The 63,707-nt window shown below is 35.5% G+C and overlaps 1 protein-coding gene across 1 annotated transcript; it reads left to right on the top strand.

The window, feature by feature from the left end:
- Positions 1–4,464: 4,464 nt before the first annotated feature.
- LOC127831042 (uncharacterized protein C01G6.5-like) lies at positions 4,465–49,801 on the top strand. Its single transcript, XM_052356029.1, has 8 exons — positions 4,465–4,713; positions 18,611–18,797; positions 22,721–22,837; positions 24,188–24,765; positions 32,316–32,383; positions 35,145–35,234; positions 40,787–40,968; positions 42,961–49,801. Exons 1-8 carry the CDS (start codon positions 4,637–4,639, stop codon positions 43,063–43,065), a joined length of 1,404 nt encoding a protein of 467 aa, XP_052211989.1. The 5' UTR covers positions 4,465–4,636; the 3' UTR covers positions 43,066–49,801.
- The last annotated feature ends 13,906 nt before the right edge of the window (positions 49,802–63,707 follow it).

The raw sequence follows: 63,707 nt of genomic DNA, 5'->3' as shown, positions 1-63,707 counted from the left end.
AAAAATCTAAAAACAAACACTTTAAGGCTTTTTCCAGCAATTTATGGAAAAGGAGTCAGGTCTAATTGGGATTTTTTTAATCGATAAAATGGCGTGTACTGTACATACACGGTCTAATTTCATGCAGTTCATCTTCATTATGATCAGATTCGTCAAAAAGTCCATCATTTAACATAAAAGTATTGATGTAATAGCAATTCAGTTGATCGTCTCGGCATAAATAACGCTGTTAAAAAATAGAGGATGTACAGCTCTGACGTCACAGCAAGGGAGGTAAGTCAGTCCAACTTTGAGAAAAAGGTGCGTTATTTGAAGATTTACCTGGGGATTTATGGCATAAGGCGTAATGCTTAATTGTTGCAAATAGTTTTATTCCGCATCTCAAACAATTATCTTTAATATTATAAAGTTTCCAGAAGTGTTAAAACTGACCTTTAAAGCAAAGTTCAACGAAATCTTAAATAGGCTAACATATGCCATTCGTTCTTACTAATTTCTGCAAAAAAAGAGAATAACTTTGGCTTAAATCGTTACCTTTGTGTTTATTATACTCAATCTTCTTTCCAGTTTTGTAGTATATTCAATAACAGAAATTTAAAATCTCTTTGCAACACATGTTTCTTCATATAATGTAGACGTTACTTTTTTATTACATTTCATTATGATCGAATTAAGAAAAAAGATCGAACACTCAACCTGGAATGGTCGACATCGGAAATTAAAATAGCTAAAATAGTGCATTGGCGCCACCCCCTGTCATTAGCGCCACCTCCTTGGCATTGGCTCCATCTCTTTTGGAAAAACACCAAATTATCTATTAGATCTATTAGATCGACAAGAAGCCATGTTTGTGCATCTGAAAACTTATACATGTTCAAACAATATTGTTAGTGATTTCATTGGGTGGAACTTAGCTCGTCACATTGGCAAAATGCATCGGTTTTATGTTAAAAAATTTAACCATGCCACAACTTATATAGGTCATCACATTTCCAAATGGATGATTATTATATATTTCTGTACATGTGTGGCTGAATCGCACTACATTGTCCGATTTTAAAAACAATGCGAAAAATATTGAACACGCATAAACAACTAACTCACAATGTATAATTATCCGGAACATTTAATAACATCTGGTTCTTAGCGCCACCTCGGAAGAAGCATTGGCTCATTTATCAATGCATCGCAAAAAGGAGGTGGCGCCAATGATTAACGGCCATGTATAAGGAACTCTGATTGTTTCATGGGTAAACAGTATTTAACGACGTATTCGTTGATTTTACGTGTTTATGGATCTTTAAATATATTATTTTGCATCCAACAAGAATGTGTATGTCTTAATCTATATTTGTGCATTTTTCATTGTAAAATTACCCGCGCGACTCAATGACGTCCAATACCGAATGACGCATTCGCAAAGCAAAACTTAATTACATCAAAGGCAAAACAATATACCGTTCCTTGCAATCATGGAAAATAGCGCTAACGGCGTCAGAAAAACTGATAAAAATCAAATTCAGAATTAATACACTGTATGATAATGGTGCTACCTTATTTACGGACAAAGGCTAGGCTTTAAATTAAGCAACACCTAGCACTTTTTAGCTTTAACATGAATTTTATTTTTGATCACTTTTATAAACAATTAAAGATTTTAAAAATCTCGAGAAACAAAAAAATTACTGCATTTGATGAATAAGACATTGTAAGGATCATTTCAAATTATTTGGGCATAACTAAACCACTGGCACAACAACACGTCACTTATCTATCTTTAAATGTTTCTATTTACAGAGGACATTAACGATTTTGTCTAACCCTTTGGAAGAATCTGAATACTACATTACACTGTTTTGACAATGCAAACATATGCTTTGTTATGTTAGACATATTGTTTTTTCAAAATAGTCAAAGTTTATATGTTATTATTACAACTGTGTTTTATTGATGTTGTACATATGCAGGGATCAGCCATTTAGTTTTGAGGGCGAGACAAGTAGAAGAGAAAATAAAGGGTTTTCTTTTATTTAAAGGACCAACTAACAGTTGTTATTCGGAACTCTCTAGTCTGGGTGTTTCCGATATTTGAGCACGCGCGGTAGGTACAAACAAAAGCTGACTAGCATATTTTTAACAAGAGTGAATCAATAATTTATCTTATCGCTGATTAGTAAACACCACTTTTTCTGCTGAAACGTTCGTTACAATTGATATTAATACAATTATTTAATCGTTTTTCTTTAGATGAACTAATCTCGATCGTGTTTAATTTGCAAGAATACTATGAACACGATATAATGCTGCATGTACATGCAAACAGCTTCGGTCACGTAGCTATGCCATTGCATATATTGTGCGTAGGCTTGGGCTTACAGTTTTAATGGAAGTTTATCAACGAAACTATCAAGACATTGCCTCCATCGTATATATATTATACTATTCAAACAGATTTAAAATCATACAGGCCAGTAACAAACAACAAAAACATTACTATCTTCAGTCCATTCGTAGTACTAGAACTAATATATCGTTCCATATCAGTATCTCTATTGTGATGCTTTTCTTTAATCTAATCTTAAAAGTAAAGAAAATTATTCGCTAAAGACTGGAACCTTAAGATTAGAAGGCACATCACTAACGAGCTTAACCATACATGACTTTTATTTGCTACACATGTCTCTATAAAGCATGCCGAAAAAACAAGAACACAAATAATGATTTTCAGAAGAAATATTGCATATGTCAGCCGTTTGTATAGGTTCCTTCATTACCATACAGCTGACACAGTCTGTTTTAATGTCTTTTAAGGATGGACCCATTCATATAGACGGCTGTACATCTGAACGGTGTATTTAGAATGTAATCATGTATATTAAACGTTTGAAATACATGTATATCAGTATTAGATTTGTTATGTGTAATTATTAATCATTATAGTAATAGTAATAACAACAATAAAACTTGAATTTTGACATGTCCTAAAGAACACACTACTACTGTCGTTTAAATCCTTTATTATCCACTACTGAATGGGACGCAAATCGGATATTACTGGTCATTACTGTATTCATGACAATTTTTGTAACTCCCGCGCGCGCTCTGAATTAGGAAAAACTCACAGCGCGTGAGTTTCGAATGAAATCTATTGTATGTAATAAGAATGCTATACTGCCCGAGCAGCTGGAGTTTCACTTCTTTATATTCAGCTTCACAATGCAAGGTGTCTTAATTATTGTTCAGCGTTTTAAATCGTGTTAAATGAAACCCCTGCAAATGTAAATAAATAATTATTTGTATATAATCAATGATAATAAACTATACGGAACAATGCTAGAAGGAGTGTTTGCATTTATCGGGCAAAAAGTGCATATCCATATGCTTTATTCTTACCTTGAGCATTGAACTAAATCATCTACTACCATATTAAATTTCAATATAAAAAAATATTTTACTCCCGAAATTAAATGGATTATTTCTTTTATTGTTTGTTCATATTAGTCATGTCCCTGTATTTAGAATAAAGATATTTAATGATTATGGAAGGTGGCATTAAACATACAGACAGTAGCTGTTTATTTCAACGTCACATATACCCCATACTGTGCCATACATAACGCAATGTAAGAGATCTGTAAATGAGGTAGTTTCCAAAATGAACATATTTATAAATACCAACTCGGTTATTAATCTACATGTACATCCCAATCGATTAAAGTCAAGTTTTTGTGTGTTCTAACTCATATACAAAATCACACATTCAGTATTGTTTATACCCTAATCTTCTCGCCCTCGTTACTTTCGAAATATTAAAAGCATGTCAAAAATTGAATTGGGTATTGTCATATATCTTGGGAGTATCCACAGCCATCATCATTAGTGTTGTAACATTTGAAACATACAGGCGTACCGGTCGTTTCAGTTTGAGAAAGTAGTACGAAGAGAATCAATTTTCACATTCAGCGCTCAACACAGAGGGTATCAGACACCCTCTTCACCCTCTTAAAAGTTTGCATATATTTGGAGAAGTATATATATATTTATATAGTACTCATTCTCCTTCTTTCCTTGCAATTGAGTATCCGAGCGTTCTTTGTAAATAATCATGGTTTTTGCATCAAAAACATGTTTCTATGATAAATGTTCTAGTGTAAATGAGAGTGCATGTCCTGTTTTTTTCAAGTTTCAAAGAGTTTCCTCTTTGGATGAATATTGCAATAGTAAAAAATCAAAATGTCAATCGTCAAGACCATTCAAAAGCACAGACCATTCTATGTTTTGTTTCACATTGGCTGACTTGTATGGAGAAGAAATTTAGTATATTGTTGACAGCAAAACATAGCTTTAATTCGCCGGTCAAATATTATTGTAAAAAAGAATAGAACACGACACTGACATGTTGTAAAAGATTTACACAACACAATTTAGTTTAGTTTAGTTTAATGTAACCATTCAAGAATTAACCAGTCAAACTAAAGTTGCAGAGCTCGTGAAATGTCAATATATTGTAATTAATTACCGCGATATCTCCATATCAGTCATGATTTTCTTCCCTGATTGATTGCAGAAGTTATTATAATTTCTTGCGGATTATACGTGTGCATAGAGAAACCAATTGACTTGAAAGTTGGTCAAAATGTCGGAAGATTATGTTTATCAGCTCGCGAGGATTGGACCTGCGGCTACCTGCCCCAAAGTCCCCGATGTGATGAGGTAATAACCGTCAATGCCTGCAGTCCGGTCTTCATGCGGTACTAAAGGAGCGATGAGTCGCCTCTAAACACTATTTCATATATTGCATAAACAATTGAATAGACACGAAGACATTTGACTTATCCTCTGTGTGCCTAATTTCAATCAGGTGCCCAAGTTCAATCAGTTTTTTTATGACGTATTTTCGAATACCAGCACTTACATCACTCCCCAGCCTACCTGCGAAATCTCATCACAGAAGTCGTAATTCTGTCAACTTCTCGTAAAAATGCGGTTTAAAGAGGCCTTTATGAATAATAAAGCTTAAATTATGTCAATTATCGATACCTCATTTTTCATGCATTTATCGCACGTATATTCTTTAAATCACCATTAAATTCATAAAACATCCATCAAAATACTCTTTTCTAAATTGCCAGGGATGCTGCAGTATTCAGGGAAGGTAAGAAAATTCTCCGTAAATAAGCGCTTTGTTTACCTGCAGGGCTTTTCATCCTTATATAACAGAGGCCGATATTCGGCTCCTTCCCAATTCTAAAAAGCCTTATTTTTTCCCAACTCTGGCTGAAAGACTTCCCAAAAAAAACGATTGAAATTCCCCTGAAAATCAAAAAAATAAACACAGCGGATAGTGTTTTGTAGCCAAGTTACTATTCGGTATAGTTTTACTGGTCTTGTAGATGATTGTAATTTCATTGAAAGCTTCCACGAGCGATAAACAAAGATGAAGGTTTATTTTGCGTATGCTATAGTCTGGTTGAGTCGTGGGTAATTTTCATTAAGTTGTTAAATCACAAATATTTTATAAATATATGACCATGAATCATAATGAAAATAATTATTAACCTTTCTTCTTTAAGATGTGTTGCTTTTTTCCAAATGTTTATCGTCTTTAAACATCAAAATAATCGACTGTGTTGATAGTGTCAAACTACCATCATGAAAATAAGCTTCCGGTTGATTCGTGGGTTCTGATTGGCTGCCAGAATTTCAAGATTTGCATACTATAAATAGCCTTTAAACTGACCGTGCAGGACAGGTTAATTTTTTTGTGAAAAAATGTCAACAGACGATGAAGCATAGTAAATACTCATAAATAAACAATTTTGTGTTACTTTGAAACACTATATGAACAATACATAAATGGGGAAATACTTCATAAGAACCTATCAAGTTATGATGAATTACGCTATTTACTTGTTTTTGACGCATTTTTGATCGGATAAAATGGTGACCGTGTCAAAACATTTTTCCGTAATGAACTGCATCATGTGCGAACGTTCTATCGCGAGATTTCACGCGATTTCTATACCCACGAATCAAACAGAACCCACGACTCAACCAGTAACAACCATAATTGTTGTCTGGTATCAATTTTTTCGCTACCAGTTCAGTTCAGGTATTTCCCCACTACCGCTAAGCTGAATTTTAATTGTATTTGTGTACCAGTCTAGAACAGAATATTGCGTAGTACGGGTTTTATTGTCGGTTTTTGCACGAGGGCCGCAAGGGAGGTCACCAGTGTCATCGCTGAATTTTCAGTTTGAAAATGTCACATAATGGTAAATATTACCTAAAATCAGTTAAGAAACGAAACGTTACCTGTTGAAAAGTTTATCTGTTTGAAAATATAGCTGGCCAATCTTTGAAAAGAACATTTCCAGGTCATTAATTCATAACAAAAATAAAGTTCAAACCATTATTGTGACTGTTTAAAATTGATTAAATGATTTACCTGTGATGAAATGCTTTAAAAGTTTTTTTCCCAAAATTGCCATTTATCGCGCTTAAATTTCCCAATTTGCAAGGCTAGGGCTTCTTCCCAATTTCCAGATGAAAAGCCCTGACCTGGGGCTCATAAGTGGGCATTCATAAATTAGATCAGCGCATTACATTTTAAGATAAAGGACGTCCAATTAAGATGTTTATTGTTAAATTTAAGCAATTTACTGCAGCGCAATTTCCACGAAAAACTGGCTTTTATAAGGGGTGAGACATTCCTATGTCCACATTGTGTTTAGGAAAAATATCGTATTATAATGTAAATATGTTTGGTAATTTTACAAATGTGTGTTTATGAGTGTTGAATGTTGTTTTCTGTTACCTTCCTAATAGTTAGTTGTTGTTAATTTTAACAAATATTTAAGAGTATTACAATAATCTTCAAAATATACCAATAACCTATCTTTTCTAAAAAAAACAACATTAGAATGTCTCGCTCCTAGCTGAAGTATTCATGTGAGCAAATAACTATTTATCTACCCCATGTGAGCCCCCATTTGTGACGTTATGAAGACAGCTGGTCAACTTACATGTAGGAGAGCTTCTCAGTGACGTATATAATCATGTGGGGTAATAGATTGTTTTTAACCGTTTACTACCGTTTTGTTTGTTTATATTTCATTTTTTGGCAGATTTGGATACAGTTTTGAATACTCTGTCTAAATACCATAGCAAGTGTTCAGTAATCGTTGTTGATGTCGAGCATGCACAGAGACAAAGTTTAACGTGATCTAACTTAGGCACACAGAGCATAACTTCCTGTCAAATTTTCTTTATAACGAAAAACTACATATCCTTATCTTATTGTATTGGCCCTCCTAATAGACAAATTAATTGTTATTGTTTACATTTGGGATTTGCCGGGCATGTCAGTTTATTTATTTATCCATGCAGATTTAATGTCTGTGCTCAACAACAACAGTGTGTAGCTGTGTTCAAAGTTATCATTAACCCATTTATGCCTAATGGACTCTCCCATCCTTCTAAATTGGATCAATTAATTTCCAAAATGAGGGATGTCTAGTACATTTATTTCTGTATTTAGGATATTTTTTTACAGAAATTCCTTTAAACAAACAGCGCAGACCCTGATGTGACGTGTCGCCGCATCATGCGGCGTCTCATCTGGGTCTACGCTGTTTGCCAAGGCCTTTTTTCTAGATGCTAGGCATTAATTGGTTGATATAGTTTTTTGGATATCTAAAATTATATGCTGTAATTAAGTTTTTGTAAATTGCACATATTGCTGTAAAACAACAGGTTTTCAATTGCTGAAAGACAACAGCTTGTCACTATGTTTAAATGCTGATTTTAATGTATATTGAAGGCAAACATGTACTATTACATTTTTTTTTTTACCTTATATAACAGACGCCAAATATCGGCGTCTTCCCCCACCAAACTAGACTGGTTTTTTCCCCTTTCCGGACCAAAAATTCCCCATAATTTTTTTTTTTTTAATTTTAATTTTTTGATAGAAAGATGTGTCTCATGATTATAATATCTCAATTCTATTTCAATTTAATCTTGTGAGACGTACTAAATTATGAAAAAAAATGAATATAGTGCAAAAATATACAAATGTAATAATGAGAGAGTAACGTTTTTTTAATGATTTTGACAGAAAACTTCTTTATTGTAATTTGGAAAAATTTCATCTAGATTTGCGTGGGAATGGGGCTGTTTTTTTTTGGCTTTGGGAATGCCTCCATTTTCCGGAGACACAGACAGTGGTGAAAACCCCCTGAAATCAGAGTAGATGAGTTATAGACATTGATTAAAACAGTTTTTTTCCCCAAATATGTCTCTTTCGCCCTCTATTTTCCCCTTTCACCCAGCGTCCAGCGTCTTCCCTTTTGTCTAAAATAGACCCCTGTATTAAAGCTATTATCAAATCTTAGGGTATGTGTTTATTATTGCATTTTAAAAACATGTAGGTTTCATGTATTTTTGTCTATTTCTTTGCAATTAATAATATAGCAGCTGAATTCTGTCATTCATGTGTTTTGACTTGCCCCCTACATTCCAATCTCACGTGATTCTATACTGGAGATACTACATGTATAATGGTGCGTTAATGGGGAAATCCCTGCTACTGTACAACATGCTGAAACTTTATTTTGCAAACAGATTTTGTAATTCTCATTATGAATGATATTTATATTTGAAGAAGCATTCTTGTGTGAATAAAAATCTATTAATATCTTTTAGACATTGTGCATCATTTTCTTCATGTAATGCCCGGAAGTGATATGTTATTTGGGAACAAACTGTATTGTGACTTAAACTAAAAACTCTTAAGAAGCAGGGCTTTTCATCAGGAAATTGGGAAGAGGCCGTAGCCTTTTAAATTGGGAATTTTGTGCGCGATAACTGCTCATTTCGGAAAGGCCGTGTTTTAAAAAGTTTTTGAAACACGGTCTTTTTCATTGTGCAGACGTATTAAAAGACACATTGTGGTGCATTCTTAATCATATTAGAGCTCATTGCCTTCAATTCGGGAGATGCTCAATATGTCAAATAAAAAAAAAAATCACTACTAATTAACAGGGATCATATTTTCCCGCTACATCAATCGGTCTGGATTTAAATGGGGAAAGTGTCCGAAAATTCATATCCGAAATCATGACAAATTACGTTAACATATATACCATTGATTTTGCCATTCATGAAGGTGGTATAGCTCTAATAAATGTATAAGTTTAATTGCCTTTTAAAAAACGGAACATACGAGTTCTCTCAATTGGTTTTATGATTTTTGTTCTCTTTTATTGTTGTTTCGTGTGCTGTTGTATCTGACTTTTTTCATCGTTGTCAATATTATTATCTGTGTAAGTCTATACCGATGTTTTAAATCGTTGTCGACTCGATAATAGCTTACATACATGCAATGAACCTAACAAATGTCTGTGCGTAGGTTGGATACTGGCAACAACAAAACCAAATAGTTGAGAAATAATTCGTGTACGTTATAGTTTGTTGTCAAATAACCGGGATTAACCCACGGCCGATAGTTAAGATCCGTTTGGATTAAATCACGAGTGCGAACCACGCATCTAAACTTCCGGTCGTGAGTTATTCAATAACAAACAATCAAGTTCACGAATTATTTTGGTTCTAACATGATTTTTACTAAAGATTTATACAATGTATATTATTATCCCCACGCTTTTTGAAAAAAAGGTGGGGATATTGTGGTGATCTCCGCCGTCCGTCCGTCCGTCCGTCTGTCCGTCCGTCCTGGCCACTATCTCCTCCTACACTAAAAGCACTAGAACCTTGAAATTTACACACATGGTAGCTATGAGCATATGTGCGACGGTGCACTATTTGGAATTTTGATCTGACCCCTGGGTCAAAAGTTATAGGGGTTGGGGTGGGGCCGCGTCAGAAATTATCACTCATTTTTTTAGGTTATTTTACATTTACTTCTTTATTTCTACACCGATTCACTTCAAATTGATACTGGACCTCACCTATGACAATACGGTCAATCTCAACCATGCATGGCCCCATTCCCAACCCTGGGGCGCCCCGCCCACATAGGCCACACCCACCAAAAATTTCCATTTACTATAATTTTTTCATTTCTACACGGATTCACTTCAAATTGATACTGAACTTTTGTTATGACATTAGGGTCAATCTCAACTATGCATGGCCCCAATCCCAACCCTGGGGCGCCCGCCCACATAGGCCACACCCACCAAAAAAATCCATTTACTATAAAAAAAATTTAGGTTATTTTACATTAACTTCTTCATTTCTACACTGATTCACTTCAAATTGATACTGAACCTCTCTTATGACAAAACGGTCAAACTCAACTATGCATGGCCCCGTTGCCAACCCTGGGGCGCCACGCCCACATAGACCACACCCGCCCAAAATTGCCTTTTACTATAATTTCTTCATTAATACACTGATTCACTTCAAATTGATACTGAACCTCTCTTATGACAATACGGTCAATCTCAACTATGCATGGCCCCATTACCAACCCTGGGGCACCCCGCCCACATAGGCCACACCATCCCAAAATTGCCTTTTACTATAACTTCTTTATTTTTACACCCATTCACTTCTAATTGATACTGAACTTCTCTTATGACAATACAGTCAATCTCAACTATGCATGGCCCCATGATCAACCCTGGGGCGCCCTTGGGTCAAACATGCGGCGTGGGGATACGCGTCGGCCTCTGCCGCGCCATTTCTAGTTTTTCTTGCGTACTATTTTATGTGAAGTTCCGCCCATAAAAATAACTTTCGGCTGTTCTGTCAATCAGATCCGCAACTTTCATTTAGTTATTGCCAGTCAGTTCGATGGTGGAAAATGTATCGGCATGTTTTGTTTAGTTACAGCGCGTGTTTTCAGTGTATAAGGTCCGCCCACAATAATATGAATTATTGCAGAATATCCGATTTTCTTCTTTGTTTATATGAAAGTTTACTGTATGACTGTTTACTGCATGAAATGCACACTTTCCACGAGGATTATGAAGTTTTCATCTCCTAAGTAACTGTCAACGATTTTATCGTGACGAGTACATATTTTGGACCGATTAGTGTGATAGGTATAAGCCAGTGAAATTATCGATTGATATTGACACGGGGTTATTCACGCATGACTAATACACAACCGCGCGAATTTTCGCTGCTTGGGGTCATACTCTGATACTAGTCGGCTGACACGCAATAAACTGGTCCTGACCGGTTTAGAGACTGCAGTGAATGGTACAGATAATCGAAATACTAGTAATTAGGGTATGTTAGCATGTGCACTGTGTAATCGATTTCATGACATGGGAATTTTAGCTCACAGAAACGGACCGACTGTTTGGGATTTTCAATCGGTCTTTCATGACCCCAATCGGTCTAGGACCGACAAAACCGAAAAAAATATGATCCCTGCTAATTAATATCATAGGCACAGGCTAACCACCTGTGTAGTGCACTAGTCCGGCAAGACAAGTGCCTTACACTATTAACTGTTCCTGCAAACACATGCACTGGTTTTTCAAATACATGTATGTGTGAAAATGATTGATTGAAAGGGGCTGATATGACTTACAAAGTTTCTGAAAAGTCAAAACATTTCTGTTATTTCAGGATGCAGGATCAACTGGGTTTTCAGGGGTTTACATACTGGCTTGAAAGAATGTAAACACACCGTTGAGAACTTAATATTTTTGCAAATATCTCAAGTTATTGAAATACTTTTGCAAAAATTGTTAGTACATAAAAGGTAGTTTTTCTTGAAGTTCTTGCTGATATCTTAAGATTAAAGAATACATCCTTGAATACAAGTGAAATCAGTGCAAAAATCTTACGTTGCGTGCTGCATAATTGTACACATGAATTTTTGCCAAGAACACAGGCTTATAAAAATAAAGTAATTCTGATGTATTTCACATTGCCATAAGCAGCATAAAATATTGTCTTCTACGCACTAATTGAAAGTCTTAAGAGAAATTGGTAATTTTTTTATTTGAAAGAAAGCACCACTAACCTTTGTGTTTACATCCATTCAAATTTAATTGGGAAACTCGCAAAGATCATGCATCCTGATATTGGGATTCACAGATCACGACTCAATATATCTGAGTGGCTGGTGAGGTCATTCATGCATATATCACGACTCGATATACATGTATCTGAGTGGCTGGTGAGGTCATTCATGCATATATCACGACTCAATATATCGGAGTGGCTGGTGAGGTCATTCATGCATATACAGATAGATAGTATTAGACACATGACGATGATGTGACATGTGTAGATAGATAGACCAGCGCCCTCACACTACATTGGGGGAAGGGATCCGCAGCCCTTAGGATGCGGAATTTTTTGTAAATGGGGGAATTTTTATATAAAAACAAAAAACAACTGTGTTGAACTACACATATATTTCTATATATGTAACTGTCTATAGAACAGAAAGGTGGAGTTTTACTCAATCTCTTTAATAGTAATCTTATTTAAAAGTCCAATACCGTAATAACTCTATGTTTTCGGACACTAAGTTTTCGGATATCCCTTTTTTTAGCAAAAATAATTATTTTTCGTGACTCTTAATTTTCGGACACACGAGTTTTCGTCCATAATTAATGTCTCTTAGTTTTCGGACAGTATATTTTACAGGGCTATTTTACCAAATTTCGGTCCTGTTATCGATATCTAATGACACTTCGATCATGGGGTTTTACAACCAGATTAACATCATAAAACATGGCAGGTGCATGCCTAAGGGCAACGGACCATTACATTTGCGTTATTGGGCAAATAACCTTTTAAACCGGTATTAAACAATGGTTTCGCCAGATAGCATAAGTTTTATGACAATTTCCGGGGGTAGTGCCAATTAACAGTTCAAATATCTATTGCAATGGTACTACCCCATCTTAGTTAAATAACTGTGGCAAATACTAAACGCTTCAAAGTGTGATGCACCCTATTGCAAGTTTTACAAACAATGGAAGATGTTAGACAACAACTATCGGAAATGAACAAACAAAGAATGCATAGTTTGCTTTTTTATTTCGTTTATTACAGGTTCATACTAGCGAGTATCGATACATCACATGCTCATCTTTGAACTCGTTGGTCAAAGTACAACCTTGAAGTAACTTTCTGTCAAATAAATTAAGCATTTAAAATGCAGTGCAAACATTTATAACTGTAATTTGTACTATACGGCATGGTATTTTACAAGCGCGTGCTATTACCGGAAGTCTTTGATACAATTGACGCTATTTTTGGACACATCAATTTTCTACTCTAAGTTTTCGGACACCTGTATTTTGTGAATATTTTTTGTATCTAAGTTTTCGGACACGAAATTTTTTTATTATTTTTAAGTGTCCGAAAATATAGAGTAATTACCGTATATTGCAATTAAAGGGGTCCAAAGATCACGACCTTGATATATCCGGCGCGTGATATAAATTGTCAGGTTATTCATGCATGTTTATGTATGCATTAGCATTGTTTGGCAATCTCAAAACGCGCTATTTATGTACCTTATTGAAGTATGTGTTATCCATATGTTATTCATTGGTATAAAACAAAACATTATTCCATGTAAGTATTTTCAAATGCGTTTAATTCAATTTGTAATCCGAAAACAATTGCCAAGTTTTATTGTTCAAGAAAGCATGCACAAATTAGACCCCCCAATGTACCAAATGACGTCATCTTATTCTCATGGAAAGCATGGGCTTTTATAGTGGTGCATTTTGACAAACTGAGGGAGCTTAGCCTCTAAATTAAAAGCAAGTAGTTTACACTGTATCTTACACGCAAAGATTGTTAAGATAGGTCAGTATTGACTTGTGACATTTACAGTTCATTTTGACAAACTGAGGGAGCTTTACCTCTAAATTAAAAGCAAGTAGTCATACCCCCACAAACGAAGTTTAGGGCGGTATATAGGAGTGAACTTGTCGGTCAGTCGATATGTCGGTCTGTCTGTCGGTCCGTATTAAGTGTCCGCTCTAATTCAAGTAGTTTTCATCCGATCTTCACCAAACTTGGTCAGAAGTTGTATCTACATGATGTCTAGGCCATGTTTGAACATGGGCCTTGCCGGTCAAAAACTAGGTCATGGGGTCACTTTGTGCGTTTTAAACATTCAGCATGTTTGTCGCTCTCTTATTCAAGTAGTTTTCATCTGATCTTCACCAAACTTGGTCAGAAGTTGTATCTAGATGATCTTAAGGCCATGTTTGAACATGGGCCTTGCCGGGTCCAAAACTAGGTCAAAGGGTCACTTAGTGCGTTTTTTAACATTCAGCATGGTGTCCTCTCTTTTATTCAAGTAGTTTTCATCAGATCTTCACCAAACTTGGTCAGAAGTTTTATCTAGATGATCTGAAGGCCAATTTCGAACATGAGCTATACCAGATCAAAAACTAGGTCACAGGGTCACTTAGTACGTTTTAAACATTAAGCATGGTGTCCGCTCTCTATTTCAAGTAGTTTAAATCCGATCTTCAGCACACTTGGTCAGATGTTGTAACTAGATGATGTGTTGGTCAAGTTCAAACATGGGCCATGCTGGAACAAAAACTAGGTCTCGGGGTCACTTAGTGTGTTTTAAACCTCACCATGTTGTCTGCTCTCTAATTCAAGTAGTTTTTATCCAATCTTCACCAAAATTGGTCAGAAGTTGTATCTAGATGATGTTTAGGTCAAGTTTGAATATGGGTCATGCCGGGTCAAAAACTAGGTCACAGGGTATCTTAGTGCGTTTTAAACCTCACCATGTTGTCTGCTCTCTAATTCAAGTAGTTTTTATCCAATCTTCACCAAAATTGGTCAGAAGTTGTATCTAGATGATGTTTAGGTCAAGTTTGAATATGGGTCATGCCGGGTTAAAAACTAGGTCACGGGGTATCTTAGTGCGTTTTAAACCTTATCATGTTGTCCGCTCTCTAATTCAAGTAGTTTTCATCCAATCCTCACCAAACTTTGTCACAAGTTTTATCTAAATGATCTCTAGGACAAGTTTGAACATGGGCCATTCCGGGCCTAAAACTAGGTCACGGGATCACTTAGTGCGTTTTTTAGCATTCAGCCTGGTGTCCGCTCTCTAATTCAAGTAGTTTACATCCGATCTTCACCAAACTTGGTCAGAATTTATGGAGATAATCTTAAGGCCAAGTAAAAACATGGGCCTTTCTGGGTCAAAACTAGGTCAAGGGGTCACTAAGTGCGTTTTAAAAATTGAGCATGGTGTCCGCTGTTTTTTGTGTAGACGACATGCAAAATGTTATGTGTCAATGCGGCATGTGGGGGTATTCGTCACGTCTGTGACAAAGCTCTAGTTGAATTTGAACAATTTCCCCATATCATGGCTTACGTTATAATGTCAAGCACTCGAATAGTCGAGCGCGCTGTCCTCTGACAGCTCTTGTTATTAAAACATCGTTGACGATTCGTTGGTCTAAAACGAAAGAGCCACGTCTGTGACAAAGCTCAAGTTTACACTGTATCTAATGCGCAAAGATTGTTGAGAAAGGTCAGTATTGACCTGTGACATTAACAGTTATAATTGTATACACCTTCATGTGTGAACTGGTGCGTTTCGGCAGTTCAAAGCAATTTCAAGAGAGAATGTTAACACCCGAAATGACCTGTAATGTTTGGCCAGTGTTGTTATTGTTTGTTGCAGTACACAGGCTTTACAGTGATGTACATGTACAATGAAACCAAACAATCTGGTCAAAACTGGATTATGAATGTCGGATTAAACAGAAAATTGAAGTGGGTGAAAAAGGGTAAAATACTAGCTTGTACCTGATTTTATCTGATTATGCTCGTCACATTTTTGGGAGCCATAACCATAGCCGATTTGTGATATATTGGACAATGCAATAAAACGTACAGTTATATATTGGAGTCAATTTTCAACTATAAATCAGGGATTTTTTTCTCATTTTCTGAGGGGGAAAAAGATCAGTTTTTTGGGGAAAAAAATATACTTTTCAGATGGGGAACTGCCGGCGGCAGATTTGATAGATTGAGGGCCATGTAGACAGACAGAAAGACAGAATGAGTGCTCCAGCTAGGATTTGAAAAGGGCAGGGGGCTCTTTCAACGCGCAAAATTTTGTCAAAGGGCAGAGGGCTGCGCCCTTCCATTTAGGCCTAGCTGGAGCACTGCAGACATATGCATTTGCATAGTTTTTCAATTATGCACTATATTATATACATTGGCAAAACATAAAACCTTATTCAACGTAAATATTTTCAGATGCGTATAATTAAGTTTGTTATCCCTAAAGCATTGCCAAGTTGTATTGTTCCCTAAAGAAAGCAAGTCCTAACCACAAATAAACTGTTCTCATATATGTTGTGTTCATCTTTTGTACTGATTAAAAGCATGTGTAAGGCTCCATTTACAATATATCACATTATTCTTCCTCATGGAAAGCATAGGAATAAAAATTTGATTGCTAATTAAACAAATTCAATTCATATAAGCAAAATCTGGACATTATTGGCATCAATTAATTTTCATTTGTGATCCAAATTTTATGTGCAAATACTGGTAAAATGATTGAATACTTTTTTAAGCTCAAATTGTTGCAATCAGTTTATTTTTTCAGGATGATATTAAGTGTTCGATACTAACAGGAGTTCGAGACTCCTTAAAATGAGACTCGGATTCACTGTATTTTGTCAAAGGATTCCGTTGGACTCTGTTTAAATCATCTATGAATAAAAAAATCCTTTGATTTTCGTATTTGTTTCGCAGAACAAGAATGTACAGTCTTTTGTGCATCCAAAAAATGTGCCACTGATCATTCTGCTTAAACTAGGGATGGCAACGAATACCGATATTGGTATTCGGATATTCGGTCATCCTTCCGAACGAATATTCGGATGTTCGGTCAACATCTGTTAGAAAAAATTCAACTTTGTTTACCGTACCATTACTCCATGAATTCTACTTTCGTTTTTACCGGAAGTTCCCCGGAAGTGACTACATATTGACACAGCATTGCCGTCGCAAATTGTTAAAATTGAACGACGAAAACTGTTTTTAAACTTTTAATATTGTACATCAACAATAGAACGATAAACATAATATTTACATGACGACAAAACAATTACATAACAAAACAGTTAGATCTATAAATAATTTAAGCTGAACTTAAACGTAGTATTTACATAGCGAACACGTGCTTTAATATTGTACATCAACAATAGAACGAGAAACATTATATTTACATGACGACAAAATAATTACATGACAAAACAGTTAGATCTATAAATAATTTAAACTGAACTTAAACGTATTATTTACATAGCGAACACATGCAAATAAAACATCGTTGCCACATTTAAAAGTCACTCGGATCGGCGTCACTGGGCACATGAACATTGTTCTTATTTAAAAACACGATTGCGTCGACCAGATCACTGGAGAGTCTATTTCTCCGCAATAGCACATGTAAGCCGTTCACTTTCGGAAACACACTTTCTTAGGAGTACTCAAAAACGATGACATTGACGACTGTTTCTTAGAGTCCCCAGCATCATTCGAAGATGCAGAAGATGGATGTTTGTTACTAATATGATTGAGAAGATTGGACGTCGTACCGGCCTGGATGTACGTAAGATTAACTCCACACAAGTTACACGTTGCCGACTTCTTATCGGATGATCTCGTGAAATACTTCCAAGCAGCGGAAGGTGTAGGTGGCATTTTGATTGGACAGAGATTTACTTTATGCGTGTAGCAATGATAATACAAATGTATTTTCAATTAAATGAGGGCGAAATACCAAAAACATTTCTTTAAATATAATACCTGATTGAATATTGAGTAATTAATTAAAGTTTGGACCATACGATACGCAAATACTCATTAGAGGTTGAGTAAATTATTTTCTAAAAGCTTTTGGACAACGTGATTATAACCATACGATCTTTTTTGTTTTTCACACCAAGTCGGCACTGCCGTTACTTATTTAATCGTTGATCATGTTAAATGTAATTCGAGTTATTAGATCAAGACGGGTCGGTGTTTAAATTTCCATGCGGTCTTATTTGTTTTTTACACCAAGTCGGCTTTTCCTTTACTCATTTAATCTTTGATAATTTTAAATGTAATTCGAGTCATTGGATCAAGTGCAGGTCGGTGTTTTGATTGCCGATGCGATTTGAACCTATCATAATTTTGACACATAGTGACTGTCTTTGTTCGGCAATTAGCGGGATTTATGACCGGTATACTGTCATCACCATAGCGACGAATTATCCGGACTAAACATTATGACACGAGGAACAACTTTTTTACAATGTTTGAAGCAAATTTCACGAATACAAAGTCTTTGAAATTACTCGATGTTATTTGATTTTTTTCTTCCGAATATTCGATTCGGAAAATAGTATCCGAATATTCGGTCCGGGACCGAATATTCGGATATTCGTTGACATCCCTAGCTTAAACACATGGACAAAAACAAAAGTATCTGAAATGATTTATTATTTCCAATGTTCTCCATTAAATGTGAGTAGTAAGTTCTATTTTCAAATAGCGGGTTGCGGCTGCTTCTGAAGAACACTGTATTTCCCATGGTTAAAGTCTCTTGTTGTTATTTCAGACTGCAATTGGGGCTGACAAAGATTGGAAGAGGGCAGATGAATGACTTCTACTTGGATTCAATGGTCTTGAAGAATTTCATTTCGCGCTCACATGTTGAGATTTTGGGAAAAAAGAATGAAAACGGAGAAATTGAGTTCATATTGACTGACAAGGGTTTAAATGGAACCTTCATCAATGATATAAGGGTTTGTTTGTTTTCGTTATGTTTTTTCAATTTAAATTTGTGGTTTATGCTGATAAAAATATTACAGACACACTTGAGCTAGGTAAAGATCTAGAGAAGACTAGGAAAGCACTGGAATAGATAATCTTTGCTTTTCATATTATATTGAGAAATTACTTTAGTCTTTATCATTGTGATGAAGAGAATTTCTGCATTTTCTTTTATATTGCTGTAATTTTGAACGCAGAGAAAGAAATGAACACACAAGCATTATATATGACAGAGTATTACTGGTCATGTACGTAATTCCGGCCTGTACGTAAAAAATCGGCCACCTGTGTAAAATCATTTTCATGATCTTAACGCACATATTTTGTTTTTATTTAGAAAAATCAACATGAAAACCATCCCCACTCTCAAAATTTTGCAAATGTAAGAACCATATCACTGTAAACTTTTGTGTTAAAATGTTAAATGTTAAAATATAGCAGGAAATATTTGGCTCATGGGGAAAGTGATGTCATAATTTTTTTTTTTGAATCAGAGTTTATTTACAGGTCCTACCGGCCTCTTCACGAGGTCTTTGAGGTTCGACCTGAATGTCATAATTAGTTGCAACAATTATATTCATATAAGAAACCAATATATTTGATAAAATTATTTTTATTTTATCTAATAACTTTAAATAAAGTTTTACCAATTAATTGTATCAAAACTTATATTCAAAACATACAAATCAGAACCTAAATATAAATTTTTAATATATGAATTACCTCCCTTTATAAGAATATTACTAGATTACATGTTTTAATATTATATATAAGCGTTTACTAATAATCAACACTGAAGTCAAATTTTCAACCAAAATGTGTTTACTTTTTTAGCTATGTTTGAAAAAATTTATTTAACACATTAAAAGCAAATATTTTTTTCATGAATTAGCAGTTTCCCATTGTTTATATTTATTAAAATAGGTAGGGGGAGTAACTGGTATAATAATTTCGCATTTATTTTAAATTTCAAGTCAAAATTTTAATAGTATAAACATTGATTAATACTCTGAAATTGAGGACATTTGTCAAAAGATATTGCTTTGTAATTTTATCTGCAGATCAAACTGAAAAGTGGCCGATTTTTTAGGTACATTTAACCTACGAAAATGAATAGTTTACATGTCATCATTTTCTGTTCATTAAGTAACATTCACTGATCTAATTCTATTTAAATTTTCATGCCAGGTGAGTTTTGAACCCAGGATTATATATGTGAAGTTTAGTTTCAACCAGTTGCCTAACACTAAAGATTTTTCTTAAATAGTCCCAAAAGTGGCCGGAATTACGTTCATGACCAGTATACTCAGTATACCGTAAATTTGCGGCCATAAGTCGACCTAAAAACGCTCCTAAAATTGACTTTAAAAGTCAACTCGACTTATGGATGAGGTACTAAATAAAAATAAAAAAACATATTTCTGTGCCGTTTTTTTTTTAAAGTAATAAATCTCCGAAGCGGAGGAATGATGACTGTTTACGGTAAGGCCGACTCGTCTTTTACTTAAATGTCCGCCGATAACAAAATACTCATGTTTACATTGGTTTTTGAATTCATTAATCTTCGTAATAAGTCCAAATAAAAACATGTAAAACTAACTACGAAAATATTAAACATTTGTGACATACAGTAAAGTGGCGAAAATTATACATAGCAATTTGTCTATCGATACATCGTCCGTTGTCTGCTAAGAACAATAGAAAATCGACTGCTGACACTTGTACCCATTTAAAGTTAATCCGTGTAAATACAAACTGTCAACAGGTGCAGGTGTCTTTATGCCACCAATTATCGCTTCTCGGCCTTTGACTAAAATCAAAGTGTAAAGTGTAGTGTTGGCATCCTTTCAATCATTTGTCTTTATTGCGTTACGCCTAAAATAGTTATCCGTTAATGATATGCACAACGGTTCTGCTACAAACTACTTCTGACCAATCAAAAAAATTACTCGATCGTTGGATACGCCTTTAACCAATCGCTATTGTTCAACTTCACATGGTATATTTTTTTATTGGATGAAGGTGTGGTTTCGTTGATTTATTCACAAAACTGTCCCACAATTAATGCATAATCGTTTCGTAAATAAATAGATCCTATCTGAGTGAAGATTTCATTCATTGTTTGATTATAATAATATTACGCACTCACCTGGATTATTAAAAAGTGTAATTGGACATATTAAATACACAATTACTTTCGATTATCTGCTAAGTATTATTAGATAAGACGTTTTTCCAGAATGCAGAAAATTTTCCTCGGGTATCTCGTGATTTACGAATATAGCGAGCGATGCGAGTGTTGGTAAATTCACGTGTTTCACGCATAATGGCAAAAGCGTTGTTGATTATTTGAGAGCAAGTTACAATTATTTTGACCATATAATGAATTTCTGCGTTCAAGATTTTACAGAATTTTCACATCAATAGCACTAACATTTGAATACAAAAACATCTGCTCATAATATAAACGCTGAAAGTTATTACATTAAATGGGATAATAATTTTAATTTGTGAAATATATATTAAGTTCGAAATAATGAATGATATGTTATTATGATTTTGAACAATAAAATATATATTTTTCGTGATAATTAGTAATTGAAACGTTGAATGTATCGTTTAAAATATATTCTTATTATTAATATCCCAAAAAATGTCAACTGCCGGTACAAAAGCCCTCAGAACCATGACTAAAACTTCACTTAATCATGTCCGAGATATTGAGGAAATTTACCCCCCGACTTATGGCAGAGTCAAGGCAAAAAACCAAGTTTTTCTAGCCACATTATACCCCTCGACTTATGGCCGAGGTAGACTTATGGCCGCGAATGTACGGTACTCAGTATACATTGAAAAACAATCCTCTGAACAATTTCTCAAATGTTTTCCAATTGTTGATATTAACCCTTTCCCACTCAAAAGCAAAGTAAAATGGCTATGCGCAAACAGCATAAAACCAGAACAGTCTGGGAGTAATTTCAGGGGTGTCAATTATCCGGATTAGTCCGGAAATCCAGATTTCAGCCGTCAAGAGTCAATTTTGAGGTCAATGTAAATCCGATGAGATATTTAAAAAAAAAATTTAGGGAGGGGAGAGGGTAAAATTTGTTTGAGAGCACGATCAATTGAGAACAAAAAGAATGTACATGTATTTGTTTCAGCTTTATTTCTGATTAGTTAGCAGACATGACATGAACAGTAACTGATGAAAATCTTCTCTACTTTCTGAAAATCTTACAAGTCAATGAAAAGTTGCAAATGTCCCCCATCATAAAATATTCTTAATGATCGATGAGCAAAGTAAAGCAGTGCGAAAGCATATTGTAAAGAAATATGTTAACAAATTATATATTGATTACGTATTTGCTAGGTAACTGATTTACATTTGTCTGCAGTCAACCAAAATGTACATTTTATTTCATGTGCAAAACACGTACATTTTTGTGGATTGTCGTTTTTGGATACAGCATGTTTTGTCAATTTTTAACTTCCTTAATAAACAAACATAGAATGACAAATACACATGTGGTGAAATGGACAGTCTCATTTATAATATTTCGCATTTTATTCACTGAAAATTGCAACTAGAAAGAGTATACCAGTTAGGACTCGAGGTGGGGGACATTGCTGTTTATCTCCGTTGGGGACCTGCGTCCCCAGACTTGCGGCCTAATTTTCCGGATTTTCAATTTTGACAATTGACACCCCTGAACTTGCAGTCTGTTCAGGTATTATGCTGTTTGCTGCTCATCAGTGCCTAAGGTCTGGAGATGAAGCCTTAAAAACTTGAATCTAGTAAGAAAGGTCTTCAATTAAATATAACTTTCTAAGGGACTACAAATGTGTGGAAATACATTTCTAAGAGGTAAAAGGTTAATTTCTGTTTTCTATGTAGACTCATAAGACTTGTGTCCTGGAGGTGGGAGACAAGATCACTTTTGGTCACACCAACGGCTACAAGATACAGCCTGGAAGCTATGCAGAACAGCCCCTCTCAGAATTCCAGTTCGAGGTACATGTATCAGACTCTGCTAACTAATGCCTACAAAATTTCATATAAGAGATATTGGGGTTTTACTCTGATTTGGATTTCATATTTCAGTAAAGTACAATGTAAAGCACATTCTTTTTTTGCAACTATTTTTGAAATAGGGACAGGTTCCTTCTATTGCAATAAAATTGGGTTGTTTGGACTAAAAATGGGAAATAAGTGTTTTTGTGTTGTTTTTTTTTTGCTTAAAAAACCCTTAAAAATTTAGAATAAAAGTGATTTTCATATTACGTTTACTAATGTTTAACTTATAGAACTGGATGTTAGATGAACTAAATGTTGAGATTTATTTTTGTAAATATTTTTATACGAAACCTTCATTTTGGAATAAGAATTTTTTGGTCCCATTTTTGAAAAAAAACTTGTTTAAAATCAGGAATGGGTTTCCCAACTAGACCCAAATTTAAATGCAAAAACAACACTAACACATCTATGTTTTTAACGCACAGAGAGAGGGGTTCACTCAAGGTCAGACTTGAAGGTCGGTTTACATTTGTTCAGTCCGTTTGTCTGCATGAAATGTCATAAGTTTGTGGAGCTTTGCACATTTATTTGCCCTTGAACACGGTCATAGGCATAGCAGAAGCATATCGTGTTCATAGTTGGGGGAGCAACGACTTCCACTTTCTGAAGCGGTTAAAATTGAAATTTTAAATACATGGTCTCAAAGTAAGATTAATGTGCAACACATTTGTCATCTCCCCTGAACTTAGCAGACTGAGTGGGTTATAAGTAACTTGTGGTTACATTATACTAAATTATCGTGCCATGTAGGGCTCTACTCACACAAAAAAATATCGTAATTGACTTAAAGGAATGTTTTACTCTTTAAACTATTGTTCTGGTTTTATCTTTTAAAGATAGCGGTAGGGCATGAATAAGTTTTCACTACTAAATCCCTGAAAAAGAATAAAGTTAGAGACAGTAATTAAAAAATTGCACTGTAAAAGGTTAAATTCCACTAGAAGATTTTGATTTGTGTCAAGTTCTTTCTTGGTTTGTACACGTACATGACAAATCTTTTTTATTGCATAAATCAATTTTGCTTAGAAAGGCCCTTAAGAAAAGGTGTGGTTATGTGGGTCTCTAACTCTGTGCAAAATGTTGCATTTATTTTCGCTTTAAGTTGTTGCTTTTACATTGAATAATATAGGGAAAATATTAAGTATATGATGACCTTTCTATTTATCAAACTTCAGTCAGATATTCCGTGAAATCATTTTGATTTGTGAGATCCCAGAGATATTGAGGTTACAACCTTTAGCTGTATATTATAAAGAGCATTTGTTTTTACACCTTTTCACTAAACAGTTTCAGAGAGTTCCGAAAAGTTCGAAGACGTCTGAAATGTTCTCTGAACGGAGCATGTCATCGCCAGCACCATGCGAAGATTCCCTTGATTCTATCCCTGATCTCAAAAAAGACTCAACTGTGGTTTCCGACAGGCTATTTCTTAGTGATATCCCAGCAAACAATCAGTCACGTGACAAAAGCTCAAAATCAAACTCATCTTATTCAAACCATGTGCGATCTCGCAAAGACAGTAGCTCGCAGTCTGACAGTGACATCAACTCATCCAAAAATAGTTCTCTTTCGAAAACTAGCCATCAGAAATCAGGAAAACGTAACTCTGACAGTTCTAGTAAATCGCCTCCAAGGGAGGCAACTAAGAGTGGCTCTCCAGCGAAGAAGGGGAGAAAATCATCTTCAGGAAGTAACAAATTCTCAGAAACATTACCCATGGAGGATGATGAGGAAAGTGATGAGGACGAGAAAGAAGAACCAAATGAAGATGATGACGACCATGAGGATGAGGATGTTGATGATGACGATGAAGAATTTAAACCTAAACAAACTAAGAAGCCGGTAGGGCGGAAGGGACGACCAAGGTATTTTAGTATATTATTCAATGTAATTCTTTTCATTTTAATCTATTTATGTAAGACTTGTTTTGTAGAAAGCCTTCGGCTAATAGCAGTGCTCCAGTTAGGATTTGAAAAGTGCAGGGAGGGCTATTTTGTCAAATGGGCACTTTCAAGTGCGCGGTGTTTTGTCAAAAGGTCACTTTCCAGCGCCCGGTCGTGTCCAGAAAGCTCCCTGTTGCATATTTATTTTTATATTATTAATAATTGTTAGAATATATTATTTCAATTATTATTAAATAATGCAAATAAAATGTCTAAAATGAGGAATAAATAAATACATGTAACAATGTTCAATAAGGAATACCGTAAATTAATAATAATGTTATAAAAGATTTAGAAATTATAATGTCTAAAAAAAATTAATTCTTTTTAGCTCACCTGAGCATAATGTGCTCATGGTGAGCTTTCGTGATCGCCTTTTGTCCGTCATGCATCGTGCTTTGTCAACATTTTGCCTTGTGAACACTCTAGAAGCCACATTTATTGTCTGATCTTCATGAAATTTGGTCAGAACATTTGTCCCATTGATGCCTCGACTGAGTTCGAAACTGTGTCATGCTGGGTCAAAAACTAGGTCACTAGGTAAAAAAAAAAAGAAAAAGCTTGTAAACACTGTCACATTTAATGCCCAATCTTCATGTAACTTTGTCTGTATGTCTGTGTTAATGATATGTTGGTTGAGTTCAAAATTGGTTCCGGTCCATTGAAAAACATGGCCGCCAGTGGGCGGGGCAGTTTTCCTTATATGACTATAGAGAAACCTTGTAAACACTCTAGAAGTCACAATTTTTGCCCAATCATCATGAAAGTGAATCAAAACATTGGTTTTATTGATTTGTCGAATGAGTTCGAAAATGGTCCAGATCGGTGAAAAAACGCCAGTGGGCCGTGCATTTTTCTCTATATGTATATAGTGAAAACATGTGAACACTCCAGAAGTCACATTTTTTGCCAAATTTTCATGAAATTTGGTCTGAACATTTGTTTCCTTGATACGAGAGTTGAGTTTGAAAATGGTTCCGGTTTGTTGAATAACATGGCTGCCGGGGGGGGGGGGGGCAGTTTTCTTATATTTATAAACACATGTATAGTAAAAAAAAGCTTGTGAACACTCTAGAAGTCACATTTTTTGCCCAATCACCATGAAACTTGGTGAATAGATTTGTTTTATATATATCTCAGATGAGTTTGCAAATGTTCCCGATGGGTCAATAAACATGGCTGCCAGGGGGGTGGGGCAGATTTTCCTTATGAGACTATATAGAGAGAAACCTTGTGATCGAACACTATAGAAGTCACATTTTTTGCCTAATCATCATGAAACTTAGTCAATACATTGGTTTTATTGATTTCTTGGACATTTGGAAAATGGCTCAGATCGGTGAAACACACTTTTTAGCTCACCTTATTGCTCAGGTGAGGTTTTAGGATTGGTCTTTGTCCGCTGTCCGTCCTTCCACATTTGGTTTGTAAACACTCGAGCATTCACATTTCTCAAGCATTCTTTATCAAAGTTGCTGAAAGATCTCAGTCAAGTTTGATGATAAGCAAAATCACATAATTAATGCTATAATTATTGCCCTTAGATTGTCCAAATTTTCATTATATTATACAAAATCCTTGTAGGCAAAGTTTGATAATTGGGGGGTCAACTCAAAATATAGGTCTCCATTTCAAATCTTACAAAAACAAAAACGCTCCCTACGCCAGAGTTTTGGTACAATAAGGATGCTTGTCTGGTCAATATCTAGGTCATGTTTGACATTAGGTAATGATTGAATGAACCGACTCCTCTCAGGTGAGCGAACTAGGGCCATCTTGGCCCTCTTGTTCCTTATATGGCTATACTAAAACCTTGTTTACACTCTAGAGGCCACATTTATTTTCCGATCTTCATGAAACTTACTCAGGAGATTTGTCCTAATTATATCTTGGATGATTTCCAAAATTGTTTCGGTTGCTAAAAAAACACGGCCACCAGGGGGCGGTGCATTTTTGCTAATATGGCTATATATCATGCTTTAGTAAAACCTTGTTAACACTCTAGAGGCCACATTTATTGTCTGATCATCATAAAACTTGGTCAGATGATTTGTCCCAATTATATCTTGGATGAGTTCGAAAATGGTTCCGGTTGGTGGAAAAACATGGCCGCCAAGGGGGCGTGACATTTTTTCTTATAAAGCTATAGTTAAACCTTATTAACAGTCTAGAAGCCATATTTATTGTACGATCATCATGAAACTTTGTCAGAAGATTTATCCCAATGATATTTTGGACAAGTTCGAAAATGGTTCCAGTTGCTTGAAAAACATGGCCACCAGTGGGCGGGGCATTTTTATGTCCCCCACTATAGTAGTGGGGGACATATTGTTTTTGCCCTTTCTGTTGGTCTGTTGGTTGGTCTGTTGGTTTGCGCCAACTTTAACATTTGCAATAACTTTTGCAATATTGAAGATAGCAACTTGATATTTGGCATGCATATGTATCTCATTGAGCTGCACATTTTGAGTGGTGAAAGGTCAAGGTCAAGGTCATCCTTCAAGGTCAAAGGTCAAATATATGGGTCAAAATCGCTCATTTAATTTACACTTTTGCAGTATTTCAATATTCAAGATAGCAACTTGATATTTGGCATGCATGTGTATCTCATGGAGCTGCACATTTTGAGTGGTGAAAGATCAAGGTAAAGGTCATCCTTCAAGGTCAGCTGTCAAATATATGTGACCAAAGTCGCTCATTTTATGAGTACTTTTGCAATATTGAAGATAGCAACTTGATATTTGGCATGCATGTGTATCTCATGGAGCTGCCCATTTTGAGTGGTGAAAGGTCAAGGTCATCCTTCAAGGTCAGAGGTCGAATATATGTGGCCCAAATCGCTAATTTTATGAATACTTTTGCAATATTTAAGATAGCAACTTGATATTTGGCATGCATGTGTATCTCATGGAGCTGCACATTTTGAGTGGTGAAAGGTCAAGGTCAAGGTCATCCTTCAAGGTCAAATATATGGGTCAAAATTGCTCATGTAATGTCACTTCTGCAATATTGAAGCTAGCAATTTTATATTTGAAATGCATGTGTATCTCATGGAGCTGCACATTTCGAGTGGTGAAGGGTCAAGGTCAAGGTCATCCTACAAGGTCAAACGTCATATAGGGGGACATTGTGTTTCACAAACACATCTTGTTCCTATATGGACTTATGAATCTTCATGAAACTTTGTCAGTATATTTGTTTAAATGATATCTTGGATGTGTATGAAAATGGCTCTGGTCTGTTGAAAAACGTGGCTGCCAGGGTGTTCACTAGTCATGAATGTTGGTAAGAACATTTTGACTAATGACATCTTGGGCTGCACAGAACAGGTCAGTTCCTTTGAATCTCAGGTGAGTGACTTTGGGCCTTTTAGGCCCTCTTGTTTATTTTAAGCTCACCTAAGAACAACATGGTGAGCTTTGTGATTGCTTTTTGTCCGTCGTCCGTTGTGCGTTGTGCAGCGTTAACATTTGCCTTTTTAACTCCAGAGGCCACATTTATTGTCCAATCTTCATGAAATTTGGTCAGAAGATTGGTCTCAATGATATCTTGGATTACTTCGAAAATGGCTACGTTTGCTTGAAAAACATGGCTGCCATTAGGGGCAGGGCATTTTTCTTATATGGCTATATATGGCTATAGTAAAATCTTGTTACATGTAACACTCTAGAGGCCACATGTATTTTCTGATCTTCATGAAACTTGGTCAGAAGATTTGTCCCAATAATATCTTGTTATCTCAGGTGAGTGACTTTGGGCCTTTCAGGCCCTCTTGTTTCCCAATTGGGAAAGTGGCATTCTCCAATACTTTATAAAGAAGAGAAAAAAAAACCTGTTATGTCATTGCTAACTTTTAATATTGATCTGCTCGCTGAACTGCATAATGTAAGCATGACAAAATAGCATTTTCTTTCAAATTGATACATAGTTATAGTGATTCCATAGTAACTAAAACAAACACGGATATGGTTAACTAACATGCAAATCATTTTTCAGGGTTGTTTTAAGATTTAATTTGATATGTGAAGATTTTACTGTCACATCCTTTATATTTGTTAGGAAGAATTTTTGTGTTTTTAACCAGGTTTTCCGCATGAAAAAACTGGTTATAAGATTGGCGAATGTCGGCGGGCGGGCGGAACAAGCTTGTCCGGGCCATAACTTTGTTGTTCATTGTGAGATTTTAAAATCATTTGGCACATTTGTTCATCATCATTAGACGGTGTGTCGCGCGAAAAAATTACGTCAATATCTCCAAGGTCAAGGTCACAATTTGAGTTCAAAGGTCACAACTGGCCATACAGGAGCTTGTCCTGGCCATAACTATGTCATTCATTGTGAGATTTTAAAATCATTTGGTACATTTGTTCACCATCATTGGATGGTGTGTCGCACAAAAGAATTATGTCATTATCTCCAAGGTCAAGGTCGCCACGACTAAAAATAGATTTATTTTGAAACAAAGGGGGTTAATTATAAAAAATCCGTTCAGTTTGACTTGTCTCCCTTTATCAGACTTTTTTTTTCAAATTGAAAACCTGGTTTTGTGACAATTTTGTCCCTTGTTTCTATACTTTTTTAATGGAGTGTTCTCCAGAAGCACTGGCAGCCGGCGTTTGTACGGGTAACATTCAATCAAAATGCCGGCTACTTTCCCAAAAATTATCTATTGAAAAAATGCAAATACGCCTGTTTTATTGCGTAGTCGCCGGCTACTTTGCAAATATAACTGGCTTCTCAAATTTTTCTGAAGAACACTGATCTTAATCTATGAATGTCAGCTTTTGGCAAAATAAATGAGCTGTGCTCTGTGAAAAGTGGGTTTAATGCATTTGCATAAAGTGTCGTCCCAGATTAGTCTGTGCAGTCCGCATAGGCTTATCAGGTAGGACACTTTCTGTCTTAACAGGATTTTTGCTAAGAGGTGACTCTTTCAACAAAAAATATCATAAAAACGGAAAATGTCGTCCCTGATTAGCCTGTGCTGACTGCACAGGTTAACGTGGGAAGACACTACACACTAGTGATTGGAAAAGGCTGAGTGCTTAAAGTATATTTTTAAAGATTTAAACTTTTGCACACAAAAAAATAATATATCGAATGATCCGTGCAGTAAAAAAAATAGTCAACTTTTTGTCGACTCTAAATTTTCATTGTCATCGTCATGTCAGCAGCAATTCGTCGATGAGGCGTCGACGATCTGATTAATTAACTCACCACCACTACGCACATGATTAGCCTGTGCTGACACTACGCACATGCATTAAACCCCCTTTTTACAGAGCACGGCCAAAGTAATGAATTTGCGTCAGTCAATGTCCAATGTGTCTGTAATACTTGTCCATGATAAATTACAGCAGGGAGAGTGAACAACTTACAGAGGCGGGCCCTATATATCACATGCCAATCAACTGGTCCATTGTTATAGAGTGATAGTAACAGACCCTTTTGACCTATATTGCTAGCAAATGAAATATGGGTCGTCCATTTTAAGAAGTGAAAATTAACAGATTTCAACTGAATAACCATTAACAATTGTTTGAATAAATTAACAGAGCAAATTTTCACCAGAAAAAAACAACATTTAAAAGCAAGGGTACGGTTAAAAGAATCTTGGATAATTATGTAGCTATGAATTTAATAAATTGATACAATAAAATCTGATTTAATATAAACAGCCAAATACAAAAATATTTGTTATCCCCCGCCAGAGGCGGAGGGATATTGTTTTGGCGTTGTCCGTCCGTCCGTCCGACTGTCCGTCCGTCCGTCCGGCACTTTTGTGTCCGGAGCCATATCTTGGAAGTTCTTTGGTGGATTTCATTTAAACTTGGTATGAGTATATATATGCATAAGAGGATGATGCACGCCAAATGGCATTGTACACCATCTGTTAAAAACAGACTTATGGCCCTTTGTATCTTGAAAAAATGCTTTTTAGTGTCCGGAGCCATATCTTGGAAGTTCTTTGGCGGATTTCATTGAAACTTGGTATGAGTATATATATGAATAAGAGGATGATGCACGCCAAATGGCGTTGTACACCATCTGTTAAAAACAGACTTATGGCCCTTTGTATCTTGAAAAAATGCTTTTTACTATAGGCACTTTTGTGTCCGGAGCCATATCTTGGAAGTGCTTTGGCGGATTTCATTTAAACTTGGTATGAGTATATATATGCATAAGAGGATGATGCACGCCAAATGGCATTGTACACCATCTGTTAAAAACAGACTTATGGCCCTTTGTATCTTGAAAAAATGCTTTTTAATAAATTGTGAAGGCTTAAGAACCTTCCTTTGTCTTAGTTTTGTGTTATTGTCCTCCGTCCGTCCATCTATCATTATGTTCATCCGTCCAATATGCACCCATCCTCAAACAAAGCATATGTTGCGGGGGATACCTTGGGCCTTTCAGGCCCTCTTGTTTATTTCTTTCAAATAAACTTATTTAATAAGGTTTCAATCACATGTAATCATAAAATTGCATGTATCATCTTTGATCAGCCACATTTCGGCATCCGACACATTTCGGCTGTTTTGCACTGAAACACACAATGCACACACAGCGCATGACGGGTGTTTACAAGAAGTGCTTATCCTAACTTTGTCACCTATCAGTTAACCCTTTACCACTTAGATACGTATTTTCACGCTTTTGTAGTCCCTTAGAATGTTACATTTAATTTAAGACCTTTCTTACTTGATTCAAGTGTTTAAGGCATCATTTCCAACCCTTAGATACTGATGAGCAGCAAACAGCAAAAAACCTGACCAGACTGCAAGTTACTGGCAGGCTGTTTTGATTTTATGCCTTTTGCACATACAGCCATTTTCACTTTTCTTTTGTGTGGGTATCATCAGTATCTAAGGGTTGGAAAGAAGCCTTTAAAACTTGGATCTATTTAAATTTAACTTTGTGAGGAACTACAAATGCATCAAAATATGTACATATACCTGGTAAGTGGTAAAAGGTTAGATCACATCGTTGCTTTACATATGACACAATACAAAGAATAAACCGTAGGTGCTGGGAAGGAGAATGTTTATCCATTTAAGCACCAAAACAAAAATGGGACTTGCTGCAGCTAACTGTATTTTGATTTCTAAGTATCAGAGGATAAACTGTCTTCATATAGGTACCAACCTTGTATTCTGTACATTTTCTGTAGGAGTTGAGATATGCATTTAAGCCTTGCTCTGTGAAAAGGGGGTTTAATGCATGTGCATAAAGTGTCGTCCCAGTTTAGCCTGTGCAGTCCACAAGTCTTATCAGGGATGACACTGTCCGCCTTAACTTGCTATTATTTGACTTTCTTAAAACGGAAAATATCATACAAGCTGAAAGTGTCGTCCCTGATTAGCCTGTGCATACTGCACAGGCTAATCTGGAACGACTTTTCACACATGCATTAAACCCCCTTTTCACAGAGCATTGCTCATATACCTCAGACAACGACTTTTACATTTCAGCCTTGACAGGAAGCCACCAGTGAAAAGTAAAAAAGTTGTGGAAAGCGACTCGGACAGCTCAGAAGAAGGTAAAAATGCAAAAGGGAAAGACCTACCATGACCTTGATATAACATAGAGACCCCCCCCCCCCCCCCAAATACAATTGGGAAGACTCCCTAACCCCTGTGAAATACATGTACAATGTAAATAACCTCCAAACTCCAAAAATTGGAGGGGACTTATGGCATGGTTTGCACTCCGTCTGTCTGTCAGTCAGTCAGTCTGTCTTTCAGTCTGTCACACTTTTTAGCCGGATTTTTTTCGAAAAAATCTCGGCTTATAGATTGATGTTGTCGGGCGGGCGGGGGGGCGGGCAGGCGGGGTGGCGGCGTGCTCGAAAATGTTGAAGTTCTTATTTCAAGGTATAACTTTGGTATGCTTGGACCTAGAGTCTTCAAACTTGACATGAAGGTTGGCCAGGATTAACAGATGACCACTGGTCATTTCAAGGTCATTCATTTGAAGGTCAAGGTCACTGTGACCTTCAATATAAAAAATGTTAAAGTTGTTATAACTTTGGTATGCTTGGACCTAGAGTCTTGAAACTTGACATGAAGGTTGGCCATAACTAGTTAGTAACCACTGGTCATTTCAAGGTCATTCATTTGAAGGTCAAGGTCACTGTGACCTTGAATGTAAAAATGTTAAAGTTCTTATTTCATGGTATAACTTTGGTATGCTTGGACCTAGAGTCTTCAAACTTGACATGAAGGTTGGCCAGGATTAACAGATGACCACTGGTCATTTCAAGGTCATTCATTTGAAGGTCAAGGTCACTGTGACCTTCAATATAAAAAATGTTAAAGTTGTTATAACTTTGGTATGCTTGGACCTAGAGTCTTGAAACTTGACATGAAGGTTGGCCATAACTAGTTAGTAACCACTGGTCATTTCAAGGTCATTCATTTGAAGGTCAAGGTCACTGTGACCTTGAATGTAAAAATGTTAAAGTTCTTATTTCATGGTATAACTTTGGTATGCTTGGACCTAGAGTCTTCAAACTTGACATGAAGGTTGGCCAGGATTAACAGATGACCACTGGTCATTTCAAGGTCATTCATTTGAAGGTGAAGGTCACTGTGACCTTCAATATAAAAATGTTAAAGTTGTTATAACTTTGGTATGCTTGGACCTAGAGTCTTGAAACTTGACATGAAGGTTGGCCAGAACTAGTAAGTAACCACTGGACATTTCAAGGTCATTCATTTGAAGGTCAAGGTCACTGTGACCTTGAATGTAAAAATGTTAAAGTTGTTATAACTTTGGTATGCTTGGACCTAGAGTCTTGAAACTTGACATGTAGGTTGGCCAGAACTAGTAAGTAACCACTGGACATTTCAAGGTCATTCATTTGAAGGTCAAGGTCACTGTGACCTTGAATGTAAAAATGTTAAAGTTCTTATTTCATGTTATAACTTTGGTATGCTTGTACCTAGAGTCTTCAAACTTGAAATAAAGATTGGCCAGTACTAGAAGATGACCACTGGTCATTTCAATGTCATTCATTTGAAGGTCAAGGTCACTGTGACCTTAAATGTTAAAATGTTAAAATTGTTATAACTTTGGTATGCTTGGACATAGAGTCTTCAAACTTGACATGAAGGTTTGCAAGCACACTTAGATGACCACTGGTCATTTCAAGGTCATTCATTCTAAGGTCAAGGTCACTGTGACCTTGAATGTAAAAATGTTAAAGTTCTTATAACTTTGGTAGGTAAAAATGTTAAAGTTCTTATTCCATGTTATAACTTTGGTATGCTTGTACCTAGAGTCTTCAAACTTGACATAAAGGTTGGCCAGTACTAGAAGATCACCACTGCTCATTTCAATGTCATTCATTTGAAGGTCAAGGTCACTGTGACCTTCAATGTTAAAATGTTAAAATTGTTATAACTTTGGTATGCTTGGACCTAGAATCTCAAACTTGACGTAAAGGTTTGCAAGCACACTTAGATGACCACTGGTCATTTCAAGGTCATTCATTTCAATGTCATTCATTTGAAGGTCAAGGTCACTGTGAACTTAAATGTTAAAATGTTAAAATTGTTGTAACTTTGGTATGCTTGGACCTAGAATCTCAAACTTGACGTAAAGGTTTGCAAGCACACTTAGATGACCACTGGTCATTTCAAGGTCATTCATTTGAAGGTCGAGGTCACTGTGACCTTGGATGTAAATATGTTAAAGTTGTTAATACTTTGGTATGCTTAGACCTAGAGTCTTCAAACTTGATATGAAGGTTGGCCAGAACTAGTAATTTAAGTATTGCATTGACAAAAACACGAAAGGTACTTTCCTGTCATTTAAATAAAAAATCCGGCTTCAATGCGGTCATCTCCGACCGCGGAACTCTTGTTTGGATCCTGCGATAACTTTAAAAGTTTTTAATATTTTTTCATGAAACTTGAAACATGGATAGATGGCAATATGGAGATTATGCATGTCATTTCATTTTGTTCCTACATCAAGAATTCTTGTTGCTATGGCAACAAATATATATATTTGTTTTAACTGACAATGGTGGAGTTTCACCGGTAGGGGACCATATTGCTTGACAATCTATTGTTTTGGTCTGTATTGTCAATGGACCGAGTGACCAATTTAAGATCCTTATGAATATTTATGATTAATGTTTAAATAAAATTAAGACTGAATAACTAGGCATGAGACGATACAATCTAATGTAATCCATGCATACATAATTGGTCAGAATTAAGTAAATAAAATAATGTCTATAAAAACAACAACAACTCTGCAACAAAACCTACTGATGATCATTGTGCTCTCAGATGAAGAATCAAAGCCGGAGGCAGATCAGAAACCCAGACCTCCCCCAGCGTCGAGCAGACAGAAAATGGCAGGAAAAAAGAAAAGAAACGGTATGTTGTCTAATGAAAGATCTTGACAGTAAGAGAAAGGAGCTGTGCTCTGCTCCTGTTTACTTCCTTCTGCTACTCCTCTGGACTGAACAACCTAAATATTGTGAACATACAGTAGACTCACTGTAAACCAGACGGCATGGGGACCGGTCTGATCGCCCGGTTTTCAAAAAGTTCTGTTTTACCAAGAGAATGCATATTGCCGAAATATACATTGTATGCATTGTGTACAAAATCATATAAGAATAAAACAAACAATATACATGAACATGTACCATGTGATAAGTGTTCTCATGTAATGTTTGTGTTTAAAGTATTATTTAAAAAATGTGTTGTTATTCGATTAACAGCAAAAAACATTTCATACCGACTTGGCAATGAATGAATTAACAGACAGATGGATGGATACTGAACGGGCATATTTATCACAGTTTTATCTGACAAACAAACATACAACTATTTAAGATATTAAACCATGGCTATACGATCTTTTAAACTACCAGAGAAGATCACATGAAAGTGATCGTCGCAACGGCATGCATTAATTTTGAAATTAAATTGTTTATCATAAGCTTATAAAAATGATCGCGTCAACCATTTTTTGGTGTTACAGTACGCCTATAATAGACATTCACAGTTTGTTTAACATTATTTAATCGGACTTCAATATCGCGGGAACGACTTGACACCTTCACAGTATGTTTAATCCGATTATCGATAATTGCGCGAGCGGAATGTGTGACACCACAGGCGCTGTGCTGACTAGGAATTGTAATTAACACGCTTCGGGCATCCTGAGAATTTGGACCGTCCTGTGTATTCAATGTATTTTACGTTGAAAACAAAGAAATTAAAGATGTCCGTTCCGTTTCCGGTTTTGAGAGAGTTCGGTTTATTCAATATTCGACCGTTCGGAATCGAGAGAGTTCCGGTATTCGGAGAGTCCGGTGTTGGCAGAGTCTACTGTATATTTATTATTTTCAGGGATCATATTTTCCAGCAACATCACTTGGTCTGGATTTAAATGGGAAAAAGTGTCCGAAAATTTATATATCTGAAATTATGACAAATTACGTTAAAATATATATACCATTCATTTTGCCATTCATGAAGGTTGTATAATAATGTACAAGTTAAATTGCCTTAAGCATTTTTTTAAACGGAACATATGAGTTTTCTCATTTGGTTTTATCATTAGCTATTTCATTGTTGTTTCGTGCACTTTTTTATCTGACTTTTTTCATCGTTGTCAATATTATTAATCTGTGTAAGTCTATACCGATGTTTTAAATCATTGTCGACTCGATAATAGCTTACACACATGCATTGAATTTAACAAATGTCTGTGCGTAGGTTGGCTACTGGCAATAATAAAACCAAATAGTTGAAAAACAATTTGTGTACGTTATAGTTTCATGTCGATTAACCCACGGCCGATAGTAAAGATGCGTAGGGATTAAATCACGAGTGCGAATCACGAGTGATTAAAAACCACGCATCTAAACTTCCGGTTGTGGGTTATTCATAAAAAAACAATAAAGTACACGAATTATTTCGATTCTAACACCATTTTTACTAAAGATTTATACAATTTATGTTATTTTTCTCGTGTACTATTTTATGTGAAGTTACACCCATAAAAATAACTTTCGGCTGTTCTGTCAATCAAATCTGCAACTTTCATTCATTTATTGCCGGATTATTATGCTGGTGGAAAATGTATCGGCATGTTTTATTTAGTTACAGCGCGTGCTTTCAGTGTATAAGGTCGCCCACAATTATTGCAGAATATCTGATTTTCTTCTTTGTTTATATGAAAGTTTACTGACTGTATCATGCATGAAATGCACAATTTCCACAAGGATAACATCGAGGTTTTAATCTCTGAAGTAACTGTCAACGATTTTATTGTGGACGAGTACACATTACGGACCGATTAGTGTGCTAGGTATAAGCCAGTGAAATTATCGATTGATATTGACCCTGGGTTATTCACGCTTGACTTATACACATCCACGCAATTCGTCGTTGTTTGGGGTCATACGCTGATACTAGTCGGCTGACGTGCAATAGACTGGTCCTGACCGGTTTAGAGACTGCAGTGAATGGTTTATCACACCTAATCGAGATAAGAATGTAATTAGGGTATGCTAGCATGTGCACTGTGTAATCGATTTCATGACATGGGAATTTTAGCAAACAGAATCAGACCGACTGTTTGGGATTTTCAATCGGTCTTTTATGACCCCAATAGGTCTAGGACCGACAAAACCGAAAAAAATATGATCCCTGATTATTTTATTAAGGAAATTCATTTGACTAAGCAAATGTATACAAAATGTCTGACAATTTTTATCCAGTTTTCATAGTAAAGTTATTTAAAATGTAGGAATCATATTTTTGTCATTATGAGTACAATGTTTTCTTCCAAATCACCTTTTTAAATTGTTAAGTTATGTCTATTTTATTAGCTTGGCGTTTTCGGAGAAAACCAGAGGTATTGTCATAGCCAGCTCGTCGTGTCGTCCACCGTCCGCCGCCCATGTGTTCTAAAACCTTAACATTGGCTCTAAATTCAAAGTGCTTCCACCTACAACTTTGAAACTTCATATGTAGATGCACCTTGATGAGTTCTACACGCCACACCCATTTTGGGGTCACTAGGTCAAAGGTCAAGGTCACTGTTGGCCTTTTTTGCTCCATTTTGGACAAACGCCACTCTAGAATTTTGGGAATTTCGCGTCGTAAAAAAACCCATTTTGGGAAACAAATAAATGCAAAACTGGCTCAATTGGAAAAAATAATCGCATGTAAATAGTGTCTCTAATATTTCAAAGAAGCCGTTAACTGGTAAATAACGACTATTTTGATGACATATTATTAAAATTTTACAAAATATTATGAACATGTGTGATAAGTGCAGCTTTTTTTATCTAATTTTGGGGAAAGGGCCTGGCCTTTTTTGAGGGGAAAAAATTGCCCGAAACGCCGGATTTTGGGGAAAATAAGGAAAGTCTTAAATAACCAACTGTTTTTACAACAAATTCAAGGCAACAGGTAATTTAATTATGCAATATTGTTCTATTTTCTACCCTGGATCAGGTTTACTTATATATTTAAAGGTTTTTTGTTTTTTTTTGGAATTGGGAATGTTTTTTTCAATTTGGATGAAAACAACCAGATTTGCATTGGGAATGGGGCCGTGATGCGGACCCGTGGCATAGGGCGGAAAAGGCCTGCTGTGACCTCTTTATAAAAAAAAAATCTGACAAGCATTCATTTATTCAAAACTGCACCCGTAGCCAAGCGTGGCACCCGTTATGCGGTGCTCTTGTTATCCCCCGCCATAGGCAGAGGGATATTGTTTTGGGGTTGTGTCTTTCTGTCCGTCTGTCTTTCTGTCAGTCTGTCTTTTCGTCCATCCGGAGCAATATCTTGGAAGTGCTTTGGGGATTTCATTGAAACTTTGTATGAGTATATATATGAATAAGATAATGATGCACGCCAAATGTCATTGTACACCATCTGTTAATAACATAGTTATGGCCATTTGTATCTTGAAAAAATGCTTTTTTGAGTGTCAAATATAACACTTTTATGTACAGAAGCATATTGGCGGGTAATATCAATTCAACGAATTTGCTTATTATCTCAAATTTACCCTTTAAACTGTTTTCTTTCTTTGTCCAAAAAGTGTTCATCCAATCTTCAATCCAAGAGACATAACTGAAAGGTTTTCTTCTGATCTGATTTAAATCTATTATGCTGAAAATTTGTGTGGTCATGATACATTAAACATTGTCATATTGACTAACAAGGCAAATTTCCTTAGGAATCTATCAGTAATGAAGCATAAACAGGGCTTTGATGTTTTAATGGATCATAATTGGATGGATATTACAGCAGTCTGTCTCATGTCTTCATAGTTTAATACCTACACCTCAGAATTGTTGTTTATTTTCCCCCGCCATAGGCGGAGGGATATTGTTTTGGCGTTGTCCGTCCGTCTTTCCGTCCGTCCGGAGCCATATCTTGGAAGTGCTTTGGCGGATTTCATTGAAACTTGGAATGAGTATATACATGGATAAGAGGATGATGCACGCCAAATGTCATTGTACACCATCTGTTAATAACGGAGTTATGGCCCTCTGTAATTTGAAAATATGCTTTTTTGAGTGTCCAATACAACACTTTTGTGTCAAGAAGCATATTGGCTGGGGATATTAATTCAATGAATTTGCTTGTTTTGGTTTATAAATGACGATATATTGATTTTAATTAGGTTTTCTAAAAAATATATCACCTTTTTATCGACTGAATGTTCATCACACCAAATTAAGCCCCAGAAATTGTTGGGCGTAAATGTTTAAATATTTATGCCCCCCTTAGAAGAAGAGGGGTTATATTCTTTTGCTCATGTCGGTCCGTCTGTCTGTCCACCGAATGGTTTTCGGATGATAACTCAAGAACTCCTCACCCAGATTCATGTACATTGATCATGACTCGCAGATGACCCCTATTGATTTTCAGGTCACTAGGTCAAGGCCACAGTGACTAGAACCAGTAAAATGGTTTCCGGATGATAACTCAAGAACGCTTACGCCTAGGATTATGAATCTTCATAGGTACATTGATCATTACTTGCAAATGACCGCTATTGATTTTTATGTCACTAGGTCAAAGGTCAATGTCACGGTGACTCGACACAGAAAAATGGTTTCCGGGGGATAACTCAAGTTTACGCCTAGGATCATGAAACTTCATAGGTACATTGATCATGACTCGCAGATGACCCAGATTGATTTTCAGGTCACTAGGTCAAAGGTCAAGGTCACGGTGACTCGAACTAGTAAAATGGTTTCCAGATGATAACTCAAGAACGCTTACGCCTAGGATCATGAAACTTAAAAGGTACATTGATCATGACTCGCAGATAACCCCTATTGATTTTCAGGTCACTAGGTCAAATGTCAAGGTCACGGTGACTCGAACCAGTAAAATGGTTTCCGGATGATAACGTAAGAAAGCTTACAGCTAGGATCATGAAACTACAAAGGTACATTGATCATGACTGGCAGATGACCCCTATCAATTTTCAGGTCACTAGGTCAAAGGTCAAGATCTCGGTGACTCGAACTAATAAAATGATTTCCGGATGATAACTCAAGAAAGCTTACGCCTAGGATCATGAAAATTTATAGGTACATTGATCATGACTCGCTGTTGACCCCTATTGATTTTCAGGTCACTAGGTCAAAGGTCAAGGTCACAGTGACTTGACACTGTAAAATGGTTTCCGGATGATAACTCAAGAAAGCTTACGCCTAGGATCATGAAACTTTATAGGTACATTGATCATGACTGGCAGATGGCCCCTATTGATTTTCAGGTCACTAGGTCAGAGGTCAAGGTCACAGTGACAAAAAACGTATTCACACAATGGATGCCACTACAAATGACAGCCCATATGGGGGGCATGCATGTTTTACAAACAGCCCTTGTTATATTTGATTTGATTGGCTAAATGTATAAAGTTCCCAACTTTATCTTAGCCAATGATGCGCCTGTGATTGGTGGGCGTAAACGTCGACGGAGGGGCGGGCTAGGTGGAGGGACCTCATCGACCTTTCCAAATGACCCCAAGGCTGACCTTGAACCAGGGGTTGAGTGGTACGAGGATGACAAGTGTGATGCCCCAGACTGCAAACGCCCGAAGAAAAAACGAACCCAATGGGTAAGAAACATCTGTTTACATGAGTTAAAGTTTTCGAGATGATACCAATTCTCAAAGTCAAATATAAGCACAATGTTAATTTTTATATTGAATGTCATTGGTTATTTCAATATTTTAAGTTTGAACTAAATTTTTGGTAAAATAATATTTGTAAATTCAGATTTTTTGTAGTTATATGAACAGGGTAAGAAAGACTTAACCACAAATATTAGGTCTCCTTTTGGATGAAAGGAAAATTTGTTATTTGAAGCATGCCTAATATTATGTATGATTCATGTTGTTTTTGGTTGTTTTGAAAGCGGTTGGGTTGTAGGTATTTTAATTATATGTTTATGACACCAAGTTCTGGTTCTACCAAATAATCAGACATATAGGATCTAGCACGAGTTTTCATATCATACCATATTTAATTAAACAAGTTCAGGAATTTAAGGCTGGCTTACTAACGAATTTCCTGGACGAGTTTTATAAAATGTGGTATGAAATGACGAGTGTCAGATCTTTTTTATCACATCCTTTTAAATGAGCAAATCAAATAAATATTTACACAAACATAATGATAAATCCCGAATGTTGTTTACATTTCTTGACGTCGCAACTTCATTTCAGCAAAATAACAAAATGCGATTGGTCAATCGAACGAAAATAAGCCAATGAAAACGCTTAAAAAGTTTATTACACAGTGTAAGATAAAAATATATATGTAATGGTTATATAACATAGGAAACAGGGTATGGCATGTGATCAAATGATATTTGCATCGCTTTCTTTTGTTTGGTATTTACGGTACACTTTCCCACTCAGAAGTAGTTTAAAAGGCTATAACCTACCAACATGAAACCAGAACAATCTGTAAGTAATTTGCAGTTTGTTCAGGTTTTATGCTGTTTACTGCTTATAAGTATCTCAGGGTTGGAAATGAAGCTGTAAAAACTTGAATCCACTATGAAATGTCCTAACTTTAATTTGATTTTCTAAGGACTACAAACATGTCAAAATGCGTGTCTGAGGGGGAAAGACTTTAAGTGCTGCTGCACATTTTGAAGTGTATTATTGCCTGTGTCAAATCATAAAGATGATATAATAAGAATTTAAAGGTATCAAGTTCTGGTGCACATTTTGAAGCGTATTTTTGCCTGTGTCAAATCATAAAGATGATATAATAAGAATTTAAAGGTATCAAGTTCTGGTGTACATTTTCAATCGTATTGCTCTGTGTTTGACATCATAAAGCTAAAATAATCAGGTTTCAAGCACAGTGGTTTATTTTCAAGGACGCTGTTCTGTTCTTTACATCATATGGCTAAAATAAATGAGGTTTCAAGTACTGCTGTACATTTCCTAGCTTATTCTGTGTGTGACATCATTAAGTTAAAATAATTAGGTGTGGAGTACTGTTATTTATTTTCAAGGGTGTTTCGTTTTTGATATCATTAAGCTAAAATTTATTAGGTTAAAAGTACTAGTGTTCATTTTCAAGCGTTTTGTTGCTTGTTTTGACATCATTAAGCTTAAACAATTAGGTTTTAGTACTGGTGTACATTTTCAAGTGTATTGTTCAGTGTTTGACTTCATAAAGCTTATATCATAATGATTAAAGTACTGGTGTACATTTTCAAGTGTATTGTTCAGTGTTTGACTTCATAAAGCTTATATCATAATGATTAAAGTACTGGTGTACATTTCCAAGTGTATTGTTCATTGTTTGACATCATTAAGCTTATATCATAATGATTAAAGTACTGGTGTACATTTCCAAGTGTATTGTTCATTGTTTGACATCATTAAGCTTATATCATAATGATTAAAGTACTGGTGTACATTTTCAATTGTATTGTTCAGTGTTTGATATCATTAAGCTTATATCATAAGGATTAAAGTACTGGTGTACATTTCAAAGCATATTGTTCACTGTTTGATATCATTAAGCTTAAATAGTTTGGATTAAAGTACTGATGTACATTTCAAAGCGTATTGTTGCGTGTTTTGCAGGTCCAGTGTGACGATTGTGACGGCTGGTATCACACAATGTGTGTCGGCGCAAACTACAACAAATTGAAGGACAGCGATGAACATTTTAACTGTGGCTGCGAGTAAATGGTTGCCATTAGATGAAACATTTCAACTGTGGCTGCGAGTAAATAGTCGCCATTAGATGAAACATTTCAAATGTGACTGCGAGTAAATGGTTGCCATCAGATGAAACATTTCAACTGTGGCTGCGAGTAAATGGTCACAATTAGATGAAACATTTCAACTGTGGCTGTACGTCAATCATCACTATTATAAAGCCTTCCTATAGGAAAACAGGGCTAAATGCATGTGTGTTTCCCAGATCAGCCGGTGCAGCCTGTACTCACTAATCATGATCAGCCGGTGCAGCCTGTACTCCCTAATCATGATCAGCCGGTGCAGCCTGTACTCCATAATCATGGTCAACATGTTCCACCGGTGCAGCCTGTACTCCCTTATCATGGTCAACATGTTCCACCGGTGCAGCCTGTACTCCCTAATCATGGTCGACGTGTTCCACTGCACCCTGTACTCCCTAATCATGGTCGACGTGTTCCACTGCAGCCTGTACTCCCTAATAATGGTCAACGTGTTCCACTTAAACTGGATTTTTGCAAAGAAGAAACATCCTTTAAATGACAAATACCATACAAGCAGGAATTGTCGTCCCAGATTAGCCTGTGTTAACTGCACAGGCTGTTCTGGGATGACACTTAATGAGCATGCATTTAGCCCAGGTCTCCAAGAGCAGTGCTCAAATCATCTCCAAAACAACATTTTTAACAGATGCTGCAAAATAGTGTTTTTTTTATGTCCCCCAGTCAATTGTTTTTGCCCTGTCTGTTTGTTTGTTTGTTGGTTGGTTTGTCTGTTTGCATCAAATTGTAACATTGGCCATAACTTTTGCAATATTGAAGAAAGCAACTTGATATTTGGCATGCATGTGTATCTCATGGAGCTGAACATTTTGAGGGATAAAAGATCAAGGTCATCCTTCAAGGTCAAAGGTCAAATATATGGGGGGGGGGGGCATAGTGTTGCACAAAAACACCTTGTTTTTTGTTCATTTATTGGGTCCGGTAGGGGAACTCATTCCCGATGGAAACAAGTATACATTTAAGCCAAAACGGGACCTTAAAGTTCCCAATGCAAGGTTTCCAAAAAATATATAAAGAATTAAGTCTCCAAATCCAGGTCTATTAGATGCACCTTTGAAAATATAATATTGAAATCACTAGTATTATCTTTTAAAGTATTTGTAAGCATAAAATCAACAAACACAATTTTCCAATTCTAGTCAAAAGGACATGATATTTTCTAATCAAAAGGGAACCGGCCCCATTCCCAAAATTGTGTTTAAAAAAACTGCAAAAAAATTCAATTGTTTTTACTACGATTCATCTTTGTACCGAATATTTTAATTGTTGCTGCCAAACATTTCAACTGTGATTTTGAATGTAATATTATTATCACCATACCAAATATTTCTTCTGTTACTGCGAATATATTGTTTCTTTATTTGCACTCGATATGGCCTTTGCTGTAAACCTGAAACCTGTGAAGTTCTTTTTGAATAGATTTCTTATTCCTTGGTTCAAAATGTGGACATGTCATATTGTGGAAAACATTATATGTTTCTACAACTACAAATTGTGTAAGGATTTGCTGTGAAGAAAACTAAAGGAAAGTACATGCAGATCATAAAGTCGGCACAGGCTAATCAGGGATGACACTTTCCACCTAAAGTTGATTTTTGCTATCAAGAGACTTTTTCCAAACAGAAAATATAATTAAAGTGGAAAGTGTCGTCGCTGATTAGCCTGTGCAGACATATATATATATTTATAGTAGTGTAAGTACATTCTGAAGTACACACATTTTGTCTTATTGAGGTTTACAAGAAATTACCAAACCTCTTAGCACTAACTCCTCTCTCTATTAACCCTTTGCATGCTGGGAAATTTGTCGGCTGCTAAAATGTCGTCTGCTGAATTTGTAAAATTAGCATTTTCTTTGATTTTTTTCAAAGAATACTATCAGAACAGCAAACAGTTTGGATCCAGATGAGACGCCACGTTCTGTGGCGTCTCATCTGGATCCAAACTGTTTGCAAAGGCCTTTAAAATTCGGTTCCCGCACTGAAAGGGTTAATTTGGATACTTTACAGTTGTTGCTCATGACCATTAGTAAATTGCTCATGGAACCTACATTTTCAGTGGGCTTCTCTGTGGTCAACCATGTTATATCATTGGGTCTATTCATTGCACTGCATGCAACAACACATTAATAGTTGAACAGGTTTTCTGATGATTGTTTATTGTCAAGCGGTGTCACCTAAATTCACCGTGACATTTTAGAGATTTCTTCCTATGGGCTGTCAACAGCCTACCTGGGCATCTATATGTTCCACGGAATATCATCTTGATATAATTTTTTATAAAAACTATATCTGTTAAGTTTTAGATGCTTTACAGAGGCAAACCCATGTAATGAAATTATTTTTTATGCCATATGCAAAGTGAAATGTATAGGGCTTTAGAGGAAAAAATTTGGATATTGTATTTTTTGTGAAACACCAATGTGCATGTACTTTGATGTTTGGACATGTTTGTAGACTTATTAGTTTGTTGTATATGTGTTCTTAGGTTTTATTTTATTGAATTAGAAATTAGTTAGATATGTTATGTAAAGATATATAATGATAGTGTTTATTGCGCAGCAAAAGGTACTTAAATAATTTAACCAGTTTTATCGTCTATTAACCCTTTTTTCACAAAGATGCGTATTTTGTTGCACTTGACGTCCCTAAGAATTTTTATTTTAATAAAAGGCTTAGATTCAAGTTTTAAAGGCTTTATTTCTAATCCTTAGATACTTATGAGCAGCAAACAGCATAAAACCTGAACAGCCTTGGAGTTACTCGTATGCTGTTCTATTTTTATGCTGTTTGCACTTGAACATTTTCACTTTGTTTTTGAGTGGGAAAGGGTAAAAAGAAATGGAGATTTGTGGATTCTCATTTCATGACTACTATACTGTTTTATGAGCTCATGAGTACATACAAGTCCAATTATGGATGTGTGAATTTGTATTTGCATGTGTGATTCACGCACATTTATACATGAACCCTATATGTATAGGATCTGGCACGAGTTGTCATATCATACCATATTGTATTAAACTGGTTCAAGAATTTTGTTATTAAGCCAGCCTTTGGCGAGCTTACTAAAGATTTTCCGGACGAGTTTAATAAAATATGGTATGAAATGACAATGAGTGTCAGATCTTTTTTATACGCCCGTTTTTAAAAACGGGACGTATTATAGTTTCACCCTTTGCGGGCGGGCGGGTGGGCGGCCGGCGTCCACAGCAGTGTCCGCTCTCTAATTCAAATAGTTTTCATCGGATCTTTACCAAACATGGTCAGAAGTTGTGTCTAGACAATATCTTGGTCAAATTTGAATATGGGTCATGCCTGGTCAAAAACTAGGTCACAGGGTTACTTAGTGCATTTCAAACATTTAGCATGGTGTCCACTCTCTAAATGGAGTAGTTTTCATCTGATCTTCACCTAATTTTGTCAGAAGTTGTGTCTAGATGATATGTACGCCAAGTTCGAATATGGATCATGCCAGGTCAAAAACGAGGTCACAAGGTCACATAGTGCATTTCAAGCATTTAGCATGGTGTCCGCTCTGTAATTGAAGTAGTTTTTATCTGATCTTCACCAAATTTAGTCAGATGTTACATTTAAATGATATCTAGGTCAAGTTCAAATATGGGTCATGCCGGGTCAATAACTAGGTCTCGAGGTCACTTAGTACATTTCAAGCATTGAGCATGGTGTTCAAAACCTTTGAACGGGCGTATCTTGTGACAGTTTGGCTCTCTTGTTATCACATACCATTAAATGAGCAAATTAAATAAATATTTACGCAAACATTATGATAAATCCTGAATGTTGTTTATATTTGGTGACGTTATTTGATGTTGCAACGTCATTTCAGCAAAATAACAAAATGCGATAGGTCAATGGAACGAAAACTAAGCCAATGAAAACCTTTAAAAAATATATTACACACGTGTAAGATAAAAATATTGTTAATGATTATAATACATGGGAAACAGGGTATGGCATGTGCTAAAAATAAAAATTGTTAAACTAACTTTAAAACTGTAGCTGTAAACTGACTTTAAAAACTGAAGCTGTAAATAATTTTTAAAACTCTAAATGATGGCTTAACATACAGCTGTCACTAATTCGGAAATAATGCAGCTAGTAATCCATGCATATGTTAAAAATGTATCAATTGTTATCATTGTAAATACAACTCTTTTGTGTTTCAGTGTAAAATTTTACTCATTTTGGGGGATTGTCTTCTGTACTCCGAATTTTAAATGTTAGTGCTAACTTTTTTACGTCTTAACTGTTAAATATTGTGACTTGTCGGTGTCAGGTGTGGGCATCTGTGCCTGTGACCCATTTCTAGTTTTTATGAAAAAAGGATGGTTGAATAACCCCAGTCTCTCATTTGCTGTAAAATTAATGGCTGGAATAGCCCTTTTGAGCTCGGCTGTTTTCGGAGAAAACACGAGGTATTGTCATAGCCAGCTCGTCATCCGGCGTCAGCCGTCTGGCATCCGGTGTGCTAAAACCTTGACATTTTGCTCTAAAATCAAAATGCTTCCACCTACAACTTTGAAACTTCATATGTAGATGCACCTTGATGAGTTCTACACGCCACTAGGTCACAGGTCAAGGTTACTGTGACCTCTAAAAAAAAATATAATCTGGCAAGCTTTCATTTATTTAAAACTGCACCCGCAGCAGAGCGTTGGCAATGTTATGCGTTGCTCTTGTTTAGCTTATGTTGCAGTTTTAGTGAGATCTGTATTATTATCAAACTACGTAAGAGTGTGATAAGTGTTTAACTGTCAAGTACATGTCAACATGAGTGTTGTCCATTCTGTCCTTCACAAGTATAAGTAATCAGTAGAGGAATAAGGATCAACCTATAGCTTTGTTCTTCCAAGCTTTTGAGTAAATTGATTGCGTCTAGTCACCAATTGGGTCATTCCTAACCACTTCAACATAGGCTTGTCCGTAGCTCCACCCGCCTGCGCAATAGCACAGCCTGATCATGAGCTGCCCTGTCTGCCATGAAGTCACTCTAGGTTTCGTGGTCTAATGAACAGACAGAGTAGCTCCTGACCACACTGTGTGATTGTGTCGTATAGTCGAGAGCTATGCTGGCCTTATTTGTCATAATACACATTTTCGCATGACATGGCTAATATAAATCCTTGTTAAAGTTGGTTTACCCTTTACCACTTAGATACATATTTTGTCCCTTTTGTAGTCCCTTAGGAAGGTTAATTTTATTAAAGAGCTTTCTTACTAAATTCAAGTTTTAAAGGCTTCATTTCCAACCCTTAGATATTGATGAGCAGCAAACAGCATTAAACATGAAGAGACTGCGAGTTACTCTCTGTGAGTTACTCCCAGGCTGTTCTGGTTTTATGCTGTTTGCACATAGCCATTTTCACTTAGCTTCTGAGTGAGAAAGATTGAACTAAGTTTTTTCTTACAAGTGAATTCATGCCCACTGATAACAGATATTCTAAATGTTAAATGATCTAGAATATCGTAGAGTTCAACAAATCTGTGAATGATAAGTATATGGTATAAAATGAATGAATTATATTTTATTTGGAATACCGGTAGATCATTGAGAAATATCAGAAAATGCATGTCTTTACCGTGTTTTCCCATATACTAAAATTTTCTCTTTTGATAACTGTTTGACTGTCATAGTAAAATTATTTGTGTCTTTTTTTTATGTTAATTTGATAATGGATGTGTTTGAGTTGATTAATTTAGACGGCATGATGAATATAGTATATGTTGGTAAACATTATTTACAAACACAAATCAAAGTATAGGATCACAGTTTACACTTAAGCTGGGAAAACTGGGCTTAATGCTTTTGCTTAAAGTTTCATCACAGACTAGCCTGTGAAATCCACACTGGCTAATCTAGGATTACACTTTCTGCTTGCATGAAATTTTTTGTCTCATGGAAGTCTCTTATAGAATACAAATCCAGTTTAGGTGGTAAGTGTCGTCCCTGATTAACCTGTGCAGCCCACACAGGCTAATCAGGAACGACACTTCCCGCTTTAATAATATTTTTTCGTTTAACGTCCCTTTTTACCAAAAATCTAGTTTAAGCGGAAAGCGTCATCCCTGCATAGCCTGTGCGGATTGCACAGGCTAATCTGGGACAACACTTTACGCACATGCATCATGCCCATTTTTCTCAGAATGCGACCCATATATCCTACAAAGATATTTTGCACATTGCCAAAGAATGTTATGTTTCATAAAGTTTACAGACTTAACCCTGGTCTTCAACAAAGCCCTTGTGTTTTGCAGTGCCATGTTTTGTTGATCTATTTACACTTAAATATCATTTCTCGTGTAATCGCTTCACTTTTATTGGACGTTTTATTTTCATTTTATAAAATAAATTGATTTGAAATCACATTGGGGCTTTAAATACTTTACCAACTTTGCTGTCAGTAGTGGTACCTGGTCTGATTAAGAAAATTTATATTTATTTATTACATTCAGCATATTTATTCTATTAATGTCAACAACAGCATGATCATAAAAGCAGTTTCATTTTGTCATATTTTGGTAAGACATGAATGGCGTTAAACAATAAAAAAATTAACATGAATATTGTAACATACTCATCCTGTCTTGCTATGTAATCAAGCACATTTTGTGAAAATAAAATGTCTGTACCTGTGTTAAGTACTGTCAATATGTTTTCCCCCAGTCTTAAAAAGGATCTTGTCATGGTTTGGTAAATTGACAAAATGGAAAAAAATTGTTTCAGATTCGCAAATTTTCGGTTAAGTTATTATATTTGTGGGAAACAGTAATACTGAACATTTACCATGGTCTAATATAACCATTATATGCATCTTTTGACGATTTAAAAAAAGGAAAGTCATAAAGCGTTGCAACGCGAAACGTTTGAATAATTTGCAGAGTTCTGTTGTTGTTTAAATTTGTGAAACTACGAAGATTGCTTTTATAACGTATAAAATACGCATCATATGTATGCTTGGCAGAATAGCTCAGTTGGCTTATGCGTTTTTACTTCAGGATTCCGGGGGTCACTGGTTCGAGACCTGCTGTGGGCTACTTTTTTTTTCCTTTTTAAATTTTATTTTGAATTTTTTACTTGAGCTTTTAAAATTTAATGTTTACATTTATCATTATAAAGCATTTAATGACAAACTTCACAACATGCCAAAATCTGTGAAAATGCCCCTTTAAAGAAGCATTATAACTGTATTTGTTTATGATAGACAATGTTATACCCTCAGTATGTGGTAAGGGAGGGGGATTATCCTGGAATCGCCATGGAAGTCTGTCCATCTGTTCCTCTGTCTGTCCACTTGTGTGTCAAAAACTCGTGTAGATTTTTCCTCTACACCGGTCTACATACAACATTCAAAGCATTCGAAACCTAAACAGCCTATCACAACATGCTTTTTATGCCCCCCTTGGATGCGTCATTGTGTCGCAATTAACGCACGCGCGTCTACACAGACGCACATTTCTGACAACGCGACTTCAATTCGAGTGATTTGAATAGCCGGAAAACGCTCCGACTCCCTGAAGTCGACGGGGTAGGTTGTCGATAGTTCTCCAGAGCGGTTTACAGAGCTTTACAGTTCCATACACAACACATTTGAGTGGCTCTCTGGTAAATGGGGCTTAACGAATGTATGTCCATATAATGAATATAATGCGTAAATTGGCGTCCTAGAGAAGCCTTTGCTTGAGAATTCGGTACAGGCTTGTTATGGACACTTTATTTTCGCAAAGAAGATAATAAATTAAGCGAAACGTACAATCAAAGCGAAGTCTCCCCCAGATAAGCCTGCTCGAACTGCACAGGCTAATTTGGGAGGACATTTTACGAACATGCATTAAGCCCCGTTTTCCCAGAGCGCCGCTCAAATGTGTCACATGCATTAAGCCCCGTTTCCCTAAACGTTTACCTGAACGGTAAACAGTGCGACCGAATAACATGATGTCTTTAAAACACTGCAACAAGAACAAAATTTATTATATACCTGTTTAATGCATTTAACAAAATACAGGTTGTATCAATCGTTGAAATAAAAAATCCCGTATGACGCTACTCGCTGTTTCCAATTCCGTATTACCATACTAGCCGAACTACTTCGACCCATTTAATGAAGTCACATTCCGCGCACCGAAAATATAAATATTTAATATTACGAAATATATTACGTTGTACATCGTGTGACGAAACACTATAGTTTTTATCTAAACTCTCTGGAATTTAAGGAAATGTCGAACGTGGTGTTTTTAACAGTTAACCATTTGTTAAAAATATCGAACGGATTCAAAACGTATTTTGGAGATTGTGTTTATTATGCTTAAATTTTTATTTCGATAGGAACACAATAAAATAGTGTGGTTTAAACTAAGTTTCGATAAAGACATGGAAGAATAGAAGTGGAAGTGCATATCGTTACAACGTTTTTGTTATATACATCGGATTAAAGTTGTCAACGTAATTGTTATAAACATTGGATTAACGATGGCATTAAGGTAAGCGTGTCGGAAACCAGTGTTTTCCCGGTTCGAATGTTTGCACGTTAATTTACATAAACTGTATTCATACGCGTCTTAAAAACTATGGCGTACCGTTTTAGTCATTGTTTTGTCAGTTTTGTTAAAGTAAACAATACAATTGTTAACTGTTTTCGTTAGTTGTTGTATATAATAAAAGGAATATTACGCTAGTCAATTGTTCTAAGAGTTTGTATCACTCTCGTGGCTTGTGCTATTTCGCATCACACTCGAGGCTCGCCTCTCGTGTTATACGTCATCACACAAGCCACTCGAGTGATACAAACTCTTGGAACAATTTACTAGCGTAATATTCCGTATGTATTTGATTTAATCAAGAAAACAATATTGATGTTAAAAAGCACAAAAACTTTTTGCAAATAAGATGGTCGACTGGGTTCGTCAAAAGGAGTCTTTAAAGACGACTGCTTCGAATTTTGACTAGTGCAAAGATCAACATAAGGACAACATATTCCATCTGTATGTGATTAATAAAACAATCAATGCAAGTAGTGAATGGTTAAAAAAAAAACATACATTCAAGCAATACAATTTTGATAACGCAATGCTTTAACTAGCTTACTACTATATAGAAGCAGGTGAAAAAGAAACGCACATGTACCGGTAATGCACAAATAACATCCGCCGTGGTCGAGTTTGATATTAAATACATACACTATATATAAAAATATAAGACGCATTTTTGCCCCTATTCCAGTTCTATGTTCCTCCGTCCGTGTTCCGCAGTCGGCATAAACATAAGAACGTGTATAATCTGGAAAAGCAGGAACACGATTGGAACCACAATGTAAAAGAACATCATCGCGTACGCCAGTCTGTACGTCGAGAGTTGGTCATCTGACGTGACGTTAGACTCCATAACGTTGCGTCACTATATGTTTAACAACCTGCAGTCCTTAGGGAGGTTTTGCCATTTTTTTAAAGCTCCAGTATATATGTCCTCGAATATTTGTTTTGATACCATACAAATCTTTTTTATGTTCAAGCCACATAATAATATTATCGATTCTTATTATCGCATCTTCAAAAATTGATAGACCTTCAAAGTCTAGTTTTGTATCTAAATATACATATTTGGATGTATATGTATACAGTATACTGTGATTTGAAAATATTGGATCTTTCATAAAATAATTCATAAAGCTAAAGAAACTGAAATTAATTATGATGGTATCTGATGATGCTATGAAATTAAACTTTAGTATGTGTAATGTCCTATGAATTCGCCATCATTTTAATTATGATGGTATCTGATGATGCTATGAAATTCAACTTTAGTATGTGTAATGTCCTATGAATTCGCCATCATTATCTTTAACGCAAACCGGCTATCATTAGGTGTTTATTCAATTTGCTACTACACTCTTTATGAATCCTGACACTACTTTTGCAAACACTTTGCATTCGCACTCAATTGTCTATGAAACACTCCTCACTCGAAAGATTTAGCCAGTTGTACATTGAATTTTATGTTATTATATATGCAATTGATCTACTTCGACAAACCACTGTTAGCTAATATTCATTTTCTATGCGTACATTGCGCATTTTTGTTCAGTAAATATCTGCCTCGGCTTGTCGAAGATCCACGTTCAGTGTCACACGAACGCTTTTCGTCTAAAACACAAAAGCCAACAATTTTCTATACATTTTCGGCCACAATTTAAAATGCTGGAAGTGCTTTGAATATGCAGTACTTTGGATGTTCAATAGACATTTAGTTTCATAAACATCCAATTTGAAATGAATTCTGTTTGTCCAATTTTGAATCTTATAATATTATTTTTATTTGAACTCTCGTTCTATTCATCGCTCATTATTCCTCAAAGACATTACATAATACAATTGTTGATATCAAGTATATAACAGTATACATATGATATTAATATAGATGTAACATGTACGCGCACAAAAAAAATTCATATCCATCTTTATCACAGAATAAATCGTCAGATATATTCAGTATATTTTCTCCGCAAGTGAACGCAGTCTTTGCAAATAACAATACTGCAAATGGGATGGCAACAAAATGAGCGAAGAGATAGATGCAAAATACAGACTCATTAAACACTGTAGTCACGCAATAGTTCACGGAAAACATGACAATACCAGTGCCATAAATGTTTTTTTGGACACATTGAATATCTTGATTACCATGTTTTAGTCCAGAACATGCCATATTTGAGTTGATCGAAGTGTTATAAAGACCAGTTATTACTAAAAGCAATGTATCACTGAAACATATTGAAAGGGCTATGTGTTTTGTTGTTATCATTCAACGTCATGTTGTCTAATTGAATTTAAAAGTAGCAAATTACTTGTTGCATAAGATAATGACTTTATGCAGTCTTTATAAATGAAATCTCTAGTTGTAAAGACACACCTCCGCATTGGACCAATGAAATCACTCGAGTGTTTAAAATGTCAGTTGAAATGTATGTAAACAAAGGTTTCAAACGGCGCTGGACAGCTAGTCTTGATGCATAATGTAACGACAAGAACGGTAATAATGTTTTTTCATACGTTTTATTGAATTATGGTATCGAGGTACATGGACTTTGTAGGGAAGATGCCCTTTACTCCGTGAAGATTTCAGTCTTAAAGACTGCATGTTCATTGTCAACTGGGTCATGCGAGTTGTGTATCGTGTTATTTCTTTAACGTTGACCCAGCATTTGTAAAAATATTGCAAGACATATACATTTCCGGAAATGAAATTCATTTCTGCGTAGCATAAGACCGAGATCGTGAAAATCGCTGCACAATTGATGAAGATATGGCTGTTCAAAGCGATGCAACCCGTTTGGGGTGATTTTGAGTTGCATACCTTGTTATATATATATTTGATGTTGAATTTTTTTCCCATAAAATTAAATGTTTCGTTATACTATGATTATTTATCATTCAAAATGATGTTTTCACTAATTAATATCATAGCCACACGCTAACCACATGTGGTTGATATCTGGGGAAAAATAGACCTTTTCGGAGGTCTCGGAACTTTGCCGTAAAACCTCCATTTTTAGATAAACCCGGTAATCATTTCCGGGTAAGATTACGCACACAGTCGACAAAGTGCTTTTTAGTATCACAGGAAATTATTTTAAACTGAGCCAAACCTAAGCCCTCATTACCATTAAACTTTTTTGCACTGCTAAATTATTTAAACCCACTGTTAAAATCGGTCAAATGCCAGCTGCTTCAAGCAGGAAGTACATGTGTTTACTTCTCACTGAGCATGTGCAGAATGTTTACTAAAATCCGGGTTACTTAGTTTTGAATTACTAAAAACAAGTGAAATTACTAAAATATTGACCATTTATACTTACATTTCAGCTTCTGGAGTAAAAAAACAATTTTTTAGGCCATACACCTTAAATTAACCTAAAATGTGCTATGCAAACATTAGATTATTTATTCCAGAAGTCTGAAAAACCAAGATTTTCCTTTAACAAATGTTTTCCAAGGTGTATTATCAAGGGGGCATGCGTATATGGGAGCTTACCGCGTTTAAGTGAGAAAGTTGTTGCAAAACTTCAAAGATGGCGTCGTTTTATTGTTTTTCGTGAAGGAGTAGCGGATATTTTTACCCGGTAAGCCAGTGTTTATTTATATTTCTATGAAATGAATAAGCCCTTTCGGCTCTACGGTGTTTGTGCTCCCCTCGGTTTTTTGTTTCAATACCGTAGACGTCGGAATAAAAAAAATATTGAAGCAAAACCGTCGACAAATTTGTTGTTGAATTTCTTGACCTTCGAGATGTTGGATGTTCGAATATCATTTTCTCTCATAATAAACAGTATTTGTGCATGTTTACAGTAAACTATAACATAAATCACGATTATGTTATTATCTCGACGCGTTTTTATGTCTATTAATTCATTTAATAGAATATTTAATAGAATTCATTTAATACTTATTAGTAATATTCTTTGTATACCCTACCTTATTAACTCGGTCATATTTTCGTGTTATCTTGCATACGTATATTTTGTATTCATACCCAAGTTTTGCACATGACATTGTGCATATTTATAACTGAATGTGCGTGTCCTTGCGAATGTTGACATGCGTACGTCAGTGTCTTTTTAAGGAATATGTTCACCGATTCTCTGATTAAGGACAAAGCGAATGTTATTAATTTTATGTTATGAACATGATGACAATCGATGGAAATTTTAATAAAATTGTTTTATCTTAGCAAGAGTTCGAATCATCAAAGAACATGATCTAACGTGTGAAGCATTTGGTGATTAAAGTTTATAAACTTCTATGAATCATCAAGGGTTTTCTTCTAGTTACATAACCATGAAAACATGCTAGGGTTAAACCTTTGAACACGGTATTCTGTTGAATAAACTATTTGATGACTGTTGCGCATAATTTAACACGCTGTCAAATAGTTGCTGTATAACGGACAATAGATATGTCAGCTTACAATATGGTATTGCATTATAGCGGGATTGAATAGCATTGATTGTGTGTTACGCTGTTTTTACAAATAGTCTTACAATGTTAACAAGTCGCCGTAACTATCTGTATCTCTTTAGGAGAGATACATTGATGTCGAAAGATACTTCTTCCAGTGTCAAATAAAACTCTTCCGACATCCAGCAATAGTCTTAATTTAACATATACAAAATCTTACGGCATATGCATTCCAGAACTGACGTCATATACAGAACTTAATGTGTACACACGCAACCGTTTCGGATTCCATACGAAGACCTCCAAATAACCATTGTGTCACACCACAGGTGGTTAGCGTGTGGCTATGATATTAATTAGTGAAAACATCATTTTGAATGATAAATAATCATATTATAACGAAAAATTAACTTTTCTGAAAAAAAAAATTTCACTATCAAATATATATATAACAAGGTATGCAACTCAAAATCACCCCAAAACGGGGTGCATCGCTTTGAACAGCCATATCTTCATCAATTGTGCAGCGATTTTCACGATCTCGGTCTTATTCAACGCAGAAATGAATTTCCTTTCTGGAAATGTATATGTCTTGCAATATTTTTACAAATGCTGGGTCAACTTTTAAGAAATAACACGATACACAACACGCATGACCCAGTTGACAGTGATCATGTATTCTTTATGAATGAAATCTCCAGTTGTAAAGACACACCTCCGCATTGGACCAATGAAATCACTCGTATGTTTAAAATGTCAGTTAGTTGAAATGTATGTAAACAAAGGTTTCAAACGGCGCTGGACAGTTAGTCTTGATGCAGAATGTAACGACAAGAACGGTAATAATGTTTTTTCATACGTTTTATTGAATTATGGTATCGAACTACATGAACTTTGTAGGGAAGTTGCCCTTTACTCCGTGAAGATTTCAGTCTTAAAGACAGCATGATCACTGTCAACTGGGTCATGCGTGTTGTGTTTTTTCAGAAAAGTTAATTTTTCGTTATAATATGATTATTTATCATTCAAAATGATGTTTTCACTAATTAATATCATAGCCACACGCTAACCACCTGTGTGTCACACCGGTCTTTACTGATAATAACGTAGTGACGTCACCATCTATGTATAGAATGCCAAATAACCGTAATAATTTGGGTCTTCAACCTCTTGGGCGCATCGATCGTTCCTCCAAGCGTCCACGTAAAGCATTTCAAGTATTTGCACGAACATTTATCGGTTTCATAACGGCGTTATGCATGTGTAGAGAAGCTCTTAAGTCATATAGAGGATAAACATATATTTTTTACAAATATATCTGCAAGTTTCAATACGAAACTTGTAGGCCTATCGTAGGATTGCATTTAAGCCAGTCGGGCGATTGTCCTTGTCATTGTAACAAAAATATCAAAAACGTCAGAGATGCGGTTTCCCATCAATTCATTTAGTTTGTTTCAATCAACCGAGACGATACTTTATATATAACCACAAGGAAGTCAAGAGTCTAACTTGCGATCGAATTTGAAGCTAGTCTAATATAAATTAAGGTCACTTGCATAAGACATGGAAACAAACCGTCTCCTCTTATTAGCCTGGAAAATCTACCTTTAGAAGTGAGCATCTTGATACATGAATCCGAGATATGATTTAAATAAAAATCACAACGGTAAATTTATCTAAGAGTGTCCTACCTTTAATATTTATACTACATGATTTTCCTGAATTCAATTTTTTTCTCAAACGACACAAAATAACTAATTTGGCTTCTTGGTGGTAGAAAGGCAACCAGGTTTTAGGGAAGAATACGTTGGGCAACACAATCAAGCGGATTGCAGAAAGGATAACGGTCTCAATGTAACCTGTTCTGAGCACATATATAAAATTGCGGCCTAATTATCATTTTAATATGCGGCTATATTGTTCTCGTTATATAATGTGTTTCTTAGACTTAGCTAAATATATGTAATCAAAGCAATATTTAAACCATTAAGCTTTAAAAAAATATATTGTTATTGCTTTAATCTTTTTTCCAATTGTAACATATTCATATTAATTTTCATTTTAGATGTTGAACTGATTCAAATATAAAGTTAATAAACTTAATGTGTTAATTTTTGGGTTTATCAACAAAGCACAGACCTAACAACACCAACATGCACACGTATTAAATACAATCCTAATGTTGGTAACACATAAAATACGATTGTGCGTATTCTCAATCGAGTAATCTGACTAAATGTGAATAATGGTAGGTTGAAAACCCTGGAATATATTTTTATTTAGCGGACCAACGTTCGCACTGTTTCGGGAAGACGGGGCGTTGTTATATTAAGCACAATCTTGTTTGCCATGTTTGGGTCTCTTATTTTGTTTGTAACAGCACACGTTCCTTTACATTCGGCAAGTTAATGAATTATACAAATAAGACACCATAATATAAATACAAATAACTAGAAGTAAGTGCTTTGCACAGCGTTGTTAAATACAACGAGTTTTCTTTAGAGCAAGCGCCTAGTGCATCTCCCACCTTCCGCCGTTATTCAACAAGCAATTATCCTGAACATAGTAGGAACTTCCTAGTGCTCCCGAGAACTGTGTACTACGCACGCAAAACACTTTTAGTAATTACAAATCTATGGCATTTATATTATAAAGTAAAGCTAGAAACCATTGACAACAAACGCCTGTTGGTGAATATTGATTTAAATATGAAACATGAAAATAGCAATTCACATCATAATAAAAAATTCTGATTCTGATTTTTAAAATAACGTATAGCTAAAAATGCTTAAAGAACAAATCCATTAAATAATTTTATTTTATTTAAAGATGTAAAATACGCTGTGTGTTTGTTTTCCAAAATTCAAACTAAAGGTGATATCAACATTCGCCAAATTATTTAGCCAAAGTCATCTTCGTCCGATGAATGTAGAATGTACAATAAAACACAAGACCCAGTTTTTCCGACTATGGTATTGATAACACCCACACGGCTGTTGCAACGCCAACCATGGATGAGATGCAAACAGAATTGATTATGCTTGGTGTTCTGTTACTTTTAGACTGGGTACACTATGAAAAAAATTCAATTTAACAAAGTCAAAAACAAAGTCAAAGTTAAAACTTGTTGATAAAGTAACGTACATATGAACAAGACTCTGACATAGATGTCAATTTTACAGTACCCGAACGTACCCTCTGAACTGAAGAGACTTACTATTCGAAAGCAGGCACATGTTTTACTCAATTTTTTAATTGGCTATCTGATTCATACAATCAACATTTATTTTGTACAATCGGACGGAAAGCTGAGAAGTAAATTCTCTCTCTTTCTCTCTCTTTCGGTATTATTTCAATTGAAACATGTCAAGCAATATATGAATTAAAGCATTAAAATACAGGAACTCAGATATAACTTACGCATTAACAAATATATTATTTGATCGAAACACGTATGAAAACAAGTGTTGTAAGAGAAACACGCACTGATTATCAATTGTTGAAAAATGTCTTGTATTTTAAACATACGTAAACAATATTTATCGAATAAATCATCTCTTTATGTAAGCATTAGAATCTTAATATTGAACCATAAGATCATTTGAAAAAAATCAAGAAAAAAGCTGTACGCTTTTACCGTAATCTGCCAGAATAATTAACGTTGGTTTCAATTGCATAACATTATTTCCTATTAAATATTGTTATAAATTCAAACTCGAATTAAGAAAACTCAAAGGAATTGCATCACACCATTGTACAAACGATGAGTAATAAAGTAAAGTGATAAAGAAAAATAATAGTTTTTCTCAAAAAAAGATCACTTTGAAAAAATAAAAATATAGTGAGATACACATATATACATTCACAGGCAATGCATATATATTATATATAAACATATGTCTTAGAGGTGAAAGTATTCATTGTGAAAACAACGAAATCGTTAACTACTTAAGGTCTGATTCCAGTAATGAAATAATATTACAATATGTACTTTCGCGAATGTGTGACTGAATATTTGTTAAATAGGACTGAATTTGTTTCGTTTGTTTTCTTTAAGACCGACAAGAAGTGCTTGTAAAGCGATTGGCTGGAAAGCAGAGAAGTGTTTTACTTATTGTTAAAATAAACATAAAACTAAGCAATAGTGATATATATCGTCGATCTAACGACAGTGATAAAAACAACTGTCTTTTTTGTGTTTTGCGCAAACAATTGTCGATCTAAATTTCTACAGTATATGATAGTAGATTACCATATTCCCGGCTTTTAATACAACTTCTAATACAATCACTAGCTAGGTAAGTCACTTCTATTTGAAACAGATACACTTAACTACTACCTGTACATCAACGTACGCATTTGCGTAGATGGTGTTTCAGTTTCCGGGTCTGACTCATCAAAAGGTGTTGTTTCTGACTCTACAAAAGGTTTATACAAACTTCAAAACAGATTGTTGATGATATAACACATACATTAACTGGAATACTAAACAATAATTGCATAGTACACATTACATCATTAGTCTTTCGGTTTCAGATATTTTTGCTGCATTGGTATAATTTAGATTATGGCCTTTTTAAGTAGCAAGTGTGTCACCCATGATCATGTTATGAGAGAACCTTTTTCACCACACCAACAATGTTACAGTCAAAAAGTTACATATCGGAGAAGAACATAATGTGACCATTATATTGCTAAAACATATTATGTATTCGTCGCTACATTTAAGCCAAACGCCATTGTTTGGTTAGTAGGAGACGACCGTTGCATGCAACTGGACGTCAAACTGGTAAGACTATGGGGTTTCTGCAACATTCACTGATAGTTTGTGTCACAACTCCTACCTGTTTGAGTAAGCAGGGCCAACTGGTAAGGCTATGGGGTTTCTGAAACATTCACTGATAGTTTGTGTCACAACGTCTACCTGTTTGAGTAAGCAGGGCCAACTTGTAAGACTATGGGATTTCTGCAACATTCACTGATAGTTTGTGTCACAACTCCTACCTGTTTGAGTAAGCAGGGTCAACTGGTAAGACTATGGGGTTTCTGCAACATTCACTGGTAGTTTGTGTCACAACTCCTACCTGTTTGAGTAAGCAGGGCCAACTGGTAAGACTATGGGGTTTCTGAAACATTCACCGATAGTTTGTGTCACAACTCATACCTGTTTGAGCAAGAAGGGCCAACTGGTAAGGCTATGGGGTCTCTGCAACATTCACTGATAGTTTGTGTCACAACTCCTACCTGCTTGAGTAAGCAGGGCCAAATGGTAAGACTATGGGGTTTCTGCAACATTTACTGATAGTTTGTGTCACAATCCTACCTGTTTGAGTAACCAGGACCATTACAATGCAACCAGCAATGAGAGTAAAAGTTCTGATCTAAAACATAGAAAACAAAGCACAAGTTTGCAAATTAAATTCTTATACAAAACACCCTGATGCACGGTTACTAAATGAACTGTACACAAAGAAATAAACTTACCAGAAAGCATTGTGTTTAGTATGAGCACGTAAGGTGTTTTTTACAATATCGAAGTATTTTGACATCCAAAACCAGGATCCAACAATTTAACAATTTAAGAGTGTCAATCAAAACTGACTCGGAGATTCTGACATTCATTTATAAATATATTCCCCAAATATTGAGAGAACATCTTAACTTGACATGAAAAATGTAGATACAAAAACGTTGTATCGACAAATTGACAAAAAGCACACATGTAATAAGTTTGCTTTAATGAAGATAAATAACTGAACATGCACAAATTCGATCACCCGTGACTGCATTAACGCCGTACGCCCAATATACACAAGTAAGAGTATAACTATAGTCAGTAGACAACGGAAATCATAATTAAATAATCAAATATTGCGTATATTGTACATTCAGCAAAACAAAACGCCTCCAGTTGTTATCTTTAGTTATTATATTATGAACAATTTTTTATTTGCTTGTGGATTTGTAATCGCCATTTGTTATCCACACATTCAGATTTTTGTTATTTAACTTTAACATTACTATAAATATGTGCGTGAAGACAAAACTGTACACGTTGAACATGTATTATATAATAATTTGTTATATACAATATTCATTTTATTTAAAACAGCTACTCACCCTAGTGTTTATATCATTTCAATAAACAACAGATACTAACTAACAAATCAATATCCGAGGATTGAAACGGACAATAACCTCTTTCAAGCCAATTAAACAAATTAAGCGCGCAGTGTGCTTAGCCCAAAAGTACTTTTATCTTAATAATTCATACGATCGGTGTAAAAAATGTCGTTTGATTGTGTACTTGGTCACGACTTCATTGTTAAATGACCAATCATATTAACGCTAAGAAATGCATCAGCTTTCCGAACAGTTAAATTGAATAGCCTGGGAGGTTATGCGGGAATGACATTCCAATTAAATAACATTATCATAAATTTGTTATAACAATGAAGAGTCCTACCTCTAGACTATTGTGTTTGTTTGAATGTATTTACGACCCTTGCAGCGATATTGTTCTACCCATTCAATGTCTTTATGGTATGAATGATTTCTGAAATGATTGTCATCATGGTGCATTGGTTGCTGACACCTGAGAAAATAACTTGTCAGTTGATCAACACATTCAAACCCTTTGTATATTTATTTACATCTATGAAAGCATGCGTTTATTGGCATGGTAATGTTTATTTGTCTAAAGGAATTCGACTATGTGTTTTGTTTTTATATTCAAATTAAATACGTAATATAACGAAACCGACATTAAACTTCAATACATATATTTCTCGTCTTGCTGAAGTCACTCTAACATCGACGCAAAGCATTTACGGTATGATAAAAGCACGTACCTTTTTACGTGCACACACATTTGTAATACGATGCATAACTAGAGGTGAAATTGATTTCGTGTCCGCCTTTCGTCCGTTATGTCCCGGTTTATTTACACGGCCATTAAACACGTATACCGCCGCGTTTTGAGATACATTAATCAACGTGCCAATACAACTTCCGAGGTGGCGCTCATGCCCGGATGTTTTGAAATTTCATGTATAATTCTACAGAGCCTGGAGATTAAAATGTGTAATCGAAATATTTCGCATTATGGACAAAACGAGCAATATAGTGCAACTTATCGAAGATTAATTCATCTACAAATGTTCAGAAACATACATTTACAAACCATTACGAAAAATGAGAATCTTTATCATTTGCGATATGGTTGAGTTTTTAAAAGCAATTCGATGTATTTTTCCTATGTGAGAAGCGAATTGCCACCCAATTAAATCGCTAACGACATCAAACGATTGCGTAAAACATATACTAGCTGCTGCATGCACAAAAAACATTGGCTTCTTGTCGATCCAATAGATAATGTTGCATTTTTTTTCCAAAATAGATGGAGCAAATTTCAAGGAGATGGCGCTAAATGATAGGAAGTGGCGTAATATGAAAACCCAAATCTATAATACCATGTACGAATTCTATATAAGAACAAGATGATTTTTTTTAAATATTAAGGTATCTACTCAATTAAGACGTGAGCAACTTGGACAAACACATCGCAAAATATATTTCAAAAATACTCAATAAA

Source organism: Dreissena polymorpha, chromosome 5, assembly GCF_020536995.1.
Source record: "Dreissena polymorpha isolate Duluth1 chromosome 5, UMN_Dpol_1.0, whole genome shotgun sequence".
Classification (NCBI taxonomy): domain Eukaryota; kingdom Metazoa; phylum Mollusca; class Bivalvia; order Myida; family Dreissenidae; genus Dreissena; species Dreissena polymorpha.
Note: the sequence above shows the minus strand (reverse complement) of the source record. Positions and strands in the feature narration are given on the sequence as shown.

Coding starts and splice junctions, on each gene's coding strand:
- LOC127831042 (XM_052356029.1), top strand. CDS start 4,637: ATGTCGGAAGATTATGTTTATCAGCTCGCGAGGATTGGACCTGCGGCT. Junction 22,838..24,187: donor TCTCAGAATTCCAGTTCGAG/GTACATGTATCA, acceptor TTCACTAAACAG/TTTCAGAGAGTTCCGAAAAG. Junction 35,235..40,786: donor AGGAAAAAAGAAAAGAAACG/GTATGTTGTCTA, acceptor ACTTTATCTTAG/CCAATGATGCGCCTGTGATT.